The 72089-nt window shown below is 47.2% G+C and overlaps 1 protein-coding gene across 2 annotated transcripts; it reads right to left on the reverse strand.

Annotated features, from left to right (window-relative positions):
• Positions 1 to 37845: 37845 nt before the first annotated feature.
• On the reverse strand, positions 37846 to 58439 carry LOC140209575 (SLAM family member 5-like). 2 transcript variants are annotated; one of them, XM_072277850.1, is made up of 5 exons: positions 58298 to 58439; positions 47841 to 48164; positions 39443 to 39736; positions 38731 to 38829; positions 37846 to 38142 (listed from the first exon to the last, which is right to left on the reverse strand). In XM_072277850.1, exons 1-5 carry the CDS (start codon positions 58350 to 58352, stop codon positions 38093 to 38095), a joined length of 822 nt encoding a protein of 273 aa, XP_072133951.1. In that variant the 5' UTR covers positions 58353 to 58439; the 3' UTR covers positions 37846 to 38092. The 2 variants fall into 2 exon arrangements, with proteins under 2 accessions (XP_072133951.1, XP_072133952.1); XM_072277851.1 differs by lacking the exon at positions 38731 to 38829.
• Between the last annotated feature and the right edge of the window lie 13650 nt (positions 58440 to 72089).

Raw genomic sequence — 72089 nt, forward strand, 5'->3', positions numbered from 1 at the left:
TCTACAGCTGGGATGCACAGTGCTGTATTTGTCAACGTGGAGCAGAGAGTGAGTTTGTAAATCTGGTGGGAGCAAAGGATGTTGGGAATGGTGAGGGTGGAGCGCCGTGGGAGGGGTGTGGGACAGGTGGCAGAGAAGTGGTGCCAGGGGTGGGGGTTGGTGCGGGTGCAGATGCACCTAGCCCTGAGACACCAGGCAAGGTCATTGGATTCCAAACAATTGATTTACTGATCATTACAGAATGTCTCTTTGGTGCTTCCCCCTCCCTCCCCCTTTTCCCAAGCAAGATTCCCCTCTCCCTGCCCCCTTCCAACCCTCAGTCTACAATAGAGACCCATATCAGAATCAGGTTTATCATCACTCACATATGACATGATTTTGTTTTGCAACAGCAGTACAGTGCAATACAGAAAATTACTACAGTACTGTGCAAAAGACTTAGGCACCCGAGCTATATTTACACATGTGCCCAAGACTTCTGCACAATATTGTATCAACGAAGAACTGTAAGCTGTCACTTATCTTAAGAGCACTCACAATTCCTTGCGCTCACCTCCTGGGTCCCATTTTCCATGTCTGTGCTCTCATGTTTCCCTACAGCAGGGTTCAGCTTCCTTCCTCAGGGCCGGGTGCGAAGAGTCTTCACACTGCTCCTCCCTTGGGCTCACTGTGTGATGAAGGGACAGTGCACCAGCTCTTTCACTGGGCTGGGAGCTGGAAGATGAGCCACATGGCCTGCTCTGATATTGGTGATGTCACAGCTCTGACTCCCCTCCAGTTGTTGAGCTCAGCTACTGACCATTTCCCTTTGTCTCCACAGCAAGTACTGGGGCTTCCCCTCCTACTGTGCATGGAGTTCGGGGCCAGATGGCCTGGTTATCTTCTGGGATCCCAATTCCATGGAACCTTACGGAGATTGAGTGGAACCGAGTATCACCCCGAATCAGGATCATGAAGTACTCGAGAGGCGGTTTTGAATACTTTGGTACTGTTGAGGACAGGCGACGAATAACTATTTTCCCCATAGACTTCAGTCTGTTAATCCGTAATCTACGAGCAGAAGATGCTGGTGATTATGAGATGACCATGAGAACACATCCGAGAGAAGGGACTTATTCAACAGTGCGACTGGAGGTATATGGTGAGTGAGACATCACTGAGGGGCCCGGGTTTCACCAGTTCCTGAAACACCCCCAATTAATGGGTGAGGGCAGATCCTGTGTGTTTCCCTGTTTACTGAACCCCACTGACTGCCGGTGTCCAGAGCTGGGCTCACAGTCCCAGTGTAGTGAGGCTGAGTCAGTGAGAGTCTGGAGGACACACTCACCACATCCCCAGAGACCAGGAGGCATGAAGGATTGAACCATCAATGGGGGACCTTGTGTATCCAAAACTCCAGGAGTTGAGCACATGTGGAGCAGGGGGAGATAAACCGATGGGGTGGAAAAGGCTGATGTGAATGGGCTGAGGGGTCTGTATCTGTGGGTCACAGTTACACACTGTATCCCCAGGTCAAAGGCCTGGTCTGTCATGTTCAGGGATCCCAGCTGACCTGTCAGTTTCCCAGGCGACTACTTGTTAATTCCCCAGACTGAGGTCTGAGCTCAGCAAGGTGTTTATTCCTCAGCCTTCATGCTGTGCTGAGTGAGACCCTGTGTATTCATTACACTGAATATAATGTCCCAGTGAGTGACACAGTACACGGACACAACAGCACACACACACAGCAATATGGTTCCTGACTCACTCTAACAGTAATATCACATTCACAATAATCTCACTCAGCATTGCCTGGCTGAGAAATCTTCTCTATCCCAGGGTTAACTATTATATGAAGTACATCAGAACATGGGAAATAGGGCCAAGAGGAGGCCATTCAGCCCATCCAACCTTTCCTCACTCACTGGGGTCAGAGCTGGGATATAGGCTCAAGGGTTAAATGCTCACCCACATCATGGGAAGCTTCCTGTACTTCCGTTCCTTGTGTGCCTATCCAGTTACCTCTGAAGCCCTCAGTGCAATTGAGCAGGGCTACCCCCTGTGGGAACAAATCCCACATTCCCAAAGCTCCATGGGGAAGGTATTTTCTTCTAGACTCCACATTGGATTTATCATTGTGTCATCAGTGATCATAAGAGCAGAATCAGGCCATTTGGCCCATCGAACCTGTTCCACCATTTCGTCATGGCTGATCTATTTCCCTCTCAGCCACAGTCTCCTGCCTTCCCCCTTATTCCTTCATGCCCTGACCAGTCAAGAATCTATCAACATCTGCCTTAAATATACATAAAGACTTGGCCTCCACAGCAGCCAGTGGCAAAGAATCCCACAGATTCACCACCCTCTGGCTAAGAAAATTCCTCTTTACCTCCATTCTAAAAGGACACCAAACGGTTATGGGAAGAACATACAAATTGCTTACACATAGCAGCGGGGTTGCTAACCGTTCCGCCATCGGGCGGCCCCCGCTGTGGTTCTGATGATGGCTATACGTCTCCAGCAGGACAGACTGGTCACAGGGAGGATAATGGAGGGAGGGGGGCAAGCAGAGAGTTGGTGTGCCGTGTGGGGGGAGGGGAGGGGAGGGGTAGTGAGGGCACTGGGGTCCTGGGGTGGGTGGGGTGTGGAATGGGTCCTGTCTGTCCCATTTCTTTGGGAGGCAGTCACTGAGTTTTTTTTCTCCTCCCCAACTGCGAAACCAGAATTACCAGGATGGGGGATAGCTCTGTTCGTCATCGTGGCTCTGGTCAGTGTGATGGTCGTGGTCAACATCGTTGTCCTCTGGAGGAGAACAGCGGGACTGACACCGTAATATCTGTACTCGTGAGTACCCGCAGGGGAAGCGGGGAGTGGTCAGGGAGAAGGCATTGGCGAGAGTAGCATTGGATGAGTACACAGGAAGGGGTTTGAGTGTGACAGAGAAGAGGGTGCGGCAGAGAGGGTAGGGGTGTAGGGGTGGGAGTGGGGAGAAGGAGGGGAAGGGAAATGAGCCGTTCAAAGAGAGGGCTGCGTGGCACAGACCAGTGCACACTTTCACAGAGCCAATGTCCTCGTACTGTTACATAACCGGCAAAAATGACTATCAATCCAGACAGGTTATATAAAAACCAAACATTTATTAAACACGTATAAACGATAAGGAAGAATAGAAAACAAAGGAAAACTTTAACCGGAGGTTAAACAGGTTCGCAGCCGTTCACCAACTTCACTCGGCTCTGGTTCTTAAAGCGTTAAATGCGAAAAACAGTTCTTAAAGCGATACAGTCAGATAGAATTCTTAAAGCGATAACTTCGAAAGTCCAACAGTTTTACACATTCAATTGGGAGAGACTTCTCTGGAGAAAGATTTCTTCACAGACGCACCTTTACTGCTGGTTCTGTCCACAGGATTCCCGATGCCGAAAATAAACAGTTTAAATCGACTGACCTTAAATTCCTTTAGAGAGAGTGAGAGCACCTTTTTGCATGAACTCATTGCCCTATTGCAAGAGCTATCTCAATGCAGGTTCTCTCCAACGAAGACTCAATAAGGTCGATTCTTTATTACACTGCCAAACGATGCCGACTTCTCTCGATCCTTCACTTCGATGAATTCTTCACTCTCCCTTCAAAACTGTCGGAATTGAGTAAATTGGCACTTCCAGCCACAACTTCCCAGTCCAATAATACATACCTTGTAAGAGAACGCACCTTCCGTTTTAAAAATGAAACTGCGTCACAAAAACAAACACGCAACAGAAATGGAAGCACAACATGTTCTACCTGGAAATCTACAAACCCAAAAACTAACTACGTCACCTGGGTCGACCCTATACTCACGGGGGGGGGCACATGTCATCACGTGACCTCACATCGGCGGGAAAATCACATCAGGTGACCTCCAAAAGACCATTACAGCATTCTCAAAAAAAATGTCCTTGGGCATGTAACAGTGCAAACTGGTGCGATCCAGTCATTACGTACTGCCCCAGACAGACCACAAAGAGTGACCGCAGAAGTGACCTCATTGGGGACTGTCACAGACCATCACTTTCACCCGTTATGGAGACCCAAGGGGAAGCGCACTCCAGGGAGACAAATCGGGTACAAGGCGGGAAAGGCCAGGGACCGGAATACTAGCACTGAGCATAGGTCGGTGGGTAGATGGGAATAAGGAAGAAGGGGGGAGCAGTAGTGATAGGGGACTCAATAGTCAGAAGAATCAACAGGAGCTTTTTTGGATGGTATGTTGCCTCCCAGGTGTCAGGGTCAGGGATGTCTCAGATTGCATCCACAGTATTTTGGATCGGGAGGGAGAACAAGCAAATGTCTTGGTACATAGTGGTACCAGTAACATATGAAGAGAAAGTAATGAAGTCTTGAAGAGATCATTTAGAGAGCCTATTAGGGGATCAGCTGTATTGGACTGGGTGTTATGAAATGAACAAGAGGCGATAAGGGAGCTTCAGGTAAAGAAACCCTTAGGAGGCAGTGATCACAATATGACTGAGTTCAACTTGAAATATGATCAGGAGAAAGTAAAGTCTGATGTAGCAGTATTTCAGTGGAGTAAAGAAATTACAGTGGTATGAGAGAGAAATTGGCCAAAGTAAATTGGAAAGAGATGCTGACAGGGATAACACCAGAGCATCAATGGTGTATGTTTCTGGGAAAATGAGGAAGGTGCAGTATAGATGTATTCCAAAAACAAAGAAATACTCAAATGGCAAAAAAGTACAGTTGTGGCTGACAAAAGAAATCAAAGAGAGGGCATACAAAGCAAAAATTAGCAGGAAGGCAGAGATTGAAAGCTTTTAAAAACCCATAGAAAGCAACTAAAAGAAACTTTAGGAGGGAAAAGATGACATATGAAAGCAAGCTAGCAAACAATATCAAGGTGGATAGAAGAAGCTTTATCAAGTATATGAAACCACTTTTTACTGGGTGTATCTAGAGATATGGCTTGTTATCCCCTCTGACTGAGCTGTGAGAAAACCACCTTTCTCAGACTCTGTCTGTCAAGGGTAGATATGACCTGGGTCTCACCAAATCCGTGAGGTTGGGATGTCTCACTCACCCGAACCCCGATTTGTGTAACTTACTGCTCCCATGTAATCATCCATCAGCAAGAAATAACATACCATACACTGCATACAATTGTAAAGAAAATATACTTAAGAATGTTAACTTAGAAACATAGAAAACCTACAGCACAATACAGGCCCTTTGGCCCACAAAGCTGTGCCGAACATGTCCCTACCTTAGAACTACCTAGGCTTACCCATAGCTCTCTATTTTCCTAAGCTCCATGTAGCCATCTAGGAGTCTCTTAAAAAACCCTATCAATTTCACCTCCACCACCACCGCCGGCAGCTCATTCCACGCATTCACCACTCTCTGCGTAAAAAAACTGACCCCTGACATCTCCTCTGTACCTACTTCCAAGCACCATAAAACTATGCCCTCTTGTGGCAGCCATTTCAACCCTGGGGAAAAGCCTCTGACTATCCACACGATCAATTCCTCTCACTATCTAGTACACTTCTATCAGGTCACCTCTCATCCTCCGTCGCTCCAAGGAGAAAAGGCTGAGTTAATTCAACCTATTCCCATAAGGCATGCTCCCCAATCCAGGCAACATCCTTGTAAATTTCTTCTGCACCCTTTCTATGGCTTCCAAGTCCTTCCTGTAGTGAGCCGACCAGAACTGAGCACAGTACTCCAAGTGGGGTCTGACCAGGGTCCTATATAGCTGCAATATTACCTCTTGGCTCTTAGACTCAATACCATTATTGATGAAGGCTAATGCTTTGTATGCCTTCTTAACCACAGAGTCAACCTGCACAGCAGCTTTGAGTGTCCTATGGACTCAGACTCCAAGATCCCTCTGATCCTCCACACTGCCAAGAGTCTTGCCATTAAATCTACATTCTGCCATCATACTTAACCTAACAAAATGAACCACCTCACACTTTTCTGGGTTGAACTCCATCTGCCACTTCTCAGCCCAGTTTTGCATCCTATCAAACTTAACCAAACAGTTACTAACAGAAAGAAAGAAAAAACTTAAGGGCCCATAATAATTAAACAGTCAAATGTACACATAAATTGGAGCTCATCTTGAAGTCTTTAACTCACACTTTAGACCCTCAGACTGCGTAAAAGCACATACCATCTTCCAAATGTCACTCGAAATCCATCTCAAATAAATGGGCTCTCTAGTGGCAGTATTGGTCCTTCCTCCTTGAAGTCATTCATCTGCACAAAGTGCCTTGTGCAACAGGGATGGCATCCTCAGTCGTCTTCTCTCCTCCCTTATCCCAGCACTTGCCAAAAAGACCTCGACCCACTCCAGTTTCCATCACTAAAACCTCACCGCAAAGCGTTCTCTAGAACCTTCTTCCAATTCCAGCCTCTTGATTGGCTGATACCACATTCCTAAGTTAAACAACTTGTCTCAGCCGAAACCCAAGCAGGATGAAAGCAGAACAGACTGCTCTTACAGAACTGCTAAAATGAAACACCTACAGCATAGCAGTAAAAATCTTAACCATATATTAAATATATAAGAGAGATGAGAGTAGAAGTAGCATCACTAGAAAATGAGACCGGAGGTATAATAACAGGAGAAAGAGGTAGCGGTAGAGATTGTGGAGACATTGGTAATAATCTCTCAGGAATCATTGGACCCTGGCACCGTTCCGGAGGACTGGAAAATTGCAAAAGTCACTCCACTCTTTAAGAAAGCAGGGAGGCAGCAGAAAGGAAATTATAGACCAGTTAGCCTGATCTCAGTGGTTGGGAAGATGTTGAAGTCAATAGTTAAGGATGAGGTTATAGAGAACTTGATGACACAGGACAAATTAGGACAAAGTCAGCGTGGTTTCCATAAGGGAAAATCTTCACTGACAAACCTGTTAGAATTATTTGAAGAGATTACAGGTAGGATAGATAAAGGGGAGGCAGTATATGTTGTATATTTGGATTTTCAAAAGGCAATTCATAAGGTGCCACGCATGAGACTGCTTACCAAATTAAGAGCCCATGTCATTGCAGGAAAGTTACTGGCATTTGCGGATTGATAGCAGGTAGTGAGTGGGAATAAAAGTATCCTTTTCTGCAACACACATCAAAGTTGCTGGTGAACGCAGCAGGCCAGGCAGCATCTCTAGGAAGAGGTACAGTCGACGTTTCAGGCCGAGACCCTTCATCAGGACTAACTGAAGGAAGAGCGAGTAAGAGATTTGAAAGTTGGAGGGGGAGGGGGAGATCCAAAATGATGGGAGAAGACAGGAGGGGGAAGGATGGACCCAAGAGCTGGACAGGTGATTGGCAAAGGGGATATGAGAAGAACATGGGACAGGAGGCCCTGGGAGAAGGAAAAGGGGGAGTGGTTGGCTGCCAGCGACCAGTGGTGTTGTGCAGGGGTCGGTATTGGAACCACTTCTTTTTATGCTGCATATAAATGATTTAGATGATGGAATAGATGGCTTTGTTGCCAAGTTTACAAATGATACGAAGATTGGTGGAGGGGCAGGTAGTGTTGAGGAAACAGAAGGGATGCGAAAGGATGTAGACAGATTAAGAGAATGGGCAAGAAGGTGGGAAATGAAATACAATGGTCATGGTCATGCATTTTGGTAGTAGAAGAAAATGTGCAGAACTTGAGATGGAAAGGGACCTGCGAGCCCTTGTGCAGAACATCCTAAAAGTTAGCTTGCTGGTTGAGTTGTGGTGCGGAAGACAGATGCAGTGTTAGAATTCATTTCAAGAGGTCTAGAATTACAAGAGCAGGGATGTGATGCTGGGGCTTTATAAGGCACTGGTAAGGCCTCACCATGAGTATTGTGAACAGTTTTGGGCTTCTTATCTGAGAAAAGATGTGCTAGCAATGGAGTGGGTTCAGAGGAGGTTCACATGGATGATACTAGGAGTTAAAGGATTATCTTATGAGGAACGTTTGATGCCTCAGGGTCTGTACTCACTGGAATTTAGAAGGATGAGGTGGGATCTCATTGAAATCTTTTGAATGTTGGAAGGTCAAGACAGAGTAGATGTGGAAAGGATGTTTCCCATGATGGTGGAGTCTAGGACAAGAGGGCACAGCTTCAAGGTAGAGGGCCATCCATTTAATACAGAGCTGCAGAGAATTTTTTTCAGCCGGAGAGTGGTACATTTGTGGAATTTGTTACCACAGGCAGCTGTGGAGGCCTGGTCACTGGGTGTATTTAAGGCAGAGATTGATAGGTTCTTGATTGGCCATGGCATCAAAGGTTACAGAGAGAGGGTGGGGGAGTGGGGCTGGTGGGGGGTGGGGGGGAAGAAAAGGATCAGCCGTGATTGAATAGCAGTGCAGACTCAATGGGTCAAAAGGCCTAATCCTGCTCCTATGTTTTATGGTCTAATGGTCTTATTGTAACAAAAACATCCACATGCACAAATTACCCAGGACTGAGACACACCATCACGAGTGTACTATGTCCCCCGAAACCCAGTCACTGGGGTAAACCATCCCCGACACATCTCACCACAGGATACACTGTCCCCACACACCCAGTCACTGGGTACACTGTCCCCACACTCTCAGTCACTGGGTTACACTTTCCCACATACACCCAGTCACTGGGGTACACTGTCCCCCCCCACACACCCAGTCACTGGGGTACACTGTCCCCCCCCACACACCCAGTTACTGGGGTACACTGTCCCCCATACACACCCTGTCACTGGGGTACACTGTCCCCCACACACACCCCATCACTGGGGTACACTGTCCCCCACACACACCCCATCACTGGGGTACACTGTCCCCCATACACACCCCATCACTGGGGTACACTGTCCCCCACACACACCCCATCACTAGGGTACACTGTCCCCCATACACACCCCATCACTGGGGTACACTGTCCCCCATACACACCCCATCACTGGGGTACACTGTCCCCCACACACACCCCATCACTGGGGTACACTGTCCCCCATACACACCCCATCACTGGGGTACACTGTCCCCCACACACACCCCATCACTGGGGTACACTGTCCCCCACACACACCCCATCACTGGGGTACACTGTCCCCCACACACACCCCATCACTGGGGTACACTGTCCCCCATACACACCCCATCACTGGGGTACACTGTCCCCCACACACACCCCATCACTGGGGTACACTGTCCCCCATACACGCAGTCACCGGGGTGCACTGTCCCCCACACACACCCCATCACTGGGGTACACTGTCCCCCATACACGCAGTCACCGGGGTGCACTGTCCCCCACACACCAAATCACTGGGATTCACTGTCCCAGACACCCAGTCACTGGGGTAGAGTGTATAAGCACCCGATATAATTCTGTTTTGGATTTGTCATAAATGAGAGGGTGTGAGGTTGAAGAATGAGGATGCCTAAATCTTGTGAAATGGTGGCTCCTAGATTAGTGTTACCAGAAAGAGGTGTGGGCCGATTGAGGGGTCCATTGGTGTTTGGTCGGGGTGAAGGAGGGAAAGGGGATGGGTGTGGGTGACTAGAACATGTCTGTAGGTGGCTCACTGACTGATGGATCCCCTCACCTCTGCTCTCTGTCCCACAGGTTGGCGCTGACAAGGGGTTTGTGGAATGGATCAGATGTGGTTTAAACATCCAACTGAGGAGCAGCCCAGCTCAAAGACACCCCCTTTAGTGTTTCCAGCATTTCCTCTTTTAGCTTCAGATTTCCAGATTGTGCAGTTGTTTGATTTTATTTACTGTTTAAATCTAAAAGTTCAAAGGTCATCTGCTATATTATAAAATATTATAATAGTTTTTTCTAAACCATTCCATTGTTCTATGTTGCGTTTGTGGGCTGGAGGGAATTATATACATCAGGAGGGGTACACTCGCCATAGAGGGTTGTAGAGAGGGAGGGGTAGAGAGGCCAGTAGAGCTTGTAGTGATAGTGAAGGGATAAGGGCAAGAGGAGTGGCAGAGATAACGAGGCGTGCAGTGGCCAGAGAGGCTGACAGAGATCGGGGTATGGAGGAGAGAGGAGAATACAGAGATAGGAGCGGCTATAGAAGCCAGAGGGGGTTACAGAGATAGGGAAGGAATAAGGGCCAGAGCCGTTTACAGAGGTAGTGTTGGGCCAGACAGGGTTACAGAGAAAGGGATATACAGGCCACAGTGGTGTACAGATGGAGGGAGAGCTATAGAGACGAGAGGTTTATGGAGATAGGGAGGGGTATAGGGGTAGAGAGGTTTACGAAGATAGGGAGGGATATAGGGGTAGAGAGGTTTACAGAGAGGGAGGGGTATAGGGGTAGAGAGGTTTACGGAGATAGGGAGGGTTATAGAGGTAGAGAGGTTTATGGTGATAGGGAGGGGTATAGGTGCAGAGAGGTTTACGGAGATAGGGAGGGGTATAGGGGTAGAGAGGTTTACGGAGATAGGGAGGGGTATAGAGGTAGAGAGGTTTATGGAGATAGGGAGGGGTATAGAGGTAGAGCGGTTTACAGATAGGGAGAGGTATAGGGTTAGAGAGGTTTACAGAGATAGGGAGGGGTATAGGGGTAGAGAGGTTTACGGAGATAGGGAGGGGTATAGGGGTAGAGCGGTTTACGGAGATAGGGAGGGGTATAGGTGTAGACATGTTTACGGAGATAGGGAGGGGTATAGGGGTAGAGAGGTTTACGGAGATAGGGAGGGGTATAGGGGTAGAGAGGTTTACGGAGATAGGGAGGGGTATAGAGGTAGAGAGGTTTACGGAGATAGGGAGAGGTATAGGGGTAGAGAGGTTTACGGAGATAGGGAGGGGTATAGGGGTAGAGAGGTTTACGGAGATAGGGAGGGGTATAGGGGTAGAGAGGTTTACAGAGATAGGGAGGGGTATAGGGGTAGAGAAGTTTACGGAGATAGGGAGGGGTATAGGGGTAGAGAGGTTTACGGAGATAGGGAGGGGTATAGGTGCAGAGAGGTTTACAGAGATAGGGAGGAGTATAGGGGTAGAGAGGTTTATGGAGATAGGGAGGGGTATAGAGGTAGAGAGGTTTACAGATAGGGAGAGGTATAGGGTTAGAGAGGTTTACGGAGATAGGGAGGGGTATAGGGGTAGAGAGGTTTACGGAGATAGGGAGGGGTATAGGAGTAGAGAGATTTATGGAGATAGGGAGGGGTATCGGGGTAGAGAGGTTTACAGGGAGGGAGGGGTATAGGGGTAGAGAGGTTTACGGAGATAGGGAGGGGTATAGGGGTAGAGAGGTTTACGGAGATAGGGAGGGGTATAGGGGTAGAGTGGTTTACGGAGATAGGGAGGAGTATAGAGGTAGAGAGGTTTACGGAGATAGGGAGGGGTATAGAGGTAGAGAGGGTTATGGAGATAGGGAGGGGTATAGAGGTAGAGAGGTTTACAGAGATAGGGAGGGGTATAGGGTTAGAGAGGTTTACGGAGATAGGGAGGGGTATAGGGGTAGAGAGATTTATGGAGATAGGGAGGGGTATAGGGGTAGAGAGGTTTACAGAGAGGGAGGGGTATAGGGGTAGAGAGGTTTACGGAGATAGGGAGGGGTATAGGGGTAGAGAGGTTTACGGAGATAGGGAGGGGTATAGGGGTAGAGAGATTTATGGAGATAGGGAGGGGTATAGGGGTAGAGAGGTTTACAGAGAGGGAGGGGTATAGGGGTAGAGAGGTTTACGGAGATAGGGAGGGGTATAGGGTTAGAGAGGTTTACGGAGATAGGGAGGGGTATAGAGGTACAGAGGTTTACGGAGATAGGGAGGGGTATAGGGGTAGAGAGGTTTACGGATATAGGGAGGGGTATAGGGTTAGAGAGGTTTACGGAGATAGGGAGGGGTATAGGGGTAGAGAGATTTATGGAGATAGGGAGGGGTATAGGGGTAGAGAGGTTTACAGAGAGGGAGGGGTATAGGGGTAGAGAGGTTTACGGAGATAGGGAGGGGTATAGGGGTAGAGAGGTTTACGGAGATAGGGAGGGGTATAGGGGTAGAGAGATTTATGGAGATAGGGAGGGGTATAGGGGTAGAGAGGTTTACAGAGAGGGAGGGGTATAGGGGTAGAGAGGTTTACGGAGATAGGGAGGGGTATAGGGTTAGAGAGGTTTACGGAGATAGGGAGGGGTATAGAGGTACAGAGGTTTACGGAGATAGGGAGGGGTATAGGGGTAGAGAGGTTTACGGATATAGGGAGGGGTATAGGGTTAGAGAGGTTTACGGAGATAGGGAGGGGTATAGAGGTACAGAGGTTTACGGAGATAGAGAGGGGTATAGGGGTAGAGAGGTTTACGGATATAGGGAGGGGTATAGGGGTAGAGCGGTTTATGGAGATAGGGAGGGGTATAGGTGTAGAGATGTTTACGGAGATAGGGAGGGGTATAGGGGTAGAGAGGTTTACGGAGATAGGGAGGGGTATAGGGGTAGAGAGGTTTACGGAGATAGGGAGGAGTATAGAGGTAGAGAGGTTTACGGAGATAGGGAGGGGTATGGGGTAGAGAGGTTTACGGAGATAGGGAGGGGTATAGGGGTAGACAGGTTTACGGAGATAGGGGGGGTATAGGGGTAGAGAGGTTTACAGAGATAGGGAGGGGTATAGGGGTAGAGAGGTTTACGGAGATAGGGAGGTGTATAGGGGTAGAGAGGTTTACGGAGATAGGGAGGGGTATAGAGGTAGAGAGGTTTACGGAGATAGGGAGGGCTATAGGGGTTGAGAGGTTTACAGAGATACGGCGGGGTATAGGGGTAGAGAGGTTTACGGAGATAGGGGGGGTATAGGGGTAGAGAGGTTTACGAAGATAGGGAGGGTTATAGGGGTAGAGAGGTTTACGGAGATAGGGAGGGGTATAGGGGTAGAGAGGTTTACGGAGATAGGGAGGGGTATAGGTGTAGAGAGGTTTACGGAGATAGGGAGGGGTATAGGGGTAGAGAGGTTTACGGAGATAGGGAGGGGTATAGAGGTAGAGAGGTTTACGGAGGTAGGGAGGGGTATAGAGGTAGAGAGGTTTACGGAGATAGGGAGGGGTATAGAGGTAGAGAGATTTACGGAGATAGCGAGGGGTATAGGGGTAGAGAGGTTTACGGAGGGGTATAGGGGTAGAGAGGTTTACGGAGATAGGGAGGGGTATAGAGGTAGAGAGGTTTACAGAGGTAGGGAGGGGTATAGGGGTAGAGAGGTTTACGGAGATAGGGAGGGGTATAGGGGTAGACAGGTTTACGAGATAGGGAGGGGTATAGGGTTAGAGAGGTTTACAGAGAGGGAGGGGTATAGGGGTAGAGAGGTTTACGGAGATAGGGAGGGTTATAGGGGTAGAGAGGTTTATGGAGATAGGGAGGGGTATAGGTGTAGAGAGGTTTACAGAGAGGGAGGGGTATAGGGGTAGAGAGATTTACGGAGATAGGGAGGGTTATAGGGGTAAAGAGGTTTACGGAGATAGGAAGGGGTATAGGGGTAGAGAAGTTTATGGAGATAGGAAGGGGTATGGGGGTAGAGAGGTTTACAGAGAGGGAGGGGTATAGCGGTAGAGAGGTTTACGGAGATAGGGAGGGGTATAGGGTTAGAGAGGTTTACGGAGATAGGAAGGGGTATAGGGGTAGAGCGGTTTATGGAGATAGGGAGGGGTATAGGGGTAGAGAGGTTTACGGACATAGGGAGGGGTATAGGGGTAGAGAGGTTTACGGAGATAGGGAGGGGTATGGATTAGAGAGATTTATGGAGATAGGGAGGGGTGTAGGGGTAGAGAGGTTTACGGAGATAGGGAGGGGTATAGGGGTGGAGAGGTTTATGTAGATAGGGAGGGGTATAGGGGTAGAGAGGTTTACGGAGATAGGGAGGGGTATAGGGGTAGAGCGGTTTATGGAGATAGGGAGGGGTATAGGGGTTGATAGGTTTACGGACATAGGGAGGGGTATAGGGGTAGAGAGGTTTACGGAGATAGGGAGGGGTATGGATTAGAGAGGTTTATGGAGATAGGGAGGGGTGTAGGGGTAGAGAGGTTTACGGAGATAGGGAGGGGTATAGGGGTGGAGAGGTTTATGTAGATAGGGAGGGGTATAGGGGTAGAGAGGTTTACGGAGATAGGGAGGGGTTTTGGGGTAGAGAGGTTTACGGAGATAGGGAGAGGTATAGGGGTAGAGAGGTTTACGGAGATAGGGAGGGGTATAGTGGTAGAGAGGTTTACGGAGATTGGAAGGGGATAGAGGCCAGAGGGGTGTAATGCCCTGGTTCACATGGTTCATATTTTTTCTCTGTTATGCTTTTCTGTTCCCTGTGTAAGCTGCTTGTTTTTGTTACTGTTGAAGATAAGAGAGAGGAGAAATGTGCACCATCTAATTGAGATGAACTGATTCGGGAGGCGGGGTGTTCTCTGCTGAGGACACTGAGGTTGGGTTTCTGGCTTTTGAGAGGGGAGAAGAGAGGAGATACCGGAGAGAAGAGGTCAGAGGTGTCGACCCAGAATGTTGCTGGGATTCGGTGAAGCCCAGTGAGATCAAAGGACGATCGGCGAAGGGGAAACCGTGACCTCCAACTTGTGCACATCAGGCTGTTTCAATAAAATGGGCTCTTTGCTTCTTCTTTACTAACCCCTTAGTCAAATTAAGAGATAGGGAGGGGTATTGGGACCAGAAGGTATTACAGATACAGGGAGGGGCGTTGGGACCAGAGGGGGTTACTCTGTACATTCTACACATCTGGCTGTGAGTCATTGCCACCATTTACTGCCTATCTTCAGTTACCCCAGAGAAGGTGGGGTTGAGCTGCCTCTTGACCTACTGCAGTCCATCTGATGAAGGTGCTCCCGTAGGGGGGAGATTTCCAGGATTTACGCCCAGTGACAGTGAAGGGCCACTGACAAATTTCCCAGCCAGCATGGTGTGGGACATTGAAGGGAATCTACAGGTGGCGGCGTTCCCCACCACATCTTCAGTGGTAAAGGTGATGGGTTTGGGAGGTGATGTTGGAGTAGCCTGGTCGAGCAAAGGCAGTCTCTTTTGTCCATGGTGCACACTGCAGCCATCGTGTTCTGGAGAATAATGTTTCCCTGTGTACAACATTCACAGCCCTAACCACAACAATCATCTTTTGTTACCTCCTCAAAAACCTCTACCTAGTTTGTAAGACATGACCTCCCCTACACAGAGCCGGGCTGATTATCCAAATAAGTCTGTACTTTTCCAGAGGGGATAAAATCCCACTACCAGGAATTTCTCCAATAATATCCTCTCCACTGATGTTAGAGTCACTGGTGTATAATATCATGCTCTGTCCCTGTTGCCTTCCCTAAATAAAGGAAAGCTTTGTCTGCTCTTCACCCATTCAGGATCTGTTGCCTTTGTGAATAACTTGGGGTATATCCCAGTGAGCCCTGGGGACTTACCACCTCAAAGATTTTCGAAAGACCCTACACCTCGTCCTCCTTCATAGCAAGGTGCCTGGACTATTAGTATACAGTACTCGTGCCTGATCTCGCTCTCCACCATGGCCTTCCTGGTGAATATGAGTGCGCTGATCAGTACCTCACCCACTCCTCTGCTCCAGTCATAAATCCCCTTCTTTGTCCATGAGTTGACTCACTCTCTTTCAAGTTCTCCCCTTGTTTTTAAATGTATAAGATGGTTTAGCATTCACCCGGTGTACACCTCTGTATTCAGAGTGAGGCCCAGTACCAAATCTGTATTGAGAGGGAGTCCTGGTGTACATCCCTGTATTTAGAGGGAATCCCATTGTCTGATTCTGTATCTAGAGGGTATCCCGGTGTATATTTCTGTATTTAGAGTGAGTCCCGGTGTGCGTCTGGATCTAGAGGGAGTCCTGGTGTGCCTCTGGATTTCGAGCGAGTCCTGGTGTACACCTGTATTTAGACCATAAGACCATAAGACAAAGGAGCAGAAGTCGGCCATTCGGCCCATCGGGTCTTCTCCACCATTTTACCATGAGCTGATCCATTCTCCCATTCAGTCCCACTGTCCTGCCTTCTCACCATAACCCTTGATGCCCTGGCTACTCAGATACCTATCAATCTCTGCCTTAAATACAGCCAATGACTTGGCCTTGGTTGACAGGAGAGACCCCAACTTTCCCTGTCACTGTCTTTCACCAGCCTTCAATCTACTGGATAGAGTTAAGCAGATGGATCAAAGGTTCAGTTTATAGTCAAAATATGCATGTACAATACAACTCTGATATCTGTCCACTCCAGATAGCCACTACATACAGAAAGACCATGGGTATTGATGAAAGAAAAGAGATCAACTCCCACCCAACCCTTGCACGAGAAAATGTAAAAACAGATAGCAAAAGTTTTTATAAATATATAAAGCGGAAGAGGGTGGCTAAAGTCAGCGTAGGTCCCTTGGAAAGAGATGAGGGGAAATTGATATTGGGTGATAAGGAAATAAAAGATAGTATCTAATTAAAAGCTCATGTGTGCAGAGTCACAAAGAGTTGTGGGAGACTGGAGGATTGGGAAAACTTTAAAAAGCAACAAAGAACAATTAGGAGGCAGGAGGAGGTGATAGCAGCGTGCCGCGCGCACGCTGCTCTCCGGTGAAAATGATATTGTATCCGTTATATAGGGGCTGTGGACAATTCTGATTTGATGGAGACAGACGTGAAAGCACAGAGGAACATCTGGAGAAATTTCTGAAATGCCAGTTCGCTGCCATTGTTACTGCGTGATCAAGAATCCTCCAGAGGGAAGGCCTCAAAATCCCTGGCTTTGCCTGCTGCTGGCAACCGAGACTGAGGTCAAATCATTCGGATAGAGATGGTGCTCGGTACTCAGTGTCGAAGGGCTGATCGGAGGCTCAAAGTTTTCGGACGACTCAGAGTCGGACTGTGGCCGGGCATGGCAGGGAGAGTTTTCTTCCTTCTCCTGTCTGTGTGAGATGTGGGACTTTCGAGAAACTTTGAACTTTTTTACTGTGCCATGGACTGTTCTTCATCAAGTTATGGTATTGTTGCACTGTTGTAACTAGATGTTATAGTTATGGGGTTTTGTTAGTTTTTTCAGTCTTGGTCTGTCCTGTGTTTTGTGATATCACACCGGAGGAATATTGTATCATTTCTTAATGCATGCATTACTAAATGACAATAAAAGAGGACTGCATATCCTCATAATCTAATCTAAAATCTAAACAAGAAACTCCAAACTCACCCAGCTCACTGCCTCCCCCGCCATCTGTCAGTGGATCACAAGCTTCTTGACTGACAGGGTGCAGCAAGTGAGGCTGGGGAGCATCATTTCTAGCACCCGGACAATCAGTACCGGTGCGCCCCAGGGATGTGTGCTCTCCCCACTGCTCTTCTCCCTTTACACTAATGACTGCACCTCACAGCATCCATCTGTTAAACTCCTGAAGTTTGCAGATGACACAACTGTCATTGGCCTTATCCGAGACGGCGATGAGTCTGCATACAGACGGGTGGTGGAACGGCTGGCCCTCTGGTGTGGTCAGAACAATCTGGAACTAAATACGCTTAAGACTGTGGAGATGACAGTGGACTTCAGGAAGAGCCCCCCAGTACTCCCCCCACTCACTATATTCAACAGTATTGTGTCTGCTGTGGAGACCTTCAGGTTTCTGGGTGTCACAATCTCCCAGGACCTGAAGTGGATACCCTACGCAGAGACTCTTACCAAAAAAGCTCAGCAGAGGTTGTATTTCCTACGTCAACTCAGGAAGTACAACCTGCCTCAGGAGCTGCTGATTCAATTGTATTCAGGAATAATCCAGTCTGTTCTCTGTTCGTCCATCACTGTCTGGTTTGGATCAGCTATTAAACAAGACAAGAATAGACTCCAAAGAACCGTCAGGGCTGCGGAAAGGATTATTGGTGTGAAGCTGCCCTCGATCCAGGACTTATATGCATCTAGAGTCAGGAAGCGAGCAAGCAGCATCATTGTAGACCCATCACACCCTGGACATCACCTGTCCCAACTCCTTCCTTCTGGTAGGTGCTTTAGATCACTGTATGCCAGGACAAATAGGTACAAGAACAGTTTCTTTCCGTTTATCAGTCTTATGAACACTTGAATTTTAGTCTATTATAAACCAAGTCCACCTGTACATACACAGGTATACCTCATTGTACATAGTTCGCGATTATTTGCACTATTGTTTTGTTTGCTTTTCGATTCTGTACAGCGAGAGCTCAGGGAAACCGGCATCAAATTCCCAGTATGTGTCCACGTACTTGGCGATAATAAAAGATTCTGATTCTGATTCTGAAATAAGGAAAGGGAAGACAGAGTATGAAAGTAAATTAGCACAAAATAAAAAAACAGATACCAAAAGTTTTTATAAATATATAAAGTGGAAGAGGGTGGCTAAAGTCAATGTAGGTCCCTTGGAAGACGAGAAGGGGAAATTGATATCCGGTAATAAGGAAATGGCTGAGGCATTGAATGACTATTTTGTGTTGGTTTTCACGGTGGAGGACACGCCTAATATGCCAAAGAAGGATGTTATGGACGAAATAGGAGGTGAAGACCTCAATAAGATCACTGTCACTACAGAGATAGTGATGAGCAAACTAGAGGGCCTGAAGGTAGATAAGTCCCCTGGTCCTGATGGGATGCATCCCAGGGTGCTGAGGGAATTGGCGGAGGTTATAGTAGATGCATTGATATTAATTTATCAAAACTCTCTAGATGCTAGGCAGGTTCCAGCGGATTGAAAGCCAGCAAATATCACGCCACTTTTTAAAAAAAAGGATGTAGGCAAAAGACGGGCAACTATAGGCCAGTTAGCTTAACATCTGTAGTCAGGAAAATACTTGAAGCTGTCATTAAGGAAGAAATAGCGAAACATTTAGAAAGAAGTGGTTCCATTAGACAGACACAGCATGGATTCAGAAAGAGCAGGTCCTGTTTGACAAACTTACTGGAGTTCTTTGAGGACATAATGAGTGCAGTGGATAGAGGGGAACAGGTGGATGTCGTATACTTGGAATTCGAGAAGGTGTTCGATAAGGTGCCGCCCAAGAGACTTATAAATAAGATATGGATACATAGAGTCAGAGGAAGTGTATTGCCAAGGATAATGGATTGGTTAACCAATAGAAGGCAGAGAGTTGGCATAAATGGGTGTTTCTCCGGTTGGCAGTCAGTGGTGAGTGGGGTGCCGCAGGGATTGGTGCTGGGCCCACAGCTATTTACCATTTACATTGATGATTTGGAAGAGGGGACTGAGCGTAGCGTAGCAAAATTTGCTGATGACACTAAACTGAGTGGAAAAGCAAATTGTTCAGAGGATGTGGAGAGTCTGCAGAGGGATATAGATAAGTTAAGTGAGTGGACCAAGTTCTGGTAGATGGAATACAACGTTGGTAAATGCAAGATCATCCACCTTGGAAGGAATAATAGAAGAGCAGATTACTATTTAAATGGTGAAAGATTGCAGCATGCTGTTGTGCAGAGGGACTTGGGAGTGCTTGTTCATGAATCGCAAAAGTTGACTTGCAGGTACAACAGGTTATTGAGAAGGCAAACGGAATGTTGGCCTTCATTGCTAGAGGGATTGAATTCAAGATCAGGGAGGTCATGCTGCAACTATACAGAGTACTGGTGAGGCCGCACCTGGAGTACTGTGTGCAGTTCTGGTCTCCATACTTGACGAAGGTTACACTGGCTTTGGAGGCAGTGCAGAGGAGGTTCACCAGGTTGATTCCAGGGATGAAGGGATTAACTTATGAGGAGAGATTGAGTCGCCTGGGACTATACTTTCTGGAATTCAGAAGAATGAGAGGGGATCTTATAGAAACATACAAAATTTTGAAAGGGATAGATAATATAGAAGTAGAAAAGTTGTTTCCATTGGAAGGTGAGACTAGAACTAGGGGTACTTTGCCTCAAGATTCAGGGGAGAAGATTTAGGATAGAGATGAGGAGAAACTGTATTTCCCAGAGAGTAGTGAATCTGCGGAATTCTCTGCCCAGGGAAGCAGTTGAGGCTTATTCACTTAATCATTTAAGATGCAGTTAGATAGATGTTTACATTGTAAGGGAATTAAGGGTTATGGGGAAAAGGCAGGTAGATGGAGCTGAGTTTACGGACAGATCAGCCATGATCTTATTGAATGGCGGGGCAGGCTCGATGGGCCGGATGGCCGACTCCTGTTCCTATTTCTTATGTTCTTATATTATGCTCTAAAAAAGAAACAGAACTCGCAGACCCCAAAATCCCCCCCACAGCAAAAACAGGCACAATAACAGTCCCCGAACCCCTCACTTGCAGAAACAAACAGGCACAGTAGTAACAAACCCCCAACCTCTCTCTCACACAAAAATTACTGGACAACAAAGACTTTGCTTCCTCAATACCTTCAGGTGTATCTTATGAATTTTGGGCTACTGATCATGAAAATCACCATGAAATTTCCCTATCACACACCATTTTTTAGTAAATTTATGTTTATTATTTCAATTCATAATTCAAGTCAATTAAAATGTTACCTACAATGTAAGCTGGAAAGTTTCCTATCTTGTCCAGGTATGCTTGGGCATGCTTAGGCAGCGCGGCTGCTGCATGGCAGGGCAGGTTTTAGTAATAGTTATTGGGTTCAGGACTGTAAGGATGGAATTTGCTATCACCAGGCACAAAAATTTCTATGAAGGATTTTGATATTTGAGACAGATGCTTCCCAGAATAACTGATGCCAAGATTAAGGAAAGCATTTTTGTTGGTCCACAAATCAAACAGGTCATCAATGAAAGGCAATTTGAAGAATTTCTAGTGGGACCGGAGAAAATCACATGGAAGGTATTTGAAGGAAGTTGTTGAAATTTTTCTCGGCATCTACAGAGCACCAAACTACATGCAACTGGTTGAAAGCATGCTTCAAGCATATAAAACCATGAAATGCAACATGTCACTAAAGATTCATTTTCTGCATTCCCATTTAGACTTGTTCCCTGCAAATCTTGGTGCTGTTAGTGACGAGCATGATAAAAGGTTTCACCAGGACATTGCGGTCATGGAGAACAGATACCAGGGCAACTGGAATCCATCAATGCTGGTGAATTATTGTTGGACATAAGCGAGAAGCCTCAGACACTGAGTACAAATGAATATCATTAACAAAATATTTTTAACTTAGTTGAATTCTTGCAAAGCATCAGCACCATTATGCAATTAAAAACATTATATTCAATAAAAGTTAATTTGTTGTTTCTCCAAATTCCTACGTGATACAAGTAGTCTGAAATTATATTTGTGTTCATCTTCAAGTAGTCTATCATAAACAAAAAAAATTCCGAGGAAGCAACGGCTTTGAAAATTTCTTTTTGTCCAGTGTGAACAGATCACCCACCCACCATTAGTCCACAAGAAAGAAAACACAGGAAAGTGAAGGAAACCAATATAGAGTACAGTCAGAAATGACAGAAGGGGAACAGTGAGGGAGGGTCTCACAAAACTCCCAGCGGACAGAGCAGTAAAACCTCTCCAGAGCAGCCGTTCCTCGAAGGGATTTGACAGCGAAGCGGCAAGGACGGGCGCTGTCCGTCCCGCTGAGCTCCTCCGGCAGCTGCCGTCTCTGGAGCCTCCCGTCAGTCTGCCTTACCGGCCTGTGACCCCCTGCCCCGCGACAACGAGGCTGAGGAAAAGACCCTCAGTCGGCCCCGGAACACCGCAGCCATCTCGCCTCCATACTGAGCTGCGCAGCGGCACCGCGGGTACGTAGCCGACTCAAGCGGGAAGCAGCGAGAGCACCGGGAGCCTTCAAACGCATCTGGCCGTGCGGCCAGGCACGGACCAAGGAGAGAGGTGCTTTCGACCTGGCAATCTGTGGCGATCTGAGTGCCCCGGTCGTGCGGGCTCCTGTCTGCGATTTTCCTGAATATTTCCAGCATCTGCAGAATCTCTTGCGCGACAGAATGCAGAATGAAGTGTAACTGCTACAGAAACTACATGGGGTATTTAAATGTTTGACTATTATCAGATTCGACATTTGTCAAATACCATTTTCCAATGTATTGCAACTGAAGTCTACGAAAATCAACATCGTGATGCTAAATTTAACATCGGATTGTACTGTACATTTTGAAGTTATTTTGAAAGTCGTTTGAACGTCTGGAGTCCTGACGAAGGGTCTCGGCCTGAAACGTCGACTGTACCTCTTCCTCGAGATGCTGCCTGGCCTGCTGCGTTCACCAGCAACTTTAATGTGTGTTGCTTGAAAGTCGTTTCCCACTTTACCGGAGCCATCTCACAGCTCATGCCTCTGATAGTTTGCTTTATCCAGATTTAGAGAGGTGTGGTATTTACAGAGAAACTGGGAAGACCACCACAGACCCACCTACCCACCTACATCCAGCATACCTCACAGTCCCCACCATTCCAACAACTTCAGATTCCCTGCCCTCCGCTGCCTCACCTTCACCCCGGACTGACATCCCCCATCAGGGAGGCGTAAGGCCTTTCCATTTCTTTCCAAAACACAGATCCAGACAGTTCTCCTCGACTAACACCCTCCTCCACCAGGCACGAGTGCTCACGGTCAACAACGTCGTTGCCTGGAGATTAAATGTGCAGCCACGGCACTGGAATTGGCCCCAGCTATGGCTGCCTTTTCTCTGGCTATATGAAATGAACTTTCTTCCAAACCTACCCAGACATCTCTCCCCAACTCTTCCTCATTGATAACTGCACAGGTGACAATTCCTGCACCGATCTGGAACACAATTTCATTAAGATCCCAACTAACTTCCACCCCCACCCTTCAAATTCTATTTCTGACACCTTTCTCCCCTTTCTTGATCACTGCGTCTGTCTCTGGAGACATTTACTTCAAACTTACTGACTTCCACAGCTACCCAGACCACACCTCCTCCCAGCATGTCCCTTGTTTGGACTCCATTGCTCTTGCAGTTTGTGGATTTCTACTGTACTTGAGATGAGGCTTTCCACTACAGGATGTTTGTGATCCTCGTTCTTGAAGAACTGTCCCCCGCCCACCACCCACCAACACTCTGTCAGAGGGCACCCACATCTCCTCCCTTGTACATCTCAACTCACCTTCTCTCAGCCAAGACAGAACAGGGAGGGAGTTCTTACATCCAACCAGCCCAGGTATGCAGCACATCACCTACCAGTCCTGTCAACTGCAACGTGATCCCTACACTACCCCACCTCCCCAATTCCCTGACCCCTTGCTGATTTCCATATCATCACTCTCTCCATGATTCCCCACCTCACTCATCTCTCCCCCTCCCCAGACACGATGCTGTGTGACTGTAGGAGGTGTAATACTTGTCCCTACACCTCCTCCCTCCCTCATCACCTTCCAGATGAGGCAGACATTCACAAGCCCCTCCTCTGACCTTGTCTGAAGCATTCAGTGCTCTTGTTGTGCGCTGCTCTGCATTGTCGAGTCTCAGCACTTGCAGTCCACCCACCAGTGCTATCTGGAGCTCACAGATTTGAGCAATTTTAATTCCTGTCTCCGTTCTCATAATGACATAGATGTCCTTCGCCTCTTCATCTGCCAGGATGAGGCCAAACACAACTAGAGAAGCATCGCCTTGTATTCTGCCTGGGTAGTTTACAACCCGATGGAGAATTCAATCATGTACATGCCAATCTCAGATAGACTGCCCCCACTCTGTTCCTTTTCTTTTTCCCACCTAATCTTCCCAGTTCCTCCTATACCCAGCATACACTCGCTGCCACCTATCAATCCATGTATTTCCCTCTTCCTCTTTCTCCATATTCTCCATCTGCCCCACTTCTCCCACCAGGTCCCCACCCACTCTCTTCTCATCTGCTCACTCCACCTGTCACCTCCCAGCCGTCCTCACTATTTCACTTCTCCTCTCCTTGTTCTGCCTATCATCCAATAATCTGGATCCACATGTCATCTCCTCCTCCCACTTTCTCTTTATATTGACCACTCTCCCTCTATCAGTCCAGTGAAGGGTCTCATCGCGAAATGTTGGCAGTCCATTTCCCTCCACAAATTCTGGCCAACCGTTGAGTTTCTCCAGCAGATTGTTGCTTCAGATTCCATCATCTGCAGATTCCCGTCTCCCCACAGAACAATCAGTGTTGCTTGGCAGCTGCCGGGATATTGTGCCATCTTTTGGGAAAGGTCTTGCAGTCCTATTGTTTCAAGGAATGGTTCCATAGTTTCCCGAAATAAATGGGCAGGCACAGGCCCCCTCCGGTCCTAATCCTGCATCATTCTCTCCCTACTGGTTTCACTTTACAGTCTCTTTATCTCACCACCCTCAAATCCCACTCCTTTATTTTCCCTTCCTCTCTTTCCTCCAATCTCCAAATCCACCCGTCTTCCCAACTGCCCCAATCTGTCTCCCACCTGCACCAGCTCCCTTGTCGTCCTCTCACTGTGTCTCACCTGCTCTGCTCCAGGTCCGTGTATCTCACCACCTCAGATCCCCTGTGCTTCCCCGATGAACCCACTCCTTTCTCTGCCTCCTGCCTTCCCTCACTCTGCCCACCCTCCCTGCGACCCCTCCCAGTATATTCTTCCCTCCCTCCCCCTCCCCCCCAGATTTTCATGCTCTCCTTCTCTTGCCCCTTCGATCACTCCGAGTATCCTCACACCTCTCCGCATCCACACTCCATACCTTTCCCTCCTCTCCACTCTCCTGCCTCCTCTCCTTCCCTCTGACCTTTGACATCCCCTCCTCCACTGTCCACCCCCAACTGTCCCTCTGCCTTCCTCCCTCCGTATTCCATACCTCATCCCCTCTGCCTTCCATTCAACTGACCCACCCATCTGTGTGTGGTGGTGGGGGGTCCGAACAGGAGACAGGAGAGGCAGGTAGGGAGAGGGAGGGAAGGGGAAGAGAGGAATGAGGAGGGAAGAGTGGAGAGGAAGAGGATGATGGGGATGGGGAGAAGGGAAGAGGTGACGGGGAGTCATTCGGCCTTGTGGAGTCTGCCTTCTGCTCCGGTGCCTGGGCGGGAGCCTGTGGGGGACAGAGGAGAGATGTCAGTTCACCCTGTGAGGGGTCTGAGGTTTCAATTACTTTCTCATCACACTAGGACCTCTTCACTGCTGAGGGCAATGTCATGTGGTCTCTCTTGTCTGATCTGGAAGAAAACTCTCTCCCTCTCCCAGTCTCAATGTCTCAAGTCTCAAGTCTCCATATCCCCCCTTGTGGTTTGTATCTTGTATTGTCCTGGACTTTACATCTCCCCCTTCCCTATTTTTATATCTTCCTCTTTAGAACTGCATATCCGCATGTTCCCAATCTCCACATTCCACCATCCCTCTGTCCTTATCCCAAACCCCTGGTCCCTGTTATACTCGTTCAGATTAAACGAGGAGTGAACGATGAAGAGTGCAGAGTCTGGGACAAGAGCGATTCAGAGAACTGAGGTGGAAGAGATTGAGAGATCTGGGACAGTGGAGGTGGATGGGATTCAGAGTCACAGGGGGGTGGGATTGACAGACTGAAACGGGGATTTTAAACACCGGTCTGAATCCACCCCTCACTGTTGACACTACCCTTCAGAACAACAGATTTTCACTGGAAACACACAAAAACAGTTCTCACTGATAACGTGTACGGCGACTGTGACTGAGAGCAGAATCAGGAGCAGGACGGCAATGATTGTGGCCCTCAGCCGACATCCACAGAGACAGCTTCTCTCCGCTGCTGAAAGAGAGAGGATCACGGATTATATAGACGGTACCAGGCCTTCTCCAGCCCCACCTTCCCAACACTGACTAACATCACAAACCCATGGACATCACTGTCCCATCACACACATTCAGGGCAGGGATTAAATACAAAGTAAAACTCTCTAAGTCCAATCATACCCTGCTGGGCTACAAGTCAGGTACTGGATTATGCTAGTTTCTCATTACACACTATCCTGGTCAGGGAAACACCACCTTCTCCTACTCAATGTCAGCAAGACTGTGGAGCTGATTGTTGCCTTCAGTAGGAGGAAAGCAAAGGTTCAATTGCCAGTCCACATCGGAGGATCAGAGGAGGCAATGAACATCAACTTTAAAGTCCTTTGTGTTATGATTTCAGAGGTCGGTCCTGGGAGTAGCACGTAGGTGCGTTTACAATGAAAGCATGGCAGCACCTTGACTTTCACAGGAGTTCGTGAAGATTCAGCATGACATTGAAAACTTTAACAAACTTTTATGATGTGTAATGGGGAGTATGTTGACTGGCTGAATCACAGCCTGGTATGGAAATGCTAATGCCGTTGAGGGAAAAATCTTGGTGCATATGATTCAGTCCATCAATGGTAAAGTCTTCCCCACCATTGAGCACATCTACACAGGGCACCGATGCTGGAAAGCAGCACCATTATCAGGGATCGCCACATCCACTGTCACGCAAACTTCTTGCTGCTGCCATCAGGAAGAAGATACAGAGCCTGAGGACTCACACCACCAGGTTCAGGAACAGTTACCATCCCTCAACCACCAAGGCTCTTGAAACAAAGGGGATAACTTCACTAAACTTCACTAGCCTCATCACTGAACTGTTCCCACAACCTTTGGACTCACTGTCAAGGACTCATCTCATGTTCTCGATATTTATTGCTTATTTATTGTTGTTATTATTGCTTCTTTCATTTTGTATTTGCAATTTGTTCTCTTTCACTCACCAGTCGAACACCCAGTTGGTGCAGTCTCTCACTGATTCTATGATGGATTTATTTAGAAAGCTGCAAGACAATGAATCTCAGGGTTGTATATTGTGACATATTTGTACTTCCATAATAAATTTACTTTCAACATTATAATTCCAATTCCTGCCCCAGACACTCGCCAGACTTGTCCAGTTTACAGAAATCCCCCAGCCGGATCTGAGCTGTGTCCACACTGACAGGGTTCCTGGCCTCACATCTGTACACAACAGTTTCTCTCTCTGCGGTGTGATGAACCTTCAGTGTCTCTCCGTGTTCCCAGAGGTGATGGGTTCTGTCGTTCACCACAGCTTCTCGTCCCCTCCACCATCTGAAGCTGGTGTGGTCACCAGAGGTCACAGAGCAGGTCAGGGTAAGCTCACAGGTCCCAGTGATGTTCTGAACTGTGATGTGTGTTCCTGACACCGGCTCTGGGTCTGGATGAAGAAATGAAAGATGAGTAAAGGAGATCTTTAAGGACACTGTATCCACCCCCCCCCCACTGTCTCTGACAGTCCCAAGTGTGGTTTAAGCCAATCTCAAATCATTTCCACCCACCTGTTTAACCCTTCCCTCAGCATTCAGTTCAGTCAGTTGCTGCTGGAGGAAGTTCCCACATGTTCTGTGCCCTCTTTCCCGACCACGCCCCGCACATTTCCATAAGAAATCCCCAGTATCCTATTTATGGTTCTGTAGCCCAGCAATTCTCTCCAGTTCACAACTGTTGTCACTGTTGTAACTGGCCCCAATGTCCCTTTGACACCTGAGTGTGTCCCACCCGGACCAGCCGGAATCTGGTCCAAGAGCAGCAGCCCTGGGACTGTGATCGACACAGACCCAGACTGGGACTGTCTGGTGAAACTGGCACTGTTCAGATCCTGGGTACACAGCCTCTCCACCACAGAGCCACTCATTAACACACAGATCGGGGTGGAACCAGTAAGTTAATTCCAGTCTGGTGATGGGACACATTCTGGAAACAAAGTGTCAGAATGGGGAGTCAGTCACAGAGACAGTGCTGGGATCTGGGGCGAAAGATTCACCCTCGCTGTAAGCAGAGACAGATTAATATGGTGATGAACAGCAAACCAATCAAAAGATTCTCAGACTGAACAAAGAAACAAAGGACCAGGCATTAAAATCGGACTGCAAATATAAGGCACAGCTGATAACAATGAACTAAGATAAGCGAATAAAGTGGGCAGGAAGGAGTTGGCCTTCTCATCTCTGCCTCCCTCTGGTGGCCAGTCCGAGGTTGACAGTTGGTTTCTGCAGAGCCATCGACTGCCCACCAACTGGAACCTTGAATGGGCAACTTGGGAAGGACACAAGCAAACGGACCAGGAGATCCCCTGAACCGCCCACCACCACTCGCACTTTGGGTGTCTGAAGTTCAGGAGTGTGAGGCTGAAGTGGAGTCAAAACTGGAGGAGCCCACAGACTCATCCCAGTCACAGAAAGGGAAAACAGCGTGGGTGCCCGGAAACTGGTTTAGGAATCTATTGCACTGTACAGCTCTGTACAATACTCTCCACCCCAGGACCCCAGTGTAAAGGGGCAGTTGTAGCGAGGGTGAGGCCTCAAGCCTCGAGCTTGCCTGGTGTTGCAGACCAGGTGAGAGATAAAGAATCATTACAGCATGGTGTCTGTGGTTGGCTGGGACCTGACCTCTCCCATCGTTACTCCCCGTCAGTGTTCGAGTGGTGGAACGACAGGCTGGATGGCATGCGTCTGCACACTGCCGGGAGACCGTACCATCGATTGCTGGACATTGTCTCTGAAGGTCTTGGACAATACTGGTATATATATTTTATTATTCTAGTCAATACGCTTCTTTGCAAGCTGTTTTAAGTTATGTTCCTTGCTATTTTGAATGTTCGTCGCTACTTTGAACTTTGCTTTGTATTTTGAATGTTTTGTCCCACGGCTCCAGAGGAACCACCCCTTCAGCTGTATCTGTGTATGGTTTGAATGATAATTAATCTTGATTTGATTTGATTTTGAATTTGATTTGGAGCTAGCATGCTCCCCAGTGACGTCCTCCCGTTCTAGGTACAGGAACAGCTGGTGCTGGAAAGGAAAACCACGGTGAAGGAAGTTCTCCCGAAGTCTGAGCAGGATTTGGGGGGGGAAACCAAACCCCCAGAAGAGACAGCTGGGGGAGGAGGAACTCACCAGCAACAAGGGTCGGAGGTTAGAAATGAAGACCCTCTCTGCAAAAGCCTCCAGTGGGACCGCCAGCAGCAGGTTCCCCCACCCCCACCACCATAATTCATCAGTTCAGGGTCAGGGACACAACCCTCTCAGCCATCAGGGAGAACACAGCTTCCCAGACACCACAGAGGCTGAAGGGCCAACACCTCCAGCCATTGCTTTCACAAAGACCCCAATTGTCATATTTGGTTATCCAGGGCTTTTTTGTCCATTTTCTCAAACCAACGTCCTGAAAGGTGACATGGCCACAGGAATAACCGGAACTGTAGAACCGTGGCTGGATCTGACACCGTCAGTCATTTGGCTCACTACGTCTTCCATTCCCCACTCTAGCCTCTTCTGTCTTCTCCTCAGCCACCTGTCAGCTCCCCCTGCTGTCCCTCCTTCTTCCCTTTCTCCCATGGTCTGTTTCTTCTCCTGCCAGATTCATTCTTCTCCAGTTCTTTACCTTCCCCACACACCTGGGTTCACCTGTCTCCTCTAGCTAGTCCTCCATCCCTGACCACCACCCCCATCTTTTTGTCTGTGGTATTCTCCCTTCAATTCCAATTCTGAAGAAGGGTCTTCCTCTCCATAGATGCTGCCTGAGCTGCAGAGTTCCTTCAGCATTTTGTGTGCGTTGCTCTGGATTTCCAGCATCTGCAGAATCTCATGGATGAGTATCAATATGATGTTGTTTTTAGCACCGACACCACCAATTACAGCAGAATCACAGACAACATGGCAATATACTGTAGAACCAATCACAGGGAGATGGGAAAATGAGAGTGAAGACAGGAACACAAGGGACATGTCGGTGATCTCTCTACACTGACCCTGCAGCTTGGGAGAGACTTCTTCACCCAGGTCAGTTGGAGCCTCATGAATATTCAAGAAGTTGACAGAATATACACTCTGCCTGTTTCCCGATTCTGGATTTTGGATTTCTCTGGATGTTTTGATCTCTGCCTGAACTTTGACACCAACTTTGATTGCACCTCGGGATTTGTTACTCAATTAATATCACTGTGTGCACAGTACTGTGCCTGTGATTGGATCCCTGCTCCAGCGTCCTGACACAATGGCCTTTGAGTGTTATGGACCGTCAAAGTCATTTGTTGCATCTAAATATGGGAATTAAAATAAATCCATTTATCTTTTTAAAATTTAAGCTGAACCGCATGCATTGTATGGAAATATCAATTTTGCATGGACAGAAGATGTACCACAATCTTGTTGTCCAGAGCAATGACAATAAGGTCCTGTTTTATTCTGTTATATTCTTAGTTTCCTCTGAGTTTGTTGAAAACTCCACTCTGGATCAGATCATCCTGGGAGCATCGTGCACACTTCCAGTCTGCAACACTTCACATTTATCAGGATTAAATTCCACCTAGCATTGCTCTGCCTGATTTACCAGCTGTTCAACGTTTTCCCGTATACTCAGGATCTAAAACTCCACCAAGTTTCATGCCACTGTGCAGTTACCTCTCACACCTCGTTTGCAGATCAGCACTGTGACAGTCAAAGTACTGATCCCTATAGCACACCCTGGCTCACAGGCTTCAACCCACCAACATAATTCTCCATCTCCCTCAGCCTTTGATTTCCAAGTGTGTGGTTGTGTCTGTGTACTGTGTCACTCACTGGGACACTATATTCAGTGTAATGAATACACAGGGTCTCACTCAGCACAGACCAGCATGAAGGCTGAGGAATAAACACGTTGCTGAGCTCAGACCTCAGTCTGAGCAATTACCAAGCAGCGCTTTGAGAAACCTATGGGATATCTGGAGTCCATGTACATGACAGACCAGACCTTTGACCGGGGGATACAGTGGGATCTGTTGAACTGTGACCCACAGATACAGAACACTGATAAGGATGAAGAATGTCACCCCCTCTGAGAGACAGCACTCTACTTTCCCCCTCTCCTTCCATCTCCCCTCCCTACCTCTCTCCCTCCCCTCCCTCTTCCCTCCACACTCCCTGTCTTGCCCTTCTCCCATAGCCCTCTCCCATTCCCCCTCTCCTGATCACCCTCACCCTCTCCCCCATCTGCCCTACCACCCTCCCCCTCCTCCTCTCCCCCACCCCTTATCCCCCACCCACTCTCACCCAAACCCTCTTCTCCACCTTCCCCTTCCCTCCCTCTGCCCTCTCCCTCCTGGGCTGGACGTGTCTACCAGCCAACCTGGGCAAGTGAACGGGGTAAAGAGGGAGCTCTCCAGTCAGAGCAATTAAAGTCGGTCACTGTCCCTTCAGGTTAACAGCCTCACCCTCCTAATCTTCCAGCCATTGGTTCCTCCATGCACTCCCTCAAATCACTCCCTCAAACCTCACAAAGCTGAAATTCTCTGCCATACTCTGCTGCTCACTCAGAAGCTCTATCTCCTTGCAATTAAATCCTCCTGTCTTCAGTTTTGTCCTTCAGGACGGCAACAGGTCCCAAGCAAGCCCACGATTCATAAACGGTGAGGTAGTGGAAAGGGTGTCTAGTTTCAAGTTTTTGGGGATGAATATCATTGAGAAGTTTTCTTGGTCCATCAACACAGCCTCGATAGTAGGGAAGGCACAATGGCACCTACACTAATGGAGGTGTTAAAGGAGAGCTGATCTGCCTCAAGAATTGCCGGCCATCTTTTATCAGTGTGTAATGGAGACCATACTGACATACAAAATGACAGTGTGGTACTCTAGCTGCAGCAAGACAGATCACAAATCACTGGTGATTGGGAATGCTCAGCACGTCATTGGGACTCAACTACCAGACCTGGAGACAACCTACAACTCTCGATGCCTACAGCATGCTTATAACATCATTAAAGACCCATCCCATCCCGGACACTGTCAGTTCAATCTTCCATCTGGTAGGAGATAGGAACATCTTAGCCAAGACAGGAAGACTGCATACTTACCTCTCCCATCCCAAACATTCATATACAGATCAGTAGTGAGTTACCTCTCACACCTCATATGCAGATCAGTACTGTAAGAGTCAAAGTACTGATCCCTATAGCACACCCTGGGTCACAGGCTTCAACTCACCAACATAATTCTCCATCTCCCTCAGCCTTTGATTTCCAAGTGTGTGGTTGTGTCCATGTACTGTGACACTCACTGGGACACTATGTTCAGTGTAATGAATACACAGAGTCTCACTCAGCACAGCACAGCATGAAGGCTGAGGAATAAACACCTTGCTGAGCTCAGACCTCAGTCTGGGCAATTAACAAGAAATACCCTGGGTAACAGACAGAATAACTGGGATCTGTTGAACTGTGACCCACAGTTACAGAACACTGATAAGGATGAAATCCTGAGGCTTCATTAGACATTGGTCAGACCGCATGGAGTATTGTGAGCAGTTTTAGACAACTTATCCAAGAAATGATATGCTGGCACTGGAGAGTTTCCAGAGGAGGTTCTCAGGATTTGTTTTAGGAATGAAAGGATTAACATATGAGGAGCATTGAATGGCCCTGAGGCTGTACTCACTGGAATTTAGCAGTATGAGTCAGGAGGAATCTCACTGAAAGCTATCGACTGTTGAAAAGTCTTGTTAGAGTGGATGTGGAGAAGATGATTCGTGTAGTGAGAGAGTCTGGGACCAGGGCCATAACCTTCAAATAGAGGCACATCCATTTAGAACAGAGGTGAGAGGGAATTCGAGTAGCCAGAGTGTTGTGAGTGTGTGGAATTCATTGCCACAGAATTCTGTGCAGGCCATCATTCCGTGTATTTACAGTGAAGGTCATGGGTTCTATATCAGTCAGGGCATCAATGGTTAAAGAGAAGGCAGAGGAATGGGGTTAAGAGAAGTAATAAATCAGTTAGGATTGAATGGTGGGTCAGAATTGATGGGCTGAATGGCCTAATTCTTCCCCTTTTTCTTATGGTCTAGACCATTCAGCCCAACCACGTCAGCCCCTCCTACCCCATCAACCTGTGCTCAGCTCCCCTAGCCTCCGAGCCACCAGGTCTATGCTGCAGTGCTCTCTGACTGTCTCACTCTGTGACCCTCTCAAACTATTAAACATAAACAGAAATGTATGCCCTCTGCTTTCAGACACCACTCCTGTGGAGAGCGATATTCCTCCCACCTCCCATATTCACGTTACTTATCATTATGTGTATGACTATCTCGTCTCCCCTCAGTCTCCTCCACTTGAGGGAAATCACAACAGCACATCGTCTCTCCTCTCACTGAAATGCTACATCCAAAATTCCAAGTATTTATTCTGCATCCTGTCCAGAGTAATCACATCCTTCGAGATTGCACACAATATGCCAATCTTGTCCTATCTGTACTTTGTAATGTTTCAACATAATGGTGTAACACTTGTCTGTGTCCTGCACAATGAAGCCAAGCACGTCAAAAACACACTCACCACCCTTTCTGACTGTGCTGTCAAATTCGGTGATTCTGGGACGTACACCAAGAATCTTCTGTTTCTCTGCACTGCTGACAGCCCTCCCATTCATGGTGAATGTCCTTCCCTGTAATGTTCCCCAAAGCCATCATCTCATTTGAACCAGGATTAGATTCTATTGGTCACTGCCCACCTTAACAGCTGATCAACATCATCTTGTGAGGGGAAATCGACTGTTTCCCTCACTGTCAGCAACTGGTCAATTTTGGTGTCAACTATGTACAACTCATCAAACTGCCTACATTCACGATCCAGATACAACAGACACAAAGATCTCAGCACTGATCTCTGTGGGACACCACAGGCTACAGTTCACAAACGCAACCCCCCCCACCATCCTATTACAAAGCTAATTTTAGATCCAATGTGCCAACTTTCTCTGGATCCCATGGACTCTCACTATTTGGTCTACTCTTCCGTATCAAAGGACTTACTGGATGGAGACTATGTCAACCACATTGTCCTGATCAATGCATTTTGCTTCCTCTTCAAAATATTCCATTACATTGTACTGACAGAGCTTTTTCTAATGGAGCCAGGCTGATGAACTTTGATTAATTCCCCCTTTCTAAGATGTTAATCCTGTCTCCCATTATTTCCGGTAATTCCTCTACCATTGATGTTGGACTCACAGGTTTATTACTGCTGCCCTTATTGAAGAAAGGGATCACATTTACTGTCCCCCAGTAATCTGCAGCTCATCTGTGACCAGAGACCCCAAGAAATGAGTTGCTAGATACTGTGTTATACAATTTCACCAACACCCTCCCTGAAATCTGGTTCCACACAAATCTCCTTCGTGAGTACAGATGACATGTGTGCATTGTATATCACACCACATCCTGTAGCTCCACCTCTCTACAATTGCCACTTTGGTCCCACATGGTCTCTACTCTTTCTCTGATTACTCTCCTGGCCTTAACACATTGGCACCTACTCAAAGTTTGTCTCTGGCTTCCTGATTTCTATTTCACATTCTTGCCCTACACTCTAGATAGTGCTGAAGGGCCTCCAGTGTTTTCAGTTCAATCTGGTGAACCATTTGTTTCCTTCTTTTTCAAACCTTTCCATATCCCGAGAGATCCAGTGTCTTTGTACTTGCTGTCACCTCTCACCTCAATGAGAATGCCTTATCCTGAATTCTCATTACTTTGATAGGAGTTTGAGGAGATCTGGCATGTCACCAAAGACACTTGCAATTCTCTACCGATGTACTGTTGAGAGCATTTGAACTAGCTAAATCACTGTCTGGTGTGACGGGAGGGGTTGCCTACAGAGAATTGAAAAAACCTGCAGAGAGTTGTAAACTCAGTCAGCTCCATCATGGGCACTATCCTCCAGAGTATCCAGGACGTCTTCAAGGAGCGATGCTTCAAACAGGCAGCATGCATCATTACAGACCCCCAATACCCAGGTCATGCCTTCTCATTGCTACCATCAGAGAAGAGGTACAGAAGCCTGAAAGTGCACACTCAATGATTCAGGAACAGCTTCTTCCCCGCCGCCATCAGATTTCCAAATGGACACTCAACCTCAGTCTGTTTTCATTTTTATTTGTGCACTACTTATTGAATTTAACATATACACACATACTGGAATTCACATTTTCTATCATTATGTATTGCAATGTACTGCTGCTGCAAAGACAACAAACTTCATGACATTTGCCAATGATATGAAACCTGATTCTCATTCACCTTTGAATAATTCCCAATACAGAGAGGGCGGTTGTAAGGAGGAATTACTGGTGGGCTTGCTTCTGGGCCTGGCCAAGAAGACCATTCACAGGTCTAGGCGGCTTAAAGTCGGCCAGGGCCGACAGCCTGCCTCTCTTCCAAGGATGTGCTCGTGCCTGGCTGTCCCTGGAGAGGGAGCATGCCATCATTATGGGTACACTGGGAGATTGCCTTGAGCAGTGGCCCAACCAAGGAATTGACTGCTTTACAGACCGTAGTAATCACATTATAATTCAAATTTATTTACTAACTTGTAAATACTGAATGTGTGCACCTTGTGTATTATTTGTGTAAATAACTTTTATAGTTTTGAAAAAGAAAGACAGACTTTTTTGTGTCCGTTGTTGTACTAGTTCTGTGAAATGACTCAAAAGATTGTAATTCTTCCTCATTAACCCTATCAGAATTGTCTTGTGGCCCAGGACTAAAATCCTCCTCTTCCAACTCACATCTTCTCTCCACTGGACCGTCTTTAGAATGAGAATTTCCCTCCTATTTCTACTACATTGGTAGAATTTGTTCACTCCCATATCAGTCGGCAGCGCATACGGGGAAGTTGGTGGAGATAATTCAGGAGGGAGAGGCTGCCATCACACCCAAGTTGGGTGAGTCTATTCAATGCTCGGAAAAACTCACTTCACGTTTCTCATCAGCCTACCGTCCTCCCCTCCGTGCAATATAGAGCTCAGCAATTATCAACAGCCTCCCCTATCTCGCGTCCCAAACAGAATAAACACAGTGCCACTGTACAACTGCCACACTGGGCTGAGATTGCTACTGGGGTTGCTCGGACACTGTCCAACACTGAGAGCGCTACCATTGCACGTTGTGTGACGTTCAGAGAACAATGGTTTTATTTTATTAAATCACGATCTCTCGCAGAGCTCTCATGGAACCCCAGTAGAGAAATTCTCTATTATACACCTGTGCCCATCTCTCTCTGATTTAGGGAGGTTAAAAGTACATTTATTATCAAAGTATGAATACATTATACAACTTTGAGTTTCGTCTCCTTACAGGGAGCCAAAAAAAACCCCAGAAAATCAAACATCCAATGTGCAGAAAAAATTATGCAAACAATAAATGCAAGCAAATAGCATCCAACTCACCCTCAAATTCTCCCAGATCATCCCCAGCTTCTCTCTACTGTCTTGATTTCTCTGAATCCATCGCAAGAAACTTTACCACAAACCCACCAACTTCCTGTTACCTACACCAGACCCTTTTCCATCATGTTCTTTGTAAGGACTCCATTTCTTTCTCACAGTTTCTGTGTCTCACGTTGGGATGAGATCTTCCAGGCCAGAATATCGAAAATATCCTCCGTTTTTCAGCACTGTGGTAGATGAAGTCTTCAACCTCATATCCTCGATTTAACAAACCTCTGGTCTCAACATACTTCCCCCCAGACACTTTGCTCTGTGACTAAAGGAGGTGTAACATGTCCCTACACCTCCTCCCTCCCTCATCACCTTCCAGATGAGGCAGACATTCACATGCCCCTCCTCCAACCTTGTCGGCTGCAGCCGGCACTCTAATTCTGACCTCCTCCACCCTGATGAGACCAATCACCGACTACGTACCAACACTCAGTCCACTGATGCCAACTGAAGCACCTGGTTCTGAGTCATTTTAGTCCTTATCTCCATTCCCTCTCTGACCTGATTGACTTTAGCTTCCTCCTCTGCCAGGATGAGACCAAACACAACCGGAGAAACAACACCTTGTATTCTGCCTGGGTAGTCTAAAACCCAATGCCATATACATGGTTGAATTCTCCAATCTCAGATAAACTGTTCCCCCTCTGTTCCTTTTCTTTCTCCTAATCTGCCCCGTTCCTCCTACACCCAGCATACCTCCCTATCAGTCCATTTCCTTCCCCTTCCTCCATCTGCCAATCACCTACACACTCCCATCACTGGGTCCCCACCCACTCTCTTCCCATCTGTTCTCTCCACCTCCCTTATTTGGTTCCATGTTTCATTTCTAATCAGATTCTATCATCTGCAGCCCTTCATCTCTTCCAAGCCTTTGTCACTATTTGCACCCTCCTCTGCTTCATCTGTCTATCAACCCCTCCCCATTTAGATCCACCTATCACCTCCCAGCCTTCCTCACTATTTCACTCCTCCTCTCCTCCTCCTGCCTATCATCCAATAATTTGGATCCACAAGTCACCTCCTCCTCCCCCTCTCTCTTTATATTGAACATTCTCCCTCTATCCGTCCGGAGAAGGGTCGTGACTCGAAACGTTGACAGTCTGTTTCCCTCCACGGATGCTGCCTGACCCGTCGAGTTCCTCCAGCAGATTGTCTGTTGCTTCAGATTCCAGCATCTGCAGTTTCCTGTCTCCCCACAGAATGATCGAGGTTGCTCGGCAGCTGCTGGGATGTTGTGCCATGCTTTGGCCCAGCTCCCCCCTGGTCCTAATCCTGCATTGTTCTCCCCTACTAGTTTCATTTTACAGTCCCTTTATCTCACCATCCTCAAATCCCACTCCCTTATTTTCCCTTCCTCTCTTTCCTCCAATCTCCAAATCCACCCGTCTTCCCAACTGCCCCAATCTGTCTCCCACCTGCACCAGCTCCCTTGTCGTCCTCTCACTGTGTCTCACCTGCTCTGCTCCAGGTCCGTGTATCTCACCACCTCAGATCCCCTGTGCTTCCCCGACAAACCCAGTCCTTTCTCTGCCTCCTGCTTTCCCTCACTCTGCCCACCCTTCCTGCTACCCCTCCCAGTATATTCTTCCCTCCCTCCCCCTCCCTCCCGGACCTTCATGCTCTCCTTCTCTTGCCCCTTCGATCACTCCGAGTATCCTCACACCTCTCCCCATCCACACTCCGTACCTTTCCCTCCTCTCCACTCTCCTGCCTCCTCTCCTTCCCTCTGACCTTTGAAATCCCTTCCTCCACTGCCCACCCCCAACTGTCCCTCTGCCTTCCTCCCTCCATATTCCGTACCTCATCCCCTCTGCCTTCCATTCAACCGACCCACCCATCTGTGTGTAGTGGTGGGGGGTCAGAACAGGAGACAGGAGAGGCAGGGAGAGGGAAGGAAGGGGAAGAGAGGAATGAGTAGGGAGGAGTGGAGAGGAAGAGGATGATGGGGATGGGGAGAAGGGAAGAGGTGACGGGGAGTCATTCGGCCTTGTGGAGTCTGCCTTCTGCTCCGGTGCCTGGATGGGAGCCTGTGGGGGGACAGAGGAGAGAGGTCAGTTCACCCTGTGAGGGGTCTGAGGTTTCAATTCCTTTCTCATCACACTAGGACCCCTTCACTGCTGAGGGCAATGTCATGTGGTCTCTCTTGTCTGATCTGGAAGAAAACTCTCCCTCTCCCAGTCTCAATGAAAAGTCTCAAGTCTCCATATCCCCCCTTGTGGTTTGTATCTCATATTGTCCCGGATTTTACATCTCCCCCTTCCCTATTTTTATATCTTCCTCTTTAGAACTGCATATCTGCATGTTCCCAATCTCCACATTCCACCATCCCTCTGTCTTTATCCCAAACCCCTGGTCCCTGTTATACTCGTTCAGATTAAATGAGGAGTGAAGGATGAAGAGTGCAGAGTCTGGGACAAGAGCGATTCAGAGAACTGAGGTGGGAGAGATTGAGAGATCTGGGACAGTGGAGGTGGATGGGATTCAGAGTCACAGGGGGGTGGGACTGAGAGACCGAAACGGGGATTTTAAACACCAGTTTGAATCCACCCCTCACTGTTGACACTACCCTTCAGAACAACAGATTTTCACTGGAAACACACAAAAACAGTTCTCACTGATGACGTGTACGGCGACTGTGACTGAGAGGAGAATCAGGAGCAGGACAGCAATGATTGTGGCCCTCAGCCGACATCCACAGAGACAGCTTCTCTCCACTGGCAAAAGAGAGAGGATCACGAATTATAGAGACGGTACCAGGCCTTCTCCAGCCCCACCCTCCCAACACTGACTAACATCACATACTCACGGACATCACTGTCCCATCACACATATCCAGGGCAGCGATTACAGACGAAGTAAAACTCTCTAAATCCAATCATACCCTGCCGAGCTAGAAGTTAGATACTTTATTATGCTAGTGTCTCATTACACACTATCCTGGTCAGGGAAACACTACCTTCTCCTACTCAATGTCAGCAAGACTGTGGAGCTGATTGTTGGGATAACTTCACTAAACTTCACTAGCCTCATCACTGAACTGTTCCCGCAACCTATGGACTCACTGTCAAGGACTTATCTCATGTTCTCGATATTTATTGCTTATTTATTGTTATTATTATTGCTTCTTTCATTTTGTGTTTGCAGTTTGTTCTCTTTCACACACCAGTCGAACACCCAGTTGGTGCTGTCTCTCACTGATTCTTTGATGGATTTATTTAGAAAGCTGCAAGACAATGAATCTCAGGGTTGTATATTGTGACATATTTGTACTTCCATAATAAATTTACTTTTAACATTATAGTTCCAATTCCTGCCTCAGACACTCACCAGACTTGTCCAGTTTACAGAAATCCCCCAGCCGGATCTGAGCTGTGTCCACACTGATGGTGTTCCTGGCCTCACATCTGTACACAACAGCTTCGCTCTCTGCAGTGCGATGAACCTTCAGTGTCTCTCCGTGTCCCCAGAGGTGATGGGTTCTGTCGTTCACCACAGCTTCTCGTCCCCTCCACCATCTGAAGCTGGTGTGGTCACCAGAGGTCACAGAGCAGGTCAGGGTAAGCTCACAGGTCCCAGTGATGTTCTGAACTGTGATGTGTGTTTCTGACACCGGCTCTGGGTCTGGATGAAGAGATAAAAGATGAGCAAAGGAGATCTTCATGAACACTCGATCCGCCCCCCACTGTCTCTGACAGTCCTAAATATGGTTTAAGCCAATCTCAAATCATTTCCACCCACCTGTTTAACCCTTCCCTCAGCATTCAGTTCAGTCAGTTGCTGCTGGAGGAAGTTCCCACGTGTTCTGTGCCCTCTTTCCCGACCACGCCCCGCACATTTCCATAAGAAATCCCCAGTATCCTATTTATGGTTCTGTAGCCCAGCAATTCTCTCCAGTTCACAACTGTTGTCACTGTTGTAACTGGCCCCAATGTCCCTTTGACACCTGAGTGTGTCCCACCCGGACCAGCCGGAATCTGGTCCAAGAGCAGCAGCCCTGGGACTGTGATCGACACAGACCCAGACTGGGACTGTCTGGTGAAACTGGCACTGTTCAGATCCTGGGTACACAGCCTCTTCACCACAGAGCCACTCATTAACACACAGATCGGGGTGGAACCAGTAAGTTAATTCCAGTCTGGTGATGGGACACATTCTGGAAACAAAGTGTCAGAATGGGGAGTCAGTCACTGAGACAGTGCTGGGATCTGGGGCGAAAGATTCACCCTCGCTGTAAGCAGAGACAGATTAATATGGTGATGAACAGCAAACCAATCAAAAGATTCTCAGACTGAACAAAGAAACAAAGGACCAGCATTAAAATCGGACTGCAAATATAATCACAGGTGATAACAATGAACTAAGATAAGCGAATAGGGTGGGCAGGAAGGAGTTGACCTTCTCATCTCTGCCTCCCTCTGGTGGCCGGTCCGAGGTTGACAGTTGGTTTCTGCAGAGCCATCGACTGCCCACTACCTGGAACCTTGAATGGGCAACTTGGGAAGGACGCAAGCAAACGGACCAGGAGATCCCCTGAACAACCCACCACCACTCGCACTTTGGGTGTCTGAAGTTCCGGAGTGTGAGGCTGAAGCGGAGCCAAAACTGGATGAGACCCACGGACTGATACACAGAGTCATCCCAACCACAGAAAGGGAGAACAACGTGGGTGCCCGTAAACTGTCTTAGGAATCCGTTGCCCGGTACTGCTCTTTGCAATACTCTCCACCCCAGGACCCCAGTGTAAAGGGGCAGGACCCACACACAGAGAGAACTCCACTGGGCACTATCCTCGCTACTGAATCACAATTAGTTTCATTATTTTTCTTTCTTTTCAAATCTCCCGGGGTATTGGGAAAGGGGCCCCCGGGGTACTGGGAAAGGGGCTGGTTTGGGTCCGGAGGAACCGACCTGGCTGCAGACTGTGTTGCTACCTTCTACTCAGGAAGCTTCAAAGTTGGTGCAGTATAATCGTGCGAGATTGTCTCGGACATTTCACTTGTGATTCATCAGTTCAGGGTCAGGGACATAACCTCCTCAGCCATCAGGGAGAGCACAGTTTCCCAGATACCATAGAGGCTGGAGGGCCAACACCTCCAGCCACTGCTTTCACAAAGACCCCAATTGTCATATTTGGCTATGCAGGGCTTTTCTGTCCGTTTTTTCAAACCAACATCCTGAAAGGTGACATGGCCACAGGATTAACCGGTACTGTAGAACAGTGGTTGGATCTGACACTGTCAGTCATTTGGCTCACTATGTCTTTCATTGCCCACTCTAGCCTCTTCTGTCTTTTCCTCAGCCACCTGTCAGCTCCCCCTGCTGTCCCTCCTTCTTCCCTTTCTCCCATGGTCTGTTTCCTCTCCTGTCAGATTCATTCTTCTCCAGTTCTTTACCTTCCCCGCACACCTGGGTTCACCTGTCTCCTCTAGCTAGCCCTCCATCCCTGACCACCACCCCCATCTTTTTATCTGTGGTATTCTCCCTTCAATTCCAATTCTGAAGAAGGGTCTTCCTCTCCATAGATGCTGCCTGAGCTGCAGAGTTCCTTCAGCATTTTGTGTGCGTTGCTCTGGATTTCCAGCATCTGCAGAATCTCATGGATGAGTATCAATATGATGTTGTTTTTATCACTGACACCACCAATTACTGCAGAATCCCAGACAACATGGCAATTACACGGTAGAACCAATCACAGAGATGGGAAAATGAGACTGAAGACAGGAACACAAGGGACATGTCGGTGATCTCTCTACACTGACCCTGCAGCTTGGGAGAGGCTCCTTCACCCAGGTCAGTTGGAGCCTCTTGAATGTTCAAGAAGTTGACAGACATGTCTGCACCAGTAAAACTGGGCAAGTGACCGGGGTAAGGAGGGAGCTCTCCAGTTGGACCAATTATGTCGCTTTCAGTCACAGATCCCTTCAGTCTGTCATCCTCACACCCAGTATCTTCCACTGTCCACTCAGGAAAGTGTCTCCTTGCAAATAAATCTTCCTTTCTTTCAGTTTTGTCCTTCAGGGAGGCAAGAGGAACCAAAATGGTGAAGTAGTGGAAAGGATCTCCAGTTTCAAGGTTTTGTGGATGAACATCACCGAGGAGCTCCCTTGGTCCATCAACATAACCTCGACAGTAGAGAAGGCACAACAGTGACTACACTATCCAAGGTGCTTAAGGAGAGCTAATCTGCCCCAAAGATTCAATTCATTTCAAGCTTAATTGTCATTCGACCTGACATGAATCCAGCCAAACGAAACAGCATTACTCCAGGGTCAAGGTGGAAAACACAGTACAACAGTCACACAGTAAAACAGTAAACCCCACGGCTTGAGACCCTGAGTGCATTGAATGCCATCAGAATCTGCAGTCAACAACAACAGAGCTTGTCTTCTGCCAAGTGAAGGTCAGGGAGGGCAGCACCGACTCTGTCCTGGACGCCGCACCACACCGCCCCCTATGGACCACACCGGCTTTGACGCCTCTCTCCTGGCGGCTGCAAACAGGTGACACCGTGGCTTGAGGCCTGGATCTCGCTACGAGCAAGGTCATGTGGTTCTGCCGACATTCACTCCTGCTCCCCTCCGACACATCAGCGAATCGAACATGTGACAAACCATATTAACAACGTTCAGAAGGGTTTTGTAATAACAAGACGGCTACTCGCAATTAGACTATAGGCCTCCATCAGCTCAGGCAGCAGCATTTCTCCACCAGCGAGCAACTTCATTTTCTCCGCCAGTGAGCAACTCGCTGATGGTGTAGACCTGCAGTACTTTGAAGTTCTTAACGGAAAGCGGGATGTTATGATCATTAGAAATTTATTTAAATAAGAGAGTGGCACATTGTTAACCCTGTAGACTCTGCTGCATCAAGACAGCTCACAAAGCACAGGTGATTGGAAAGGCTCAGCACATCGCTGGGACTCAACGACTGGATCTGGAGACAATCTACAACACTCAGTACCTGTGTTGCCCTCATAACATCATTAAAGACCCGTCCCACCCCAGACACTGTTCAATCTCCTGCCATCTCGCCAGAGATACAGAAACTTCCCAGCCAAGACAGTAAAAGTGAAAAGCAGCTTCTTCCCAAGGGTTATTGTGCAGCTGAATAATACTACATCCAGACTTGCCAATGTATCAGTACCTCCAGTTGAAGTCTGTCTTTTTGTGTGTTTCACCCCAGCTGTCAGTCTGTGGTTTTGTATTACCATGTGCTCCTGTCTCCGCTCCTGCTCTACTCCGGCCCCGGTATTACTGAGTACTCCGTCTCTCACCTGTTTCTCATTATTACCTGTATTGCTGCCACGTGTCTCATTGTGCTCCACCTATCATCTGCCTCTCTGTTTATTGCTCAGTGTATCTCAGTCCTGTGATTTCATCAGATTGCACCAGTGAATTTTCCTGAGTCTTTCCAGCATTTGTATCTGTACCCTGTCTGTCTGAGTATCAACTCTGCCAGTTTCCCGATTCTGGTTTTTGATTTCTCTGGATGTTTGGATCTCTGCCTGAACTTTGACACCAACCTTGTTTGGACCTTGGGATTTGTTACTCAATTAATATCACTGTGTGCACGGTACTGGGTCTGCGATTGGATCCCTGCTCCAGTGTGATAAATACACAGGGTCTCACTCAGCACAGCACAGCATGAAGGCTGAGGAATAAACACCTTGCTGAGCTCAGACCTCAGTCTGGGCAATTACCAAGCAGCGCTTTGAGAAACCTATGGAATATCTGGAGTCCATGTACATGACAGACCAGGCCTTTGACTGGGGGTTACAGTGGGATCTGTTGAACTGTGACCCACAGATACAGAACACTGATAAGGATGAAGTCCTGAGGCTTCATTAGACATTGGTCAGACCGCACTTGGAGTATTGTGAGCGGTTCTGGGTCCCTTATCGAAGAAAGGATATGCTGGCACTGGAGGGGGTCCAGAGGAGGTTCTCAGGATTTGTTTAAGGAATGAAAGGATTAACACATGAGGAAAATTGAATGGCTCTGGGGCTGTACTCACTGCAATTTAGCAGTATGAGTCAGGGGGAATCTTATTGAAAGCTTTCAAATATTAAAAAAGCCTTGTTAGAGTGGATGTGGAGAAGATGTTTCCTGTAATGAGAGAGTCTGGGACCAGGGGCCACAGCCTTCGAATAGAGGCACATTCATTTAGAACAGAGGTGAGGGAATTCCTGTAGCCAGAGTGTTGTGAATGTGTGGAATTCATTGTCACAGAATGCTATGGAGGCCACCATTTGGTATATTTGAAGTGAAGGTTCATGGGTTCTATATTAGTCAGGGCATGAAAGGTTACAGAGAAGGCAGGAAAATGGGGCGAAGAGAAGTAATAAATCAGCTATGATTGAATGGTGGGGCAGAATCGATGGGCCGAATGGCCTAATTCTGATCCTTTATCTTATGGTCTATACCGCTGAGCCCAACCACTCCAGCCCCCTCCTACCCCATCAACCTACCCCCCTCATTCCCTACACCCTGTGTGCTCAGCTCCTCCAGTCTCAGAGCCACATGGACTTTGCTGGTGAATCCTTCACAGCCTCTGGTTCAGTCTCCGGGGATGTGGTGAATGTGTCCCCCAGACTCAGCCACAATACACTGGGACTGTGAGCCCAGATCTGGCCACAGACAGTTAGAATCAGAATCAGGTTTATTATCACCGGCATGTGATGTGAAATTTGTTAACTTAGTGGCAGTGAGAAAAGGACATGCCCTGGGTGCTGGAGGTCTTTAATAATAGACGCTGCCTTTCTAAGACACTGCTCCCTAAAGATGTCCTGGGTACTTTGTAGGCTAGTGCCCAGGATGGAGCTGACTAGATTTACAACATTCTGCAGCTTCTTTCAGTCCTGTGCAGTGGCCTCTCCATTCCGGACAGTGATGCAGCCTGTCAGATTGCTCTCCACAATACAACTATAGAAGTTTTTGAGTGTATTTATTGACATGCCAAAACTCTTCAAACTCCTGATAAAAGTATAACTGCTGTCTTGCCTTCTTTATGACTGCATCAATATGTTGGGACCAGGTTAGATCCTCAGAGATGTTGACACCCAGGAACTTGAAGCTGCTCACTCTCTCCACTTCTGATCCCTCTGTGAGGATTGGTATGTGTTCCTTCATCTTACCCTTCCTGAAGTCTACAATCAGCTCTTTCATCTTACTGACATTGAGTACCAGGTTGTTGCTGTGGCACCACTCCACTAGTTGGCATATCTCACTCCTGTACGCCCTCTCGTCACCACCTGAGATTCTACCAACAATGCTTGTATCATCAGCAAATTTATAGCTGGTATTTGAGCTATGCCTAGCCACACAGTTTTTATATATATATGAGAGAGAGAGAGAGTTAGAGAGAGAGAGTTAGAGAGAGAGAGTTAGAGAGAGAGAGTTAGAGAGAGAGAGTTAGAGAGAGAGAGTTAGAGAGAGAGAGTTAGAGAGAGAGAGTTAGAGAGAGAGTGAGAGAGAGAGAGTGAGAGAGAGAGTGAGAGAGAGATTAGAGCAGTGGGCTAAGCACACACACCTGAGGTGCGCCAGTGTTGATTGTCAGCAAGGAGGAGATGTTATCACCAATCCGCACAGACTGTGGTCTTCCAGTTTGGAAGTTTAGGATCCATTTGCAGAGAGAGGTTCAGAGGCCCAGGTTCTGCAGCTTTGCAATCCGGATTGCAGGAATGTTGGTATTAAATGCTTGGTTAGAGTCGATGAACAGCATCCTGATGTAGGTGTTTGTGTTCTCTAGGTGGTCTAAAGTCGTGTGGAGAGCCAATGAGATTGCGTCTGCTTTTGACCTATTGTGGCGCTAGGCAAATGGCAACGGGTCCAGGTCCTTGCTGAGGCAGGAGTTCAGTCGAGTCATGACCAATCTCTCAAAGCATTTCATCACTATTAATGTAAGTGCAGCCTGGCGATAGTCACTAAGGCAGCTCACATTATTCTTCTTTGACACTGGTATAATTATTCCCTTTTTGTAGCAAGAGGGAACTTCTGCCTGTAGCAGTGAGAGGTTCAAAATATCCTTGAATACTCCCGCTATTTGGTTGGCACAGGTTTTCAGAGCCTTACCAGGTACTCCATCGGGACCTTCTGCCTTGTGAGGGTTCACTCTCTTTTGAGACAGTCTAACATCGGTTTCTGAAACAGAGATCACAGGGTCATCAGGTGCAGCAGGGATCTCCACAGCTGTAGTTGTGTTCTCCCTTTCAAAACGTGCATGGAAGGCGTTGAGTTCATCTGGTAGTGAAGCATCGCTGCCATTGGGTTTCGCTTTGTAGGAAGTAATGTCTTGCAGTCCCTGCCAGAGTTGCCGTGCATCTGATGTCACCTCCAACCTCGTTCGAAATTGTCTCTTCACCCTTGAAATAACCCTCCACAAATCATACCTGGTTTTCTGGTACAGGCCTGGGTCGCCAGACTTGAATGCACAGATCTAGTCTTCAGCAGACACTGTACCTCCTGGTTCATCTGTGGCTTTTGGCTTGGGAATGTACAGTAAGACTTTGTGAGCACACACTCGTCCACACAGGTTGAAATGAGGTCGGTAACAAATGCAGCATATTCAACCAGATTCAAAAATGAATCCCTGAATACAGTCCAGTCCACCGATTCAAAGCAGTCCTGTAGGCGCTCCTGTGCTTCCCTTGTCCAAACCTTCTTGGTCCTCACTACTGGTGCTGCAGTCTTCAGTCTCCGCCTGTACTCAGGGAGTAGAAGTACAGCTACGTGATCAGATTCCCGAAGTGAGGACGTGGATTAGCACGGTAGGCATTCTTGATGGTGGTGTAACAATGGTCCAGTGTGTTGTTTCCTCTGGTGTTGCAAGTGACCTGTTGATGGGAATTGCTTTGTGATTTTTTTTCAGACTGGCCTGGTTAAAATCTCCCAAAACGATGGTGAAGGTGTTAGGGTGCGCTGTTTCGTGCATGTTGATCCCATTGCTCAGATCATCTAAAGCCTGATTGACACTGGCCTGAGGTTTAATGTAAACTGTTACCAGAATGACCCCAGAGAACTCCCGTGGTGGGTAAAAATGATGACACTTTACTGCTAGATATTCCAGGTCTGGAGAGCAGAATTGGGACGGCACTGATATATTTGTGCACCAAGAAGAACTGATCATGAGGCAAACTCCTCCACCTCTGCTTTTGAGAGACTCTATAGACCAATCCTGGCGGTGAAGAGTAAACCCGTCCATCTGAATCACTGCATCCGGTAGGGAAGGGGTTAACCAGGATTCCGTGAAACAAAGGACACACGCGGTCCTAATGTCCCTCTGATCCAACACCCTGGCTCTGAGATCATCGCAGCTATTCACCAGAGACTGCACGTTCGCCAGCAAGGCCGTCAGTCTGGGGAGTTTAAAACCCCGTTTCATTAAACTCACTTGTAATCCTGATCTTCACTCACGCTTCCTCCGAGGTTTTCTCCGTGGGCACTTCCGACCACAGACTGTTTTTTCCCGTCGGTTTTAAGCAGCAATAGTTCATTTAAACGCATTAAGACAGCTTTGTTGACTGTACTGACCTTGGAAGCAGTTGTGCTGGCTGAAACGGGAATATTTAATCGTATCCATTGGGAGTTCTGCTGCTACTTGAGTCGCCCCTAGTATGTTGCAGTGGGGTTCAGTAAAAAGGGGGACACACAGGATCTGCCCTCACCCATTAATTAGGAATGTTTCAGGAACTGGTGAAACCCGGGCCCCTCCGCGGTGTCTCACTCACCGTACACCTCCAGTCGCACTGTTGTTATACTTTCAGCTCCTGAAACTGCTGCTGCAAACATCACCTCGTAATCACCGGAGTCCTCTCTCCGTAGATCATGGATTTCCAGACTGAAATTCCCACGATGAAAGGTTCTCCGTCGCTTGTACTCGTCAGGACCGAAGTAGCTAACGTTACCCTTCGAGTACTTCACTATCATGTTTCTGGGTGATACCCATCTCCACACAACATCAGCAACGTCCAGTCCGACTGGGATCCCAGAAGGTAAGGAGACCGAGTGTCCCCGAGTTCCGTTCACGGTGGTCGGGGAAGCCCCAGTCCCAGCTGAGGAGACAAGAGGAGAGAGTCAGCAGATCAGCTCAGTGACTGGTGGAGGAATCAGAGCTGTGAGAATCATAGATATAGCAACAGGCCGTACGGCCCATCGTCTGTCTCCCAGCCCCGTGAGAGAGCTGGCCCACAGATCCTACATCACACAGTGAGCCCATGGAGGGTGGGGGAACAGAGTGAAGACTCTGCACCCCACCCTGAGGAAGAAAGATACAGCCTGTAGCCAGGTTGGGGGAGGGGGCTGGGACATGAACATGTCAAATGGGACCCAATCCAGAAAATAGGGTGGGCAGAGATTGTTTGGGAATGGGTGAAAAACTGTGAGTGAACTCGGGATAAATGAAACAACAGTGCGACTGGAGGTGTACGGTGAGTGAGACACCACAGAGGGGCCCGGCTTTCACCCATTCCTGAAACACCCCTAACTACTGGGTGAGGGTAGATCCTGTGTGTTTCCCTGTTTACTGAACCCCAGTGACTGCCCATGTCCAGAGCTGGGCTCACGGTCCCAGTGTAGTGAGGCTGAGGGTGCGAGTGGGTGGAGGGATAGAAGGGGCTTTGAGTGTATGTATCCTAATCATAAAGGTTACAGGACAGGTGAATAAGGGGTTAAACAGACAGATGGCTTTCTTTAACTGAGACACACGGAGTATGAGATTGCGACAGGACACTGGAACGGTGGCCAACCGCAGTTTGAACACAGTTCGACACTGAGATGAGTATGTTCACCACATCCCAGGACAGACCGGGTCACTCTTGGAGAGGGTGAAGGGGGAATTTACCAAACTGTTGCAGGGCTTGGAACATTATTATTGAGAGGAAAGATCAGAGAGTCTGGGTTGCTTTTGCTTGGAACAGGGGATATCGAGCAGGAGACTATGGAGGGTGCAAAATAACAAGGGGCCTGAGCAGAGTAAATGGGAAGGAGGGATTTCCCTGAGCAGAGGGCTGGAGATTCACAGACACTGTGAATGATGAGTTGCAATGTCAAAGAGAGACAAAATCTTGATGAATACAGGACTGAAGGTGTTATATTTGAATGCACGCTGTATATGGAATAAGGTAGATGAACTTGCAGGATAGTTACAGATTGGCATTTATGATGTTGTGGACATCACTGAATCAGGGCTGAAAGAAGATTATAGCTGGGAGCTGAACATCCCAGCACACATTGTGTCAAAAGGGCAGGTAGTCAGGCAGAGGGGGTGGGGTAGCTCTGTTGGTAAGAAATGAAATCAAGTCATTAGGAAGAGGTGGTATAGGATCAGAAAGTATAGAATCATTTCGGGTAGAGCAAAGAAACTGCAAGGGTAAAAAGATCCTAATGGAAGTTATATACAGACCTACAAACAGCAACAAAGATGTGAGCTACAGATTACCATGGAAAATGCACATCAAGAGGGCAATGTTACAACAATCATGGGGAATTTCAATGTGGACTTTTATCAGGAAAATCAGATTGGTGCTGGAACCCAAGAGGGGGAATTTGTAGAATACCTACAATATGGCTTTTTAGGGCAGCTTGTGGTTGAGTCCACTAGGGGTATTCTGGATTGGGCATTGTGCACTGAACCAGAATTGATAGCGAGCTTAAGGTAAAGATCTCCTTCAGGAGCAGTGATCATAATATAATAGAATTCACCCTGCAGTTTCAGAGAGAGAAGCTAAAGTCAGATGTATCAGTATTACAGTGGAGTAACGGGAATTTCAGAGGCGTGAGGGAGGAGCTGGCCCAAACTGATTGGAAGGGTCTCTAGCAGGGATGACAACAGAGCAACACTGGCTGGAGTTTCTGAGAGGAAATTGGAAGTTCTGGATATATACATCCCAACGAAGAAATCTTCCAAAGGCAGGATGAAGCAACTGTGGGTGAAAGGGAATTCGAAGCCAACATAAAAACCGAAGACAACAGGAATTCTGCAGATGCTGGAAATTCAAGCAACACACATCAAAGTTGCTGGTGAACGCAGCAGTCCTGACGGAGGGTCTCGGCCTGAAACGTCGACTGCACCTCTTCCTTCAGATGCTGCCTGGCCTGCTGCGTTCACCAGCAACTTTGATGTGTGTTGATAAAATCCGAAGAGAGGGCACACAATAGAGCAAAAATTACTGGGAAGTGAGAGGATTGGCAAGTTTTTAAAAATCACCAGAAGGCAATTTAAAATATCAAAAGGAAGGTAAAGATGGAATATGAAGATAAGCTAGCCAATAATACTTCAGAGGATACTGAATGTTTCTGCAGATATATAAGGAGTAAAAGAGAGGCAAGAATCGATATTGTGCTGCTGGAAAATGATGCTGGAATAATATTAATGGGGGACAAGTAAATGGTGGATGAACTGAAGTAGTATTTTGCTTCACACACAAAATGCTGGTGGAACGCAGCAGGCCAGACAGCATCTAAAGGAAGAGGTACAGTCGATGTTTCGGGCTGAGGCCCTTCGTCAGGACTAATTGAAGGAAGAGCTAGTAAGAGATTTGGAAGTGGGAGGGGGAGATCTGAAATGATAGGAGAAGACAGGAGGGGAGGGATGGAGCCAAGAGCTGGACAGGTGATTGGCAAAAGGGATACGAGGCAGGAGAAGGGAGAGAATCATGGGATGGGAGACCTGAGGAGAAAGAAAGGGGGAGGGGAGCCCAGAGGATGGAGAGCATGCAAGGAGTTATAGTGAGAAGGACAGAGGGAGAAAAAAAGAGACAGAAAAAGGGGGGGGAATAAATAAATAGATAAGGGATAGGGTACGGAGGGGCATTAACGGTAGTTAGAGGAGTCAATGTTCATGCCATCAGGTTGGAGGCTACCCAGATGGAATACAAGGTGTTGTTCCTCCAACCTGAGTGTGGCTTCATCTTTACAGTAGAGGAGGCCGTGGATAGACATGTCAGAATGGGAATGGGATGTGGAATTAAAATGTGTGGCCACTGGGAGATCCTGCTTTCTCTGGCGGACAGAGCGTAGATGTTCAGCGAAGCGGTCTCCCAGTCTGCGTCAGGTCTCGCCATTATATAGAAGGCAGCACTGGGAGCACCAGACGCAGTATATCACCCCAGCCAACTCACAGGTGAAGTGTCGCCTCACCTGGGAGGACGGTCTGGGGCCCTGAATGGTGGTGAGGGAGGAAGTGTAAGGGCAGGTGTAGCACTTGTTCTGCTTACAAGGATAAGTACCAGGAGGGAGATCAGTGGGAAGGGGGGGGGGGACGAATGGACAAGGGAGTCGTTTAGGGAGCGATCCCTGCAGAAAGCAGAAAGGGAGGGGGAGGGAAAGATGTGCTTAATGGTGGGATCCCGTTGGAGGTGGCGGAAGTTATGGAGAATTATATGTTGGACCCGGAGGCTGGGGGGGTGGTAGGTGAGGACCAGGGGAACCCTATTCCTAGTGGGGTGGCAGGAGGATGGGGTGAGAGCAGATGTTCATGAAATAACCACCAAGCTTGAATTTCCAGCATCTGCAGATTTCCTCGTGTTAGTATTTTGCTTCAGTGTTTACTGCGAAAGACAACAGCAGTATGCCGAAGGTTTGAGAGTGATAGGGGAAGGAAGTGTGAGAAGTTGCCATTATAATGAAGGAGGTGCTTGCGAAACTGAAAGATCTGACGGCACACAACTCACCTGGACCAGTTGGATTACACACAAAGATTCTGAAAAAGGTGGCTGAAGAGACTGTGGATTCATCAGTAATGATCTTTGAAAAATCAATGGAAAATGGCATGGGTCCAGAGGTCTGGAAAATTTCAGATGTCACTCCACTCTTCAAGAAGGGAGAGGGGCAGAAGGAAGGGAATTATAGGCCAATTAGTCTTAACTCAGTGCTTGGGAAGATGTTGGAATCGCTTGTTAAGGATGTGGTTTCAGGTACTTGGAGGCACATGATGAAATAAGCCAAAGTCAGCCTCGTTTCCTTAAGGGATAATCTTGCCTGACAATTCTGTGGAAATTCTTTAAAGAAATAATCAGTAAGTAGGACAGACAAAGGAGAATTAGTAGAGGTTGTGTAGTTGGGTTCTCAGAAAGCTTTTGACAAGTTGACACATATAAGGCTTCTTAACAAGAGCCCATGGGATTACAGGAAAGATATTAGCATGGATTGAGCATTAGCTGATTGGCAGGAGGATAAAGGGAGCCTTTTCTGGTAAGCATTTGATGTCCCTTTTCCTGAATTTACTGGAATTCAGAAGGACAAGGGGGATCTCATTGAAACCTATTGAATGCTGAAAGGTGTCAACAGAGAGTATTTGGAGATGATATTTCCAATGGTAGGGGAATCTAAGACCAGAGGACACAGCCTCAGAATAGAGGGATGAACATTTAGAAAGGAGGAACTTCTTTAGCCAGAGAATGGTGAATCCGCAGAATTCATTGCCAGAGGCAGCTGTGGAGGCCAAGTCATTGGGTATGTATAAGAGAGGTTGTTAGATTCTTGATTAGCCAGGTCATGAAAGGTTACATGGAGAATGCAAGAGATTGAGGTTGAGGGGGAAATGGGTCAGCAGTGATGAAGCTTGGAGCAGACTCGACAATCCATCTAATCCCATTTCTTGCCTGCTGTATCTCAGAAAATAAAGTCCTTGTGCAAAGGTTCTTAAATGTTTAGAGAGTTTCAGTCTGCACCACCCCCTCAGGCAGTGTGTTCCAGCACTCAACCCTCCTCCTGCTGACAAGCTTTTTCCTTTAAGACACCTTTTACGTGCCACAGTCCTGAGGAGAACAGGATTGCATGGAAGGAAAGACAGTTTAACAGAAGTGTGTGTGGGCAGTCGGCACATTACAGCACCCCACAGACCCAAGGAGACATTGGATTGCACAGAGTGAGACAGACATTAAAAGAAGCAAGCAGGGACAGTGGGCACGTTTCGTGCACCACAGTTCCCAAGGAGACACTGGATTGTGCATAATTAGGCTCTTGGTAAGGTCCAATAAAATTTGTTAGGTTTAAGTGGAGCATCAATTATATGAGTGGGCCAGTGTTGGAGAAGGGAGCTGAGGCTTTGATTCATTAAGGTTTCAGTGATGAGAAGTGCAGGCACATTTAGAACAGTGGGGATGCCAGTCGGGACAGTGGATTACTTTTCTTGCAGGGTGGGGGAAGGCAGGCAGACTTCCAGTCTCCTTGGCAACCAGAGCTGCAGAAAGTGCATCCAGCTTCTGCTTTGAACAGACCGTATTGAGGAGTTGGAGCTGGATCTGAATGAACTTTGGGTCATTCAGGATGCTGATGGGTAGAGAGACAGGACATACAGGGAGGTAGTTACACCCGAGGTGTATGATACATCGGACTGGATGACCATCAGGACGGGGACTAAAGGACAGGAAGCCCGTGCAGAGTTCCCCTGAGGCTAGTCCCCTCAGCAACAGGTGTTTCACACTGGATACTTTGGAGAAGGGGGTTTACCTGGCAGAGGAAAGCCACAGTGGTCAGGTCTCTGGCCCTGAGTAGGGCTTATGGCTCAGAAGGAAGAGTGTAGAAGAGGCAAGCTACAGTGTTAGGAGATTCATTGCTTAGGGGCACAGAAAGGAGGGTCTGTTGATGAGAACGAGATTCCCCGATGGTTTGTTGCCTCCTGGGTGCCAGGGTCAGGGAAATCTCTGATCATGTCCATAGTGTTCTTAAGTGGGAGGGTGAGCAGTCAGTCATCATGGTCCGTGTTGGTACCAATGACATTGGGTAGGAAGAGTGACATGGTTCTGCAAAGGGAGTTCAGGTGCTAAGATAAAGGACAGGATTTCGATCTCAGGATTGCTACCTGTGCCATGTGCCAGAAACAGTAAGATCAGACAGTTTAATACATTGGAGGGCCTCAGAATTTGGGATCATTGGGTTCTCTTTCAAGAAAGATGAGACCTGTAAATATTGGATGGTTTGGACCTAAACCAGAAGGAGAATTATTATCCTAGTGGGAGGGATTGCGAGTGCTGCGCGAGTTGGGGTTCAGATTAGTGTTGCAGGTGGATAGGGGACGGAGTGCCAGAGCAAATAGTGGAATGGTGGTGGAGAAAGATGCTGTGAAGCCTACATACAAAGTTAAGAATCAAAAGGTCGAGCATGGTGGGACCAATGTTCTGAGCTGCATATATTTCAATGCAAGGAGTATTGTAGAAAAGTCAAATGTGCTTAGGACATGAATCAGCAAGTGGAATAATGACATTGTAGCGTTTAGTGAGACTTGGTTACAGGAGTGGAAGGAGGGCAGGTTAATGTTCTGGGGTTCTTTTGTTTCAGACGTGATGGAGCAGGAGTGATTATAGGGGGAGACATTAAAGGCAGACATTATAGGGGGAGTCAGGGAAAATGTCACGACAGTGCTCAGTCAGGACAGACTGCAGACCTCATCCAGTGACGCTTTATGGGTAGAACTAAAGTATAAGGCAAGTATGACTGCGTTAATGGCATTATATCATAGACCACCCAACAGTCCGCGGGATTTAGGGGAATAAATTTGTAGAGATCACACACCGTTGTAAGAAATACAAAGTTGTGATTGTGAGTGATTTGAACTTTCCACATATCGACTAGAGCTTCCATTTTCTACAAGGGCTGAATGGAAAAGAGTTTCAAATGAGTTCATGAAATTTTCCTCAATCAGTACATAGAATTCTTAGCTAGAGAGTCTGATACTGGGTTTCCTATTAGGGAGTGAGATGGCAAGTGACAGAGGTTTGTGCAGAGGAGCAGTTTGCGTCTGGTAATCATATTGTCATTAGATTCATGGTTATTATGGAGAAGGGAGGTCTCAGGTTGGGATTCTAAACTGGAGAAAGGCCAGTTTTGATATCAGTAAGAATGTGGCACCTGTGGATTGGGACAGTTTGCTCTCTGGCAAAGTGTACTTAGGGAGTAGCAGGCCTTCAAATGTGAAATTTTCAGAGTACAGAGTTTGTGTGTTCCTATCAGAATAAAAGAGAAGTCTAACACATTTAGGGAACATTGCTTTGAAATATGTCGATGCCCTGCTTAAGGAAAAGAAGTTGCAAAGCAGGTACAGGCAGACAGGAACAAATGAGGTACTTGGGGAGCATAACAATGCAAGGGATCATGAAAGAAGGAAATCGGGAGGGCTAAAAAACAAGACATGAGGTTGTTTCAGCAGTCCAGTCCCAAAAAAACGGAGAATTCTAAAGGATTCTACAGATAGATTAAAGGCAAAAGGATAACAAGGGGCAAAATTTGTCATAAGGGAGACCAGAGTGGTAATCTATGTGTGGAGCTGAAAGAGATGAGAGTGAACTTCACTGGATTTTTTGCATATGCAGTTTATTTGAGGGATGGTCACGGCATCTACAGATGTGAGGCAAAGTAACAGCAAGTTTATAGACCCTCTGCAGTTTACAGCAGAGGACGTCTTTGCTGTCTTGAGAAAATTAGGCTGAATAAATCCCCAGGACATGTCAATGTGTTCTTTTTTACCCTCTGGGAGGCAAGTATGGAAACTGCAGGGGACCCAGCAGAGGTAATTTAAACATCCTTAATCACAGATGAAGTACCAGAGGATTGGAGTGCAGCTCATGTTGTTCTATTGTTTAAGAAAACCTCTAAGAGCAAGCCAGAAAATTATAGGCCAGTGAACCTGTAATCAGTAGTGAGGAAGTTATTGGAAGGCACTGTATTCCAAGACACCAGATATGTAAGTATTTGGATAGACAGGGACTGATTGGGGGTAGTCCACATGGTTTGTGCATGGCAAGTCATGTCTAAACAAACTGGCAGAGTTTTGTGAGGAAGTTATCAGGAAGGTTGATGAAGGCAAAACCATTGATGTTGTCCACATAGACTTTAGCAAAGTACTTGACAAGGTCCCGCATGGGAGGTTGGTCAAAAAGGATGAGTCACTTGGCATTCAAGATGAGGTAGTAAATTGGATTAGAGATTGGCTTCACGGGCGAAGACAGAGGATTGTAGCAGATGATTCCTCTCTGACTGGAGCTCTGTGTCTAGTGATGTGCTGCAGGAATCAGTGCTGGGTCCATTGATGTGTTTCTTCCATATGAACAATCTGAATGATAATGTGGTAAACTGGATCTCTATAGGTCATGGATTAAGTGTGAAAGCTGAGCTGTTTAAGGGGAACATGAGGAAAACTTCTTCACTCATTGTGGTGAGAGAGTGGAATGAGCTGACAGCACAAGTGATGGATGCAGGGCCCATTTCAACATTAAAGATTAACTTAAATAAGAACATGGACAGAAGGGGTTTGGAGGTCTATGGTCTGTATGCAGGTCGATGGGACAAAGCAGACTAAAGGTTTGGAGCAGACTAGATGGACCAAAGGGCCCGTTTCTGCATTGTAGAGTTCATTGACCGTATGACTCTATGGCTCTCTAAAGATCTTTATCCTTAATGTAAATACATGCCCTCTGCTTTCAGACACCACTATTGTGGGGAGAAACATTCCTCCCATCACATATATTCACATTATGTATCATTGTTTATATGGCTACAATATCTCCCCATAGTCTACTTCACTCCGAGGAAATGACACCAGCATACAGTTCCCCTCATCACTGAAATGTTCTATCCTAAAATCCAAGAATTTCATTAATTATCTCTGCTATTTCCTCTGGTTCCATATACACAAGAAAGAGGATGTGCTGGAGCTTTTGGAAAGCATCAAGTTGGATAAGTTACCGGGACCGGATGGGATGTACCTCAGGCTACTGTGGGAAGCGAGAAGATTGCTGACCCTCTGGCAATGATCTTTGCATCATCAATGAGGATGGGAGTGGTTCCAGAGGATTGGAGGGTTGTGGATGTTGTTCCCTTATTCAAGAAAGGGAGTAGGAATAGCCCAAGAAATTATAGGCCAGTGAGTCTTACTTCAGTGGTTGGTAAGTTGATGGAGAAGATCTTGAGAGGCAGGATTTATGAACATTTTGGAGAGGGATAATATGATTAGGAAAGTCAACATGGCTTTGTCAAAGGCAGGTCGTGCCTTATGAGCCTGATTGCATTTTTTGAGGATGTGACTAAACACATTGATGAAGGCAGAGCCATAGATAATAGTGTATATGGATTTTAACAAGGCACTTGATAAGGTACCCCATGCAAGGCTTATTGAGAAAGTAAGGAGGCATGGGATCCAAGGGGACATTGCTTTGTGGATCCAGAACTGGCTTGCCCACAGAAGGCAAAGAGTGGTTGTAGACATGTTATATTCTGCATGGAGGTCAGTGACCAGTGCTGTGCCTCAGGGATCTGTTCTGGGACCCCTACTCTTTGTGATTTTTATAAATGACCTGGATGAGTAAGTGGAGGGATGGGTTAGTAAATTTGCTGATGACACAAAGTTTGGGGGTGTTGTGAATAGTGTAGGGGGCTGTCAGGGGTTACAACGGGACATTGATAGGATGCAAAATTGGGCTGAGAAGTGGCAGATGGAGTTCAACCCTGATAAGTGTGAGGTGGTTCATTTTGGTAAGTCAAATATAATAGCAGAATATAGTATTAATGATAAGACTCTTGGCAGTGTGGTGGATCAGAGGGATCTTGGGGTCCGTGTCCATAGGACACTCAAAGCTGCTACACAGGTTGACTCTGTGGTTAAGAAGGCATATGGTGCATTGGCCTTCATCAATCGTGCGATTGAGTTTAAGAGCCGAGAGGTAATGTTCCAGCTATATAGGACCCTGGTCAGACCCCACTTGGCGTACTGTGCTCATTTCTGGTCGCCTCACTATAAGAAGGACGTGGAAACCATAGAAAGGATGCAGAGGAGATTTACAAGGATGTTGCCAGGATTGAGGAACATGCCTTATGAGAATAGGTTGATTGAACTCAGCCTTTTCTCCTTGGAGTGATGAAGGATGAGAGGTGACTTGGTAGAGGTGTATCTAAATCTCCTTAGTGAGTACAGATGACAAGTATCCATTGTCGATCTGACCCACATCCTGTAGCTCTATCTCTGTACAACTGCCACTTTGACTGCTGGAAGCAGTATAGACCCAAGAAATTCTCTACCACATGACCTCATCTGAAAAGCCTTCAACAACATCCTCCCTCATTGCTGGAGCAATGGATTCCCAAATCCATGCTGCAGTGTCATCTCCACTTATGAAACCTCCTTCCCTGGTTTGCCTGTTCAGGGGATAGAAAGAGAAGTGAAACACAGTAACTTGCACAGAATAAAACTCACGGTTGATGATGGAGAGAGTTAACCAGAAACAGCTGAACAGGGACACTGCATCCATCTTTCTTCAAGAACCGGTGGAGAGTGTTGCCAAACCTGGGACCCAGAACGAGGAAGGGATGAGTTCAGTAGAGGATGGGAGAGAAGGCAAGGGAGACTTCACTTACTCAACACATTCTTCCTTCCCTATTAGTTTTGGATGTCAGTATGGGAGGAGTTATGATTACAGCAAGAAAGCCACAGATCAGCAGTGAGAAGATTTATTGTAAATAACTTAGATGAGGAAGTGGAAGGGTGAGTTTGTAAGTTTGCAGGTGACACGAAGATTGGTGATGTAACAAGTGGCAGATGCGATTCAATCCAGAAAAGTGTGAAATTATCCATTTGGTAGGTCAGAATTCAAGGCAGACTAGAAGGTTAATGGCCTGATCGTTACCATCCATAAATCATTCAAAGTTGCCATATAAGTTGATATGGTGGGTAAGAAGGTACATGTGTTGACCTTGACTAATCAAGGGACTGAGTTCAAGAGCTGTGAGGTAATGTTACAGGTTTGCTTTAGTGGTACAACTGAGTTTCCTCAAACTCCAGCAGCTGCTCCTCTCCTTCTGCTAGCACCAAACAACACAAAGCTGCTCCACTCAGGGAGAGATCTGTAGTAACTGGTCTCTCAGTCCCTCTCGCTCCGGGGGATATCTCAACACTGACCAATGTCTCTCTCCCTCTCTCAAGAGAGGGAGGGGGGGGGAGGGGGGGGAGGGAGAGAGGGAGGGGGGGGAGGGAGAGAGGGAGGGGGGGGAGGGAGAGAGGGAGGGGGGGGAGGGAGAGAAGTCCACCACAGAACAATCTGCAACAAACCCACCTGCAGTACATCCAGCAGACCTTACTTACTCTCCACAGTTCTAAAAACATTCAATTCCCTGAGCCCACTGCCTCATCATCCACATGGTGGTCAATGTTGTCTCTTTGTGCCTCTGTTTCCTTGTGGCAAACAGATAAAAGGCAATTCGCATCTTCCAATACCTTCCTCCACGTGGCACAACTTGTGCTCAGTCTCAATAACTTGGTTTCTGATTGATTTCACTTCCTACAAATTACATGTGTAGCCATGGACAATTGAATGGACCCCAGTTATGGCTGCCATTTCATTTGCTACATGGTACATTTCTCCTTCCTGAACAGACCAGGGCACCAGTCCCTCACTCTTCCTCAGCTACACTGACAGATGCAGTGATAACATTTCCTGCAGCCATGTGGACTCATCAGTTTCATTAATTTCCCGACTGATTTCCACCTCCCCCCAAATTCATCCCACCATCTCCAGCTCCTCTCTCCCCGTTCTTGATCTGTCTCCATCTCAAGAGACATTATCACAAACCCATTGATTTCCACAGTTACGTCGACTACACCTTCTCCCACATTACCCCTTGTAAGGACTCCATTTCTTTCTCACAGTTACTGTGTCTCACCTTGGGATGAGATCTTCCAGTCAGAATGTCTAAAATATCCTCCGTTTTCAAGAGCTGGTGCTACACCACCCCCAGCACTGTGGTAGATGAAGTCCTCACCCTCATATCCTGTATTTAACAAACCTCTGGTCTCGCCCCACTTCCCCCCAGACAGACCAGGAATAGAGCTCCCTTGGTCCTTTCATCCCACCGGCTGATTCATTCAGCACATCAGTCAACATTTCTGCCCATTATGAGGTGACCTCACCACCAAGCACCTCTTTCCCTGTTCCCCCAAAACCCCTCAATATTTTCCACAGGAACCACTCTCTCCATGATTCACCGGCTCACCCATCCCACCCCCTCCCCAGACACTTTGATCTGTGACTGTAGGAGGTGTAACACTTGTCCCCACACCTCCTCTCTCCCTCATCACCTTCCACATGAGGCAATCATTCACATGCCCCTCCTCCAACCCTGTCTACCTCATTGAGACCTCCTCTACACTGGTGAGATGAAGAACCGACAGAGTCATTTTAAATCTTGTCTCCATTCCCATTCCGACATGTCTGCCCTTAGCCTCCTCCACTGCTAGGATGAGGCCAAACACAACTAGAAGGACAGCACCTTGTATTCTGCCTGGGTAGTCTACACCCCAATGTCATGTCGATGATTGAATTCTCGAATCTCAGATAAACCGCTCCTCCTCTGTTCCTTTTCTTTCTCCTAATCTGCCCAGTTCCTCCTACACCCAGCATACCCTCCCTGCCACCCATTAATCCTTTTCTTTCCTCCTTCTTTCCCTTCCTCCACCCTCTCCATCTGCCTATCACCTGCACATTCCTCCCACCTGGTCCCACCCCACCTCCATTATTTGGTTCCATGTTCCACTTCATTTTCTTTCAGATTCCATCATTTGCAGTCCTTCATCTCCTCCGCCTGTCACCTCCCAGCCTTTGTCACTATTTCAGCTTTCCTCTCCTTGTTCCGGCTGTCATCCCATCATCTGGATTCAGCAGTCACCTGACACCATCTCCTCCTTTCACTCTTTCTTATATTGACCACCCTCCCTCTATCTTCAGTCCTGTGAAGAGTCTCATCTTGAAATCCCTTGACAGTCCATTTCCCTCCACAAATTCTGGCCGATCATTAAGTTCCTCCAGCAGATTGTCTGTTGCTTCAGGTTCCAGCATCTGCAGATTCCTATCTCTCCACTGAACAGTGTTGCTTGGCAGCTGCACCATCCTTTGGGAAAGGGTTTACAGTTCCATTGTTTCCAAGGGTCAGTGGTCAAACACATGTTCACTCCAGGTCCTAATCCTGCATTATTCTCCCCCACAGGTCTCACCTTACAGTCCTTCTCTCTCTCACCACCCACAAATGCCACTCCTTTGTCTGCCCTTCCTATCATAATGGGGCATTGGGAACAGACCCAAATGCAAGACAGAGACACTGAAGTACAAGGAACAGGACTTGGCTAGAGTGGGGATGTGACAGGATTCAGACCAGGAGTAGGGACAAGAATGCAGACTTGGGCTAGGGAAAGCGGGACCAGGGCTAGAAACCATGGACTAGGAGACAAGGCTTCGAGTCCGAGCCCGAGACTGGGCAAGGACCCAGAACCTGGGTCTTGCCTCGGGCTCGGACCCCAGAACCATGCAAGGACATTACATGGCTTCAGGACAGGACGTGGCTAGGGTCTAGAGGCCTGAGCTCGCCTGCGGGACCCCCGAGGCCTGCGTTCTCGGAGCTCGCCTGCGGGACCCCCGAGGCCTGCGTTCTCGGAGCTCGCCTGCGGGACCCCCGAGGCCTGCGTTCTCGGAGCTCGCCTGCGGGACCCCCGAGGCCTGCGTTCTCGGAGCTCGCCTGCGGGATCGTCATTTTGAAATGTGGAGGCTGATAACTCAAATTCTGGAGCTTAGAGACAGACTGGGAACTGTACATCAACAGAGAGCCAGGACTTATCCTTTGAAAAGCCAGGACTCATCTTTACCTCAACACTAACACGAGACTGGACAGTACATAGACATGGAGCTGGGACTCATCCATAGACAAGCCGGGACTCAACTTTATCTCCACACCAGCTTGGGACAGGACCACCTGTTGGGTAACAGCAGAACAGCCAGACTTAAACAACAGAGGCAAGGACAAGACAAGACAGTTCCCCCCACAGGGCAACAGCAGAATAGCCTGACTTACCCCACAGAGGCAAGGACAAGAAGAGACAAACACCAAAGAACAACAGACAGTTCCATCTCTGCTCCAGGGTAGCTCCAAGTCTCAGTTCGGCCAGCAACCTCAGCTGGCTACAGAAACAGCCGGATCCCTACCTAGCTCAGAGTGACTGGCAGCCATTCAGCTGGCCCAGGAAACAGCCAAATCCATACCGCAAAGGCTGCTCTGACAAGTGGCAACAAGGCTCCATGAAGCAGTGGTCCTCCAACCAGGCCTAGAGATCACAAATGGTTTCACTAGCCTTCCACCACAGCTTGCTCTAAGGGGATCTGACAAGACAAACCAGCAGCCCACACTCAACCCCAAGGCTACTTATATTCAAAGCCCAAAGATGGGAATCAGGTGCCTATGATTAACTCAACCAAATGAGGGACAGCTGGAAGACCCAGAGTCCTGAGTCCACGGACCGGACTGTGACACTTCCTCTCTGTCCTACTCTCTCGAAATGCACCCACCCTTCTACCTACCCTCACTGCCTCCCACCATCCCTCCTGCCCACCTGATCCCAAACCCCTGTCACACCCCTTCATTGCTGGTCTTACCTGCTCTGTTCCTAGTTCCTCCATTTCTGCACCTCAGAATCCCCACTGCTCCTCAGATGAGCCCACTCCTTTCTCTGCCTCCCTTCATCACTCACTCTGTCTGCTCTCCCTGCTGCCCCTCCCAGTCTTCATCCTTCCCTCCCTCTCCCCTCCTGACTTTCATACTTTCCCTCTCTTGCCTCTTCTACCACTCCTAGTCTCCCCATACTCCCCATTCACCTTCCATATATTTCCCTCCTCTCAACTCTCCTGCATCCTCTCCTTCCCTCTGCCTTTTGTCACTTCTTCCCTCCATCATCTCTCCCCAACTGTTCCTCCTCGTTCCTCTCTCTCTACTCCATACCTCATCCCCTCTGCTTTCCATTCAACCTACCCACCCACCTGTGTGTAGAGATGGGGGGGTCTCTGCTAGAACCGGGAGAAAGGGGAGGTAAGAAGGGGAAGAGTGGAGGGGTGGCTGATGGGGGATGGAGAGAAGGGAAGAGGCGACAGGGAATCACTCAGCCTTGTGCCTCTGGCTTCTGTTCTGGCGACCAAGAGCTGATTATCGACTGCAGGAGGAAGAAACCATGAGCCAGTCCTCATCAGCAGATCAGAGGTTCAAGGGACAATTACTTTAAATTCCATGGTGTTATTTAAGAGGACCGGTCCTGCGTAACACGTAAGTGCAATTGTGAAGAGAGATCAGCCGCACATTTACTTCCATAGGAGATCCAGAATCACATCTAAAAACTTAACAAACTTCAATAAGTGTGTCATGGACAGTATATTGACTGGCTGCATCACAGCCTGGTATGGAAACAGCAATGTCCTTGAATGGAAGATGTTAGAAAAAGGTAGTGTATATGTTGCGGGAAAGCACATCCATCATCAGAGACCCTCACATCCCAGGCCAAGCTCTCTTCTCGCTGTGCCATCAGGAAGGAGGTACACATGCCTGAGGACTCTGTGGTCCTGTCACTCCATTTTTCAGCAACAAGGGAGGATATACAGGGTCCAGTAAAGAGGTTTTAAATACCATATGTCTCAATCTACCCTCTACTACTCCTTGGAACAACAGTCTTTCACTGGAAACATTTAAAAACAGGTCTCACTGATGATGGCGAGTGAATTGCAAAACTGATAGGAGCAGGGAACCTTGGATAAAGAGATATATTGAAGGCCTGGCCAGGAACAGGAAGGGGGCATGAGTCAAGTGCGAGCAGTTGAGTTTAAGTAAATCATAAATGAGAGAAAGTCTGGAGATGCTGGAAATCCAAAGCAACACACAGCAGTCCGGGCTGCATCTACGGAAATGAATAAACAGTCGATGTTTCAGGTCGAGACCCTTCTTCAGGACTGGAAAGGACGGGGGAAGACACCAGAATAAGAAGGTGGGGGAAGGGGAATGAGGATTGCTGAAAGGTGAACCCAGGTGGGTTGGCAAGGTAAAGGGCTGGAGAAGAAGGAATCCAGTAGGAGAGGAGAGTGGACAATGGGAGAGAGGGAAGGAGGGGCGCCCAATTGGGAGATGATAGGCAGGTGATAAAGAGGTAAGAGGCCATAGAGAGGAATAGAATGAGAGAGGAAGAGGAAAGAAAAAAAATGACCAGAAGGAGAAATTTGTGCCATCAGGTTGGAGGCTCCCCAGACGGAATATAAGGTGCTGCTCCTCTAGACTGAGGGTGACCTCATCTCGTCACAGATTGAAGTAAATCCCTGGAGGAGTATAGGGATACTGGAGTGTACTCAGGAAGGAAATCAGGAGGGCTAAAAGAGAGAAAGTTTTGGGAAAGAAAACTAAGGAGAATCCAAAGAGTTTTTATAGGTATATTAAGGAAATAAAAAGGGTAACTAGAGAGAGAAGACATGGCCCTTCAAAGGCCATGCATGAAGTCACAAGTGACAGGCAAAATACTCAGTGAATATTTTTCCACAATGGAGAAAGACATAAATACTTAGGAACTAGGGAAATTTAATGTGAAGGTCTTGAGGATAGTCAACATTAAAGCAGAGGAGATGCTGGACAAATTAAAATATATGAAGGTAGATGAATCTCCATGGTCTGACCAAACCCATTAGAGATGAGATTGCAGAAGCCCTGGTTGAGATATTTGCATCATCAGTCACCAGTAGATAGAGAGATAGATATACTTTATTGATCCCGAGGGAAATTGGGTTTCGTTACAGCCGCACCAACCAAGAATAGAGCGTAAATATAGCAATACAAAAACCACAAACAATCAAACAACAATATGCAAACTATGCCAGATGGAAATAAGTCCAGGACCAGCCTATTGGCTCAGGGTGCCTGACCCTCCACGGGAGAAGCTGCACGTTCGATGGCCACAAGCAGGAACGACCTCCTGTGCAGCCCAGTGTTGTATCTCGGTGGAATATGGCCGAAGTCCAACAGTACAAAGTTCAATATCCGGTCTACAAACACGTTCCTCGATTGTAATATGACCCAGATTGCACCACCTGTTGTTAACCAGAACAGTAAGCACCCAACTCCTTTACGCTTACTGCTCTCAGTGCACTTCCGGTCAGCCGGAACGGTCTGGAAGCCGTCCATGGAGAAGTTTTGATCGGGTATGTCCTCGTGCAGCCCCGTTCCAGTGAAACACATAACACTACTCTCCCGAAATGTTCTCTGACGCCTGGCTAGCACCGTGAACTCATCCATTTTATTACCCACCAAACTCCTCTTCTCTATAAGTCTCTGTTGTCTCGACCCGGTCCTCTTTTCTCGACTTTGTGATCCCCCTCTGCATCCTCTGGGTGTTTTCCTCCAGCTTTCAGCAGGGGTGTCCGCTGCTCTGCTCGCTAAACCGGCCGGCATTAGCGCAAGCAGCCGGTCCCTCGAATGAACAATGCGATCATGCTTCTGTCCCACGTATTGGGATGTAACTATTCCCAGCACTAAAAACCCAAATAAAACTCTCTCTACCAGCATCTTAGAGAAGGTGCAGCTTTGATGTGTTATCGTGTAAAAAAAAACAAAAAATAACGTAAGTTAAAAAGTAAGAAGAAGAAAGTAAGGATACTGATCGGAACGGCTGTACCAGGCTGCATGCACGACCGGCGCATGTGCACTTGACTGGAGGGTTGTGAACGTTTTACCTTTATTGAAGAAAGGCTGCGAAGAAAAACCTTGGAAGAGTAGACCACGAAGTCTAAGATCTGTGGTAGTTAATTTACTGGAGAGGATTCTGATAAAATAATTGTACATGCATCTGGAAAGATCGGGGTCCTCTGGGAGATCATGTCTGATGAACTTGATTGGTTTTACAATGCTGTGAATAAGAAGGTTGATAAGGGCAGCGTAGTAAATGTGCTCAACACTGACCTTAGTGAGGCTTTTGAATCGGTTCCACATGGTCGGCTGTTCTGTAACATCAGATTGCAAGCAATTCAGGTAGAGCTAGTTAATTAGATACACAATTGACTTTAGGAAGCAGAGGATGATGGTGAAAATTGGGACCTGTGACTGGTTGTTTGCCTCGGGAGTTGGTACAGGACCCATTAGGTCCCTGCGGTATGTAATAAAGCGGCCACACAGCATATATTTGTGGTCTCGTGCTGCCGTGGCCCATCCACTTCAAAGTTCAACATGTTTTGCACAATATTGTTGCAACATGTGGTTATTTGTGTTATTGTCACTTTCCTGTCGGCTTGAAGCAGTCAAGAAATTCCTCTCTGACTTCTCTCCCGCACAGCTGCTACTTACCGGATGTTTTTCTTTGTTTCTTGCACAGTTCTCTGAGAACTCGATAAACTATTGTATGTGAAAATCCCAGGTGATCAGCGGTTTCTGAGATACTCAAACCACCATCTGTCACTACAATTATTCCACTGTCAAAGTCACTTGGATCACATTTCCTCCGACATTGACATAGACAGCTTCTCATCACTGTGAGAGAGAGAGACAAGATAGTTAAATATAGGCATAGCCTCTGGTCTTGTTCAGCCCCTCACTCACACCACTACCTGACATTGAGTACCAAGGGTCTGCACTGTCCCATCACACACGGTCAGTGCGGAGGTTAGATACAAAGTTAAACTGCATCTTGTCTGTCCAATTGCACCCTACCAGAGTACAGGTTAGATACAGAAGCTCCCTCGACGGTGTCTTATCACACACTCCCAAGGTTATTTCTACCTCACCAGTGTCCTGTCACACATTCTCAAGACACTGGTGAAGTAGAAATAAACTTGACTCATTATTGTTCAGTTACACCTTTGCAGAGTACAGCTTGCACTTTCCCTCCCAGATTTGATTGGGATTTTAAGGAAGTGATGAAGTTAGTTGTAGTTGATAGGAGGTATGTGTTGCCTAAATGGACTTCAGCATAGTATTTGATAGGGTCCCTCGTGGCTGGTTGGAAGACTAAATCATCTGCTATCCATGACCACTTGTTAACTAGGATACAGAATCGTCTCGGCCATAGAAACCAGAGAGATAGTTGAGGAAGGTCATTCTCACTGGAGGTCTGTGCCTAGTTGTGTTCTGCAAAAGTCATTTCTGGAACTTCTGTTTGTAAAACTGTATACATTGATGATTTAGATGAAAACATCAGTAAGTTTGCAAATGACGCAAAGAAATCGATGTGCATAACAAGGAAGATTGTCAAAGGATGCAGCAGTACATAGATCAATCGAAAGCTTGGGTGGAGAAACGGCAGATTGCTACAGGAGGAAGCTGCTCTTCTGCTGTGTGTTGGAGGCTGCAGCTTACAGAAGGAGGGGGAGCTTGTTGTGAAGAGAATTCATCAAATAAAAACACATCTTGATAGTTGTTTTTAGAGGAAGTCTGTTGCAAAAGACAGATGGTTGTGACACTGGATCGAGGTAGAACTATTGGAAAAACAGAGGCTATGTTCTTAGTTTCTTGTAGAGGAAAACAAATACTGGGCTTTATTACGAGGAGGCTGGGGTTTAGAAATGGGGAAGTGTTGTTATAGTTGTACAGGATGTTGATGAAACTGCACTGTGAGTGCCACACACTCAAGTTCGCCGTATGAATCTATTTAATTCACTGTATTTAAGGAAGGACATCGGAGGCAGTCTGAATGAGATTCACCAGGCTACTTTGTGGAATGAGCAGACAGCCCTTCCATGAACAGCTAAAGTTTCAGATTCAGATGTATTTATTGTCATATACAGAACCATGCAAATATACACTGCAGGGAGCTGAAGACTTTTGCACACTACTGAAGTAACTTTATGCATTGCACTGTACTGCTGCTGCAAAAAGAAACAATTTTCATGACATATGAAAGTTGATAAACCTGATCCTGATATGGGTCTCTAAAGAGTAAGAAGGACACAGGAGAGGCAGGAATCATGGTTGGGAAAGGGAGAAGTGAGAGGGGACGGAGCAGAAGGCATCAGAGAGATATTCTGTAATGGCCAATAAAGCGATTGTTTGAACATAAGAACATAAGAAATAGGAACAGGGGTTGGCCATCTGGCCCATCGAGCTTGCCCCGCCATTCAATAAGATCATGGCTGATCTGCCTGTAAACTCAGCTCCATCTACCTGCTTTTTCCCCCATAACCCTTAACTCCCTTACTATGTAAGAACTTATCTAACATTTTCTTAAATATATTTAGTGAAGAAGCCTTAACTGTTTCTCTGGGCACAGAATTCCGCAGATTCACCACTCTCTGGGAAAAACAATTTCTCCTCATCTCCGTCCTCTATCTTATCCCCTGGATCTTCAGGCAATGTCCCCTAGTTCTAGTCTCACCTACCAATGGAAACAACTTTCCTACTTCTATCTTATATATCCCGTTCAAAATTTTGTATGTTTCTATAAGATCCCCTCTTATTCTTCTGAACTCCGGAGAGTACAGTCCCAGGCGAATCAATCTCTCCTCAAGCAACAGACACAAAATGCTGGTGGAACGCAGCAGGCCAGACAGCATCTATAGGAAGAGGTACAGTCAATGTTTCAGGCCGAGACCCTTCAATCTGTCCTCATAGGTTAACAAATTCATTCTGGAATCAACCTGGTGAACCTCCTCTGCACTGCCTCCAAAGCCAGTATATCCTTCCTCAAGTATGGAGACCAGAACTGCACACAGTACTCCAGGTGCGGCCTCACCAGTACCCTGTATAGTTGCAGCATGACCTCCCTGCTCTCGAATTCAATCCCTCTAGCAATGAAGGTCAACATTCCGTTTGCCTTCTTAATAACCTGTTGTACCTGCAAGCCAACTTTTGCAATTCATGCACAAGCACTCCCAAGTCCCTCTGCACAACAGCATGCTGCAATCTTTCACCATTTAAATAACAATCTGCTCTTCTATTATTCCTTCCAAATTGCATGATCTCTCATTTACTAATGTTGTATTCCATCTGCCAGACGTTGGCTCGCTCACTTAACCTATCTATATCCCTCTGCAGACCCTCCACATCCTCTGAACAATTTGCTTTTCCACTCAGTGTCATCAGCAAATTTTGTTATGCTACACTCAGTCCCCTCTTCCAAATCATCAATGTAAATGGTAAACAGCTGCGGGCCCAGCACTAACCCCTGCGGCACCCCACTCACCACTGACTGCCAACCAGACAAACACCCATTTATACCAACTCTCTAACTTCTATTGGTTAACCAATCCACTGTCCATGTCAATACTCTTCCTCCGACTCCATGCATCCGTATCTTATTTATTAAGTCTCTTGTGCGGCACCTTATCGAATGCTTTCTGAAAATCCAAGTATACGACATCCACCTGTTCCCCTCTATTCACTGCACTCATTATGTCCTCAAAGAACTCCAGTGGTTTGTCAAACAGGACCTGCCCTTTCTGAATCAATGCTGCGTCTGTCTAATGGAACCACTCCTTTCCAAATGTTTTGCTATTTCTTCCTTAGTGACAGCTTCAAGCATTTTCCCAACTACAGATGTTGAGCTAACTGACCTATAGTTGCCCGTCTTTTGCCAACATCCTGTTTTAAAAAGTGGCGTGACATTTGCTGTCTTCCATTCCACCAGGACCTGCCCAGAATCTAGAGAGTTTTGATAAATGATTACCAACGCATCTACTATAACCTCCGCTAATTCCTTCAGCACCCTGGGATGCATCCCATCAGGACCAGGGGACTTAACTACCTTCAGGCTCTCTAGTTTGCTCATCACTATCTCTTTAGTGACAGTGATCTTATTGAGGTCCTCACTTTCCATTATGTCCATAAAATCCTTCTTTGGCAAATTAGATGTGTCCTTCACCATGAAGACGGACACAAAATAGTCGTTCAATGCCTCAGCCGTTTCCTTATCACCTAATATCAATTTTCCCTTATCATCTTCCAAGGGACCTATGTTGACTTTAGCCACCCTCTTCCACTTTATATATTTATTAAAACTTTTGCTATCTGTTTTTATTTTTTGTGCTGATTTACTTTCATACTTTATCTTCCCTTTCCTTATTTTTTGCCTAGTTGTTCTCTGTTGCTTTTTAAAGTTTTCCCATTCCTCCAGTCTCCCACTACTCTTTGCGACTTTGTACACACAAAGTCGTATTGTATTAGTGTATTTGGAATCAAATAACTTTGCCTGGTGTCTCAGGACTGGGCGTGTCTGCACCTGGGCTACTCCCCCCTGTCGCTGGCACTTTCTCTACCACCTATCCCACACTCCTCCCGCAGTGCTCCACCCTCAACATTTCCAACATCCTTTGCACCAGAAAGATTTCCAATCTCGCTCACCACTTCACGTTGAGAAATACAGTACTATATATATATATGCCTAAGTTCTTTGCTAGTACTGTACACCAGAATTCCTTTCTCACTTGAAGTTCACGGAGCATAGATGGTAATAATAAGTACAATCATACATGTAGTGAAGTATGCAAAACAACAACAAAGTGCAAATTTTAACAGCAAATTGTACAATCTGAAGTAACACACACAAAATGCTGGAGGAACTCAACAAGTCGGGCTCCATCCGTGGGGGGGAATAAACAGTCAACGTTTCAAACCGAGACCCTTCATCAAGACAATCTGAAGGTTTTCAAAAACAAATGCCAGAAACAAGTATTATTTATTAATAAAAACAATATTTATTGTAATAATTGTTTACAAAAACAATAATATTTTGTATAAAATTAATTGCAGTCATATGTATAATACTAATAATAAACAATGGAATAACCAAGTGAGGTAGAATTAAGAGACTTTGAACATGGTAACCTCACTGGCAAGGGATATGTGAAAGAGATGATTGGCTCAGAAGTCTTGGACAGAAGCTCATCTTGAGCTGTTCAGACTTTCAAGACTGTGAACTTTCTCCCAGAAGGTAGGGACAAAGGAATGGCCAGGATGGTAATCATCTCTTACAATACTGTTTGTCTTCCTGAAGCAATACACCGTGCAGATGGACTGGGTGGAAGGAGGTGAGGAGGCTTGATAAACTGGGCAATGTTACCACTCTACAGGTTCCGTCAACCACAGCAGAACAGATGCCATACCAGGCTGAAAGGCAACCTTTCAGGAGTTTCTCAACGGCACATCTGTAGAAGTTTGAGGGAATTCTTGTGGACAAGCCAAATCAACTCAGACACCAAAGGAAGGACTAGCACTGATGTGCTTTCCTGATCACCACGTTTTTGGGGATGGGTTTGGGGGACAGGGAGGGCCATAAGGATCAGTTCAGTGTTTCTTTGGGTTTATGGGCATGGGTTTGGGGTACAGAGGGATGCTAGTATCTGGTTAGTGGGGCTTTTTGGGTTTATGGGGATGGGTTTGGGGTACGGAGGGATGTTAGTATCTGGTTAGTGTTTTTTTGGGTTTATGGGGATGGATTTGGGGTATGGACGGGTGTTAGTATCTGGTTAGTGTTTCTTTGGGTTTGGATGGGTTTGGGGGACAGGGAGGGTGTTAGGATCAGTTCAGTATTTCTTTGGATTTATGGGGATGGGTTTGGGGGTATGGAGGGATGTTAGTATCTGGTTAGTGTGTTTTGGGGTTTGGGGAACAGAGAGGGCATTAGGATCAGTTCAGTGTTTCTTTGGGTTTATGGGGATGGGTTTCGGGTATGGAGGGATGTTAATATCTGGTTAGATTTTTGGGTTTATGGGGATGGGTTTGGGATATGGAGAGGTGCTAGTATCTGGTTAGTGTTTCTTTGGGTTTGGATGGATTTGGGGGACAGGGAGGGTGTCAGGAACAAGTTAGTGTTTCTTTGGGTTTATGGGGATGGGTTTGGGGGACGGGGGCGTTAGGATCAAGTTAGTGTTTTTTTGGGTTGATGGGGATGGGCTTGGTGGACAGGGAGGGCGTCAGGAACAAGTTAGTGTTTTGGGGGGTTTATGGGGATGGGTTTGGGGGACAGCGAGGGCGTTAGGATCAGGTTAGTGTTTATGACAAGGATGTGGGGCAATTAGAGGACAGGCTGGAGTGTGAAGTCTCCATGTTCAAAGACCAGCGATAACGTGGGACATCCGTGGGCTGGGCCGGGATGTCCAGCCACATGCTGAACTGGTAGAACAGCATGGGTGAAGGTTGGAGCCCCCTCTCCCTCCCTGGATTAGCAAATTGTTGGCAGCTCTTGGAGTCAGATTTCCATGTGAGCAGGAGGAGCGAGG

The sequence above is a fragment of the Mobula birostris genome, chromosome 14 (assembly GCF_030028105.1).
Source record: "Mobula birostris isolate sMobBir1 chromosome 14, sMobBir1.hap1, whole genome shotgun sequence".
Lineage (NCBI taxonomy): Eukaryota > Metazoa > Chordata > Chondrichthyes > Myliobatiformes > Myliobatidae > Mobula > Mobula birostris.

What these genes read in the sequence shown, in the direction of transcription:
- LOC140209575 (XM_072277850.1), bottom strand. Translation starts at nt 58,352, where the DNA reads ATGGATGCAGTGTCCCTGTTCAGCTGTTTCTGGTTAACTCTCTCCATC. An exon ending in AACTCTCTCCATCATCAACC is followed by an intron (nt 48,165 to 58,297) that starts GTGAGTTTTATT and finishes TTGTCTCCTCAG; the next exon opens with CTGGGACTGGGGCTTCCCCG. An exon ending in AGTCGCCGTACACGTCATCA is followed by an intron (nt 38,143 to 38,730) that starts GTGAGAACTGTT and finishes GTCCCCCCACAG; the next exon opens with GCTCCCATCCAGGCACCGGA.